The sequence below is a fragment of the Chlorocebus sabaeus genome, chromosome 20 (genome assembly GCF_047675955.1).
Source record: "Chlorocebus sabaeus isolate Y175 chromosome 20, mChlSab1.0.hap1, whole genome shotgun sequence".
NCBI classification, from domain to species: domain Eukaryota; kingdom Metazoa; phylum Chordata; class Mammalia; order Primates; family Cercopithecidae; genus Chlorocebus; species Chlorocebus sabaeus.
In genome coordinates this window covers 104871491-104929052 of record NC_132923.1, presented here as the reverse complement: position 1 = coordinate 104929052, position 57562 = coordinate 104871491, and the positions used below count along the sequence as shown (strand labels likewise).

Sequence of the window (57562 nt, the reverse complement as noted above, 5' to 3'; positions counted from 1 at the left end):
CCTCCAGCAACCACTGATCTGTGGCTGTCACTGTAGTTCAGTTTGCATTTTCTAGAGTTTCTCTAAATGATTTTGACTTACTGTCATCAGCACTACTCTACAGCCCTTTGAACCTTTTTTTTTTTTTTTTTTTTTTTTTTTTTTTTTTTTTGAAACGGAGGTTTTTATTCTTGGTATCCAGGCTGGAGTGCAATGGCGTGACCTCGGTTCACTGCAACCTCTGCCTCCCGGGTTCAAGTGATTCTCCTGCCTCAGCCTCCCAAGTAGCTGGGATTACAGGTGCCCACCACCACGCCCAGCTAATTTTTGTATTTTTAGTAGAGACAGTTTCACCACGTTGGCCAGGCTGATCTTGAACTCCTGATCTCAGGTGATCCGCCTGCCTCCGCCAAAGTGCTGGGATTACAGGCATGAGCCATCGTGCCTGGCCTGAACCTCTTAAGATCAAATAATTCACAGACTCCTCCTTTCAGTTTAGATCAATTCCTAAAACATAGATGACAGACAAGCAGCCAGAAAGTTTATTGAACCCACAGGAAGGTTTTGCTTGGCAGAGTGTTTAAGTTTGAATTCGTTGCCAACATTTTTTTTTTTTTTTTTTGGAGACAGTCTCGCTCTGTCGCCCAGGCTGGAGTGCAGTGGCGCGATCTCGGGTCACTGCAAGCTCCGCCGCCCAGGTTCACGCCATTCTCCTGCCTCAGCCTCCCGAGTAGCTGGGACTACAGGTGCCTGCCACCATGCCCGGCTAATTTTTTGTATTTTTAGTGGAGACAGGGTTTCACCGTGTTAGCCAGGATGGTCTCGATCTCCCGACCTCGTGATCCGCCCGTCTCGGCCTCCCAAAGTGCTGGGATTACAGGCTTGAGCCACTGCGCCCGGCCAACATTTTTTTAAAAAATCAAGAAATGTCTGTCTGGGAAAAGATTGTCATGAAGTATCCATTTTTAAAAAGAGGCCAAGCTCTTTGGCTCATGCCTGTAATCCCAACCCTTTGGGAGGCCAAGGCAGGAGGATCACTTGAGGCCAGGAGCTCAAGACCAGCCTGGGCAGCATAGTGAGACCTGTCTCTACAAAAAAATTTAAAAGCTGGCTGTGGTGGCACATACCTGTAGTCCTAGCTACTTGGGAGGCTGGGGCAAGAGGATCACTTGAGTCCAGGTGGTCGAGTCTGCAGTGAGCTAGAATGATCACTGCACTCCAGCCCCAGCAGCCGAGTAAAACCTATCTACAAAAAAGAAAAATACTACCTGGCCCTACCCGGCCTGAGTTTCTGCTTGGTAACAATGTGCAAGAGCTGCTGTGTTTTACTTTTTTTTTTTTTTTTTTTTTTGAGACGGAGTCTGGCTCTGTGCCCCAGGCTGGAGTGCAGTGGCGCGATCTCGGCTCACTGCAAGCTCCACCTCCCGGGTTTACGCCATTCTCCTGCCTCAGCCTCCCGAGTAGCTGGGACTACAGGCGCCTGCCACCACGCCCGGCTAATTTTCTTGTATTTTTAGTAGAGAGTTTCTGCTTGGTAACAATGTGCAAGAGCTGCTGTATTTTACTGCAATCACCACCTCTCTCAATCTGGCAGGTGCTAATATTGTTGCTATACATTGTTTATAGCAAAGGAGAAAGTAACTTGTTAACCCATGTTTCTGTCGAATATTCTTGCCTGTTCTCATTACCTAGCCGGCCCCTCTAGGCTATTGTTGGCCCTTCCACTACATCCTCTACCCTTCACCCCAGGCATACATTTTTATGTTCTTTATCTCACCTAGAACACCCTCTATATGAAAATGTATCAAGGCCTGATTTATATGGTGCCTCCTCAAGAGATTTCTAGAATGCTTTTCTAGAAATAATCAGGGCCTTGTTTCAGGACACCTAGATTCCAAATCTTTCTGAGCCTCAGTTCCATCATTATACTACAAGTTGAATATCTCTTATCCAACATGCTTGGGACCAGAAGTGTTTCGAATTTGGGATTTTCTCAAACTTTACCGGTTGAGCTTCCCTAATCTGAAAATCTGAAATCCAAAATGCACTGCTCTGAAGTCTTTCACTGAGCCTTTGGGGGAAATATTTAACATCCGAACAACCCTAAACCAACGCTCAATTAGTACAACAGTTTACAATCTTCTCTACCCACAGCCTGATGCGAGGCTCTGGGACTAGAATATTTAGCCAACACTTCTTGCAAAATTAACTGACTTATAAGCAAATAGTAATTTCAACACCTCACTGCTAATGCTGTAACAGAACTCTGCAGACCTAGGGAGCAAGTACGGATTGCAGAGCACTGGGAAGGCTCTGAAGTGACCTTTGAACTGGGCCTCAAAAATTTTTGGGTTTGGCAAAAGCCAAACCTCTTAGGCTTCAAATTCTAGGCACAAGGATTGTTGGGTTTGACTTCATTATCCAGAAACAATGAGGATACAGAACTGTGATCTCACGTGTAGAGAATTGTGGGGTTTTTTCCTACTTTAACCCCAGTGAGACTTTGTAGAGTGTGGGGTAAAGGCTCATGAATATGCCTGAAGCCTGACTCAGCACCTTCCTGAGGAACTGACTGCCAAAACGGTAATGGAGAGGGGAAAATATGACCTACTTTCACAAGTTACCTTGACTGCCTCAGGGAAACCTGCTGTGGTAGTGTTTCTTCTGGGTAAAAGACAGGGTAGCCGAGTAGTTACCTGGGTGCTGGTGTCAGACTTACATTTTGAATCCCTGTTTTAACCACTCACTATCCATGTGACCTTGGACAAGTTACCTAACCTTTCTCTTACTGTCCTTTTCCGTAAAATGGGGATAACAGATAGTAGTTATTTCTATGAGTGGTTATGAGAACCAAGCTATTAGATACTGGGAAAGCACACAGTAAGCGTTCAAGGAATTGTTATTAAAAGCCTCCTTCGGAAGAAGGACATCGAGGCCCAGAGAGAGAAAAGAACGTCCAGCCACACAGCAAATCCGTGATGAAATTGGGACTGGAGTGTGGGTCTCCTGAGTCTCAGCTCAAGACTCTTACCCCTCTTCCCGAGTCCTCGGAGTTCCTGGATGGAGTCACATTTGTTCACGGCCAGGGAGGAAGGTTTGATGGAGGCCTGCAGGAAACAATAGCCAGGCGCAAAGGCTTTGGGAGTTGAAACATAGCTTCTGCGAGATAGAAACAAGGTTGACGTGGGCACTCGTGCAGAATGACGGGCTCCTTTTGGACTCTGAGGACTACAGCCCCTTATGCACTTTGGGATCTGCGGATAGCCCCTGCGTACGGAAGAACGCGTAGACTTTTCCCTGCCCCGCCCTCCCGGCGCGCCCGCCTCCGAGGCCGCCCTCGCTTCGTCCTTCCCAGCAAGCTCCGCGCCGGCGCCGGCTATTGATTGGCTGAGGCGGGAGCAGGCGGCTCGCCGGCAGCGGTTACTCGGGGTTTCCGGTGCGAGGCCAGAGCTGGGGAAGCCGTCGGACGTCGGCGGTGAGGTACGTGCCGTGGCAGCCGTTGGGCGAGACTATTTGAGGGTGTGCGGGCCGGGATGTTCTCGGCCTGTGGGGAAATCACGCCAACTCCGCGCGTGGGCCGGCGGCCGGGACCGGGGGGGGTGCTGCTTGGGGGGGGTACGCATGCGCGGGCGTGCCTCCAGGCTGGAGGGCGCGCGGGGCGTGGGTGGCTGCGCGCGCGGGGGGCGCACGTGGGGCCTGAGAGGCGGGGGCGGCGCCGGCGCCGGGAGTCCCGCCACGTCAGTCTCCGGCCCTGAGCCAATCCCGGGCCCGGCCTGCCGCGAGGGGGCAGGTTGTGTCGAGAAGTGGCTCCAGGGAGAAAAGAGGCCTCTTCCCTCACCCGCTGCGGGAGCTGCGCCCCGAAAGCCTGTCGCGGCACGCCGGGCTCCCCTGACCCTCCAAGACCCGAGAGCCGTTGGCGCCCTCTGCCAGGGCCGGCCGGTCCGTTTAAGAAGCTTTGTGCGCCTGCTGTGGGGATTTTCTGATCCAGGCTGCGAAGAATTTCGAAGTCTGGAAAATAGCAACTGTGTTTATTTCTAAAGGATCTTCTCCTGACCCAGCCTCGCTCATCACAATGAAGAACCAAGACAAAAAGAACGGGGCTGCCAAACAATCCAACCCAAAAAGCAGCCCGGGACAACCGGAAGCAGGACCCGAGGGAGCCCAGGAGCGGCCCAGCCAGGCGGCTCCTGCAGCAGAAACAGAAGGTCCCGGCAGCAGCCAGGCTCCTCGGAAGCCGGAGGGTGTGTGCCAGCTCTGCGTTGCCAGCGGGCAGGGGGTGGAGCTGTGGGGCCTGCCTCGCTTCTGGACTTAGAGGCCGAGGCCAGGTTGTCCGGGAGGAGGGAATGTAGAATGAGAGGACAGTGCTGGGGCCGCGGTCCCCCCTGAATTCTGGCGAGTTGGCGGAGCCGCTCCCTCTAAGCACAGGAACAGAGTTCTGGAGAGAACCTCTAACGGGATTAAGTCAGGTGGCAGCCAAACGGGGCACCCAGTCAGGAAATCCAGATCCGGTTTGAAACACCTCAGCCACTAGCAGCTAACTGCCCTTCCTGTTTGAGGCATTTCTAGAATGATCTGAATGGTAAAAAATGGTTTTGTGAGGGGGAAGGAGATGGACTAGAAGGTGCACCATGCCATCCCTGTGTGCTGATGCTTTACATACTTTTATGATCATAACAAACATGTTCGGGTGGTAGTGAGAAATAGTTGTGTCATTTTACAAGTGAACAGAAGTTAAGCTTAACTATATTATATTACTATAATTTCTTGATTCAAAAGATGTTTCGAATCTAAATTCTGACAGGAACTAGATTTGCTGAATAATACTCCATTCTTGCTTCTCAATTTCCATAAAAAAAAGAAAAGTTAGGCAACATTTAACTCAAACTGATGAGTTTGGCTGGAGCTGAAAATTCCCAACCAGTGGTATAATTGTCTTCTTTCTCACTCTACCCCTCATCCTCTCCTGCTGTAGGGGCTCAAGCCAAAACGGCTCAGTCTGGGGCCCTTCGTGATGTCTCTGAGGAGCTGAGTCGCCAATTGGAAGACATACTGAGCACATACTGTGTGGACAGTAACCAGGGGGGGCCTGGCGAGGATGGGGCACAGGGTGAGCCAGCTGAACCCGAAGATGCAGAGAAGTCCCGGACCTATGTGGCAAGGAATGGGGAGCCTGAACCAACTCCAGTAGTCAATGGAGAGAAGGAACCCTCCAAGGGGGATCCAGGCACAGAAGAGATCCGGCAGAGTGATGAGGTCGGAGACCGAGACCACCGAAGGCCACAGGAGAAGAAAAAAGCCAAGGGTTTGGGTGAGCAGAGGGTGGCTCTTTGTGAGGCTGGTGAGGGGAGGGAGTTTGGACTTGATGTTCTCTGGACCAGTCTGTTCCGCCAGGATTCAAAGGAAGACGGTACTTCTCAGAACAGCAAGTCACTCTAGTGTAATCAAAGCCAGGGATGTGGGGGCCACGGCATAGAGAGATGCAGGGGTTCCCAGCACAAGGCCTTCTGGCTTTTGGAGCAACTGGGGGTTGGCATGGGACCTGTTCTCTCTTTGAGAAAATGGAGATGGGAGGCCAGGGTGAGCTCCTGTGCCAGCCAGTACTACCTGCTGTGTGATCTCGGGTGTGTCCCTTCTCCTCTCTGGGTCTTAGTTTATACTTCTCTTTACAGTAAGAAAATTAGACTAGGCTGGAGTTGAAAACCCAAATGTCTGCATGAGCTGGGCTGCTGTGGGGCCACATGAAGATGGAGGCTACTTTATCCAAAGACTTTACTGCTTCCTGATTAGTTGCTCTCAACTAGCCAACTGAGAGCAGGCAAAACTGCAGGCTGGGTGCAGGCTTCTTTTATTTTTGTTTGTTTATTTATTTATTTATTTATTTATTTTTTGAGACAGAGTCTCGCTCTGTCACCCAGGCTGAAGTGCGTGCAGTGGCACAATCTCGGCTCACTGTAAGATCTGCTCCTAGGTTCACACCAATCTCCTGGCTCAGCCTCCCAAGTAGCTGGAACTACAGGTGCCCGCCACCACGCCCGGCTAATTTTTTTTTGTATTTTTAGTAGAGACGGGGTTTCACTGTGTTAGCCAGGATGGTCTCGATCTCCTGACCTTGTAATCCGCCTGCCTCAGCCTCCCAAAGTGTTGGGATTACAGGCGTGAGCCACCGTGCCCAGCCGCCTTTTTTTTTTTTAATTATTTTTATTTTTTTTAAGAAAAGCCAGCAATGTAGAGTTATGTGAGAACTCTAAGATTTTTTCATAGTTAGCAGCTAAAATGGTAAGAGCCAAACAAAACCCATCCGTGGGTTGGATTTGGCATGCCTGCCTGCGAATTACAGTCTCCATGCTGATCTCTTGGGCCCTTCTGTGAAGGCAGAGGGAAGGCTCCCTGACTTAGGCACAGGCAATGGGGAACGGGCAGTGACAGTTATTTTACAGCAGGGTATGTATGTTTGAGAGTCTAGGCCGGGCGCGGTGGCTCTTGCCTGTTACTGCAGCACTTTGGGAGGCCGAGGCGGATGGATCACCTGAGGGTCAGGAGATCGAGACCAGCCTGGCCAACATGATGAAACCCTGTCTCTACTAAAAATACAAAAATTAGCTGGGCATGGTGGCACACGCCTGTAATCCCAGCTACTTGGGAGGTTGAGGCAGGAGAATGGCTTGAACTCTGGAGGCAGAGGTTACAGTGAGCCAAGATCGTGCCACTACACTCCAGCCTGGGCAACAAGAGTGAAACTCCGTCTCAAAAAAAAAAAAAAAAAAGAAGCATCTAGAATCTAACTTGGGTGTCATTATATCCATGTTTTATTCCTATTTCCCTCTCCCCTTTTGTATCATCCTACTTTAAAGAGGAACTTTTAAAAATCTTATGGCCGGGCACGGTGGCTCATGCCTGTAATCCCAGCACTTTGGGAGGCTGAGGCGGGTGGATCATGAGGTCAGGAGTTCGAGACCATCCTGGCTTACATGGTGAAACCCTGTCTCTACTAAAAATACAAAAAAGTAGCCGAGCGTGGTGGCAGGCACCTGTAGTCCCAGCTACTCGGGAGGCTGAGGCAGGAGAATCACGTGAACCCAGGAGGTGGAGCTTGCAGTGACACAAGAGCGCACCACTGCATACCAGCCTGGGTGACAGAGCGAGGCTCTCTCAAAAAAAAAAAAAAATCTTAGGGACGGCTAGGCACAGTGGCTCACACCTGTAACCCCAGCACTCTGGGAGGCCAAGGTGGGCAGATCATGAGGTCAGGAGTTCGAGACCAGCCTGGCCAACATGGTGAAACCCCATTTCTACTAAAGGTAAAAAAAATTAGCTGGGCATGGTGGCATGTGCCTGTAATCCCAGCTACTCAGGAGGCTGAGGCAGGAGAATCACTTGAACTCAGGAGGCAGAGGTTGCAGTGAGCTGAGATCATGCCATTGCACTCCAGCCTGGGTGATAGGGTGAGACTCCGTCTCAAAAAAAAAAAAAAAGAAAAGAAAAAATCTTAGGGTCACATATATGGAAAGTATCTTCTTTTTTTTTTTTTTTAGTTCATTTATTTTTTTAGACGGGGGTCTCACTCTGTCACCAAGCTGGAGTGCGGTGGCACAATCTCCACCTCCCTGCAACCTCTGCCTCCCAGGTTCAAGTGATTCTCCTACCTCAGTTTCCCGAGTAACTGGGACTACAGGCACCCCCCACCACGCCTTGCTAATTTTTTTGTGTGTATTTTTAGTAGAGATGGGGTTTCATCATGTTAGCATGGTCTCGATCTCTCGACCTCATGATCCACCTCGGCCTCCCAAAATGCTGAGATTACAGGCGTGAACCACCGCACCTGGCCGAAAGTATCTTCATTTTAAAGTTCACTGTTTGGCTACTCTGTTGACAAGAGTTTAGTATTTCTCAAGGAGGCTAAGACATCTATTCCTTTTTGGATCCTACCTCTATCAGGAGGGTGGGCCTTCCTTGCATTGAAACTGTATGAAACAGTAGCCCTGAATTCATAAGTGGGAAATCTTTCGTCTGTTGGTAGAGCAGGCAGTTTTTTTACCCTGCCAGTGGTGTCCACTAAGGAGATTTCAGTAGGGTACAGTCGTTCATTTGATAAGCATTTGTTGAACATATTCTCTGTGATGGTACTATGGACAATACTGGGGCTACAGTGAGGGCAGGATTGAGTTGGTCCCTATAGTAAGGAAGGAGCTAATTAACAAGCAAAATATAAAGTGTGGTGGGGAGGGCTATCTTCAGCACTCATGATGAGTGTGAGCCCAGGCCTGGAGGGGACCCCTGGAGAAGGGAGTGCATGTCTTTGCTCCTGTGCTTTGCAGGGAAGGAGATCACGTTGCTGATGCAGACATTGAATACTTTGAGTACCCCAGAGGAGAAGCTGGCCGCTCTGTGCAAGAAGTATGCTGAACTGGTCAGTTCCCCCCTCCGCGGGCACCTTCCCTGCCTTGGGAAAATCAGCATGCCACCTGGTATAGGGTTGGGGGTGCAGAGGCAGGTAGGTGGCTTAATTTCTGTTCAGCTTCTCTGAAATATCTGTTAAATGGGGAATCACTCTCAGCGAGCCTCTTCAGGGCTGTGCAGCAAGAGTTCGAGAAACTGCATATTCCTTGAAAGAAATTTCTCAAAGAATGATTCCAAGGTGGTAGAGCCCTTGTTCCTGGCCTGAGTCCAAGACACCTTGTGATCTTGATGCATCTTCCTCAAATACAGATGCATAGAGCCATTATCACAGTAAATAAAACTAATGCTAGTCACTTGATATTTTCCTTTTACTTCAGAGCAGTCTTCTTGTCACTGCCTCCTCATACTCCCCATGACATTGACTTTTTACAGAAACCAGACTGGCTGTCCTGTAGGATGCCCCCTTCTAGCTTTGTCATCTCTGTGGTAGCATTTTACTTCTTTACCTCCTAGTGCCTGTAAGTGAAGTAGAAGTTAGCTCTAAAGCTTGATCCAATTCAGCTTCAAGTTTTAGACAAGAATTCTTCATAAGTAGTACTCTGTACTTCATGTTCCATCACAATAAATGCAAAGCATGCTCTTCCCACTCTGTTGTAACATTGTTCAGTGGGTTGAGGGTGGGGCAGCCAGATTCTTCCATCATCAGGTCCCCTGTCAGAATTTGAACTAACAGATTTATCTATTGATGGTCACAGCCTAAGTATGTATGTATGTATGTATGTATGTATGTATTTTGAGACGGAGTCTCGCTCTGTTGCCCAGGCTGGAGTGCAGTGGCACGATCTCGGCTCACTGCAAGCTCCATCTCCCGGGTTCATGCCATTCTCCTGCCTCAGCCTCCGGAGTAACTGGGACTGCAAGCGCCCACCACCATGCCCAGCCAATTTTTTTTTTTTTTTTTAGTAGAGACAGGGTTTCACTGTGCTAGCCAGGATGGTCTCAATCTCCTGACCTCATGATCTGCCTGCCTCGGCCTCCCAAAGTGCTGGGATTACAGGCGTGAGCCACCGCACCCAGCCTATTTATTTAGAGATGGAGTCTCGCTCTGTCACCAGGCTAGAGTGCAGTGGCATGGTCTTGACTCACTGCAACCTCCGCCTCCCAGGTTCAAGCGGTTCTCCTGCTGCAGCCTCCCGAGTAGCTGGAATTACAGGCGCATGCCACCACGCCTGGCTAAATTTTGTATATTTCAGTAGAGACAGGCCAACCATGTTGGCCAGGATGGTCTCGATCTCTTGACCTCGTTATCTGCCCATCTCGGTCTCCCAAAGTGCTGGGATTACAGGCGTGAGCTACTGCGCCCAGCCTCTAAGTATTCATGTTAAAATTAATTCATTCCACACACATTTATTAATATTTTCCTGTAGGGAATTTTACTCATCTGTAAAATGGGGAATGTCATACCTGCCTAATGACATTCTTGTAAGGATTAAATAAAAGGTGTAAGGAAGATAAGCACCCTTTTAGAGTGATCCAGCCAGGGGAAAATTGCTGACGCAAGAGAGGAAATGAGTTGTTGGAGTGGTGGTGTGAGTAGAGGAGGGGACCTGAGGCCCAGTGCCCAAGAAGGGGGCTTGGCTGTGGTAACCACATGGCTAGGTCTGTGTGACTGGAGGAGAGGACGGGGCAGGTGGACTGGCAGATGTGGAGCTTCTGCCCCTGATTCTCTGGTTTCTTCTGTGTTTTGGGATTTGATGAGGACGATGAATAGTTGTCTGGAAGGAGAGGAGTGTGAATAGCATGTGCATTGTGTTGAGATTGCTGCTTTTCTTGAAATTGGTGGCCGTGAATTTAAAGTGAGACTCTTCAAGTAGGGTTGTTCAGTACTGGTGTAAAGCAGGAAGGTGCTTTACTAGGGTTGCAGTATTACTGGGGAAGGGCCAAGAGAGTTGAGGGTGTAAGAAATCTAAGCCAGGTAATAAGGTAAGTGGTTATTTTAAAGGAGAGTGGAAGGATGGTTGAGTCAATGGATTGGAGGTCCTTATAGGGTAAGAGACTTTCTGAGGATCACAGATATTGATTGGAATGAGCTAAAAAGATAGGTGATGGTAGTCCTGGCCTGGGGTGCTGGAAATTGAGATAGTGGGTGTGCTCTCTGGTAGTGACAAAGTCTAGATCTGTGCTGTCCAAGATAAATTCGTTTCTAGCTAATTGACATGTGGCCAGTCTGAATTTGAACGTGCTGTAAATGTAAGATAGACATCAGATTTTGAAGACTTAAGCGAAAACAAAGAATATAAAACATCTCACTTTTTTTTTTTGTTAGTGTCTCAGTCACCCTGTCTGGAATACAGTGGCGTGATGTCCTGCTTCCAGGTTCAAACGATTTTCCTGCCTCACAGCCTCCCAAGTAGCTGAGATTACAGGCATGTGCCACCAAACTGGCTGCTTTTTTGTATTTTTTTTAGTAGAAACGGGGTTTCACCATGTTGGCCAGGCTGGTCTTGAACTCCTGACCTCAAGTGATCTGCCTGCCTCGGCCTCCCAAAGTGCTGGGATTACAGATGTAAGCCACCGCTCCCGGCCGCCCTTTTTTACATTGATTGTGTGTTGAAATTGTAATGTTTTGGATATTGGGTTACAATAAATATATTACTAAAATTAATTTCACCTTTTTTTTTCAGTGTGGCCAGTAGAATATTTTTAATTATTTATGTGGTTTGCATTATATTTCTGTTGTATAGGCCTGGATAGGGTCATGGTAGGGAAACTGAGCTGGAGAAAGGAGTGAGTTTGTGGAAGAACTGAAGGACTGGGAGACCAGGGAGTCAGAAGGATTATCTGTTGATACTGAAGTGGCCATAAATGAGAAAAGTAATTGTGCTGGGGGGAGTGCTGATGAACCCAGTGCTAACGTTTTGAAGGAATGTAAGGGAGCGATGGGGGTCTGTTAATAGGCACAAGGTAGGGTAGCAGGTGGTCTCATCCTTGGGCATGAGTGTCCAGCAAGTTGGGGAAATGCAACAGCTTGAAGTGGCTCTAGTGGCCCAGAGTCAGAGCTGGAATAGCAGTTGGCATCTGCTGGCTGTGTGGCCCCTGCTTGCCCTAGTAAGTGTCCATTTCTCTGTCCCTATGGTGGAGGCTTCGGGGTTAGTGTCAGTTCATGGGAGGAGTGTGTAAGCAACGGCACAGCGTCAGCCCATGAGAGCACTCCTGGTCTGAAACGGTGCGGTTCAGGGCAGCTCAGGAGAGCCTAGACCCGAATAGTGATCCCCACCAGGAAGGCCTCACGGGATGCTCACCTGCCCTCCCTATCCCTGTCCCTAGCTGGAGGAGCACCGGAACTCACAGAAACAGATGAAGCTCCTGCAGAAGAAGCAGAGCCAATTGGTGCAAGAGAAGGACCATCTGCGTGGTGAGCACAGTAAGGCCGTCCTGGCCCGTAGCAAGCTTGAGAGCCTATGCCGTGAGCTGCAGCGGCACAACCGCTCCCTCAAGGTAGGCCTGGGCCCCCTGGAACAGGTGACTCTGATTTCCTTGACTTCCACTTAATGTTTCTTTCATGGGCTTTCCTCTTAAAAAGTAATGGAGGCTAGGCCTGGGTGCAGTGGCCCACATAAGTGATTAAAAATCTTTCGGCCACTCTAAAAAAGTAAAAAGAAACAGGTGAAATTAATTTTAGTAATATATTTAACCCAACATCCAAAACATTACAATTTCCAAATGGAATCAGTGTAAAAAAGCAAGGCTGGGCGTGGTGGCTTACGCCTATAATCGCAACACTTTGGGAGGCTGAGGTGGATGGATCACTTGAGGCCAGGAGTTTGGGACCAACCTGGAAAAAGAAACCCCATTCTACTAAAAATACAAAAAATAGCCAAGTGTGCTGGCACATGCCTATAATCCCAGCTACTTAGATGGCTGAGGCACGAGAATTGCTTGCACCCGAGAGGCTGAGGTTGCAGTGAGCCAAGATTGCACCACTGCATTACAGCCTGGGCAACAGAGTGAGACTTGGTGTCAAAAAAAAAAAAAAAAGTGCAGACTTGTGGCATAGAAATACACTTTCTCGGCCGGGCGTGGTGGCTCACACCTGTAATCCCAGCACTTTGGGAGGCCGAGGTGGGTGGATCACGAGGTCAGGAGATGGAGACCATCCTGGCTAACACGGTGAAACCCCGTCTCTACCGAAAATACAAAAAAAAAATTAGCCGGGTGTGGTGGTGGGCGCCTGTAGTCCCAGCTACTCGGGAGGCTGAGGCAGGAGAATGGCGTGAACCTGGGAGGCGGAGCTTGCAGTGAGCCGAGATCGTGCCACTGCTCTCCAGCCTGACTCCGTCTCAAAAAAAAAAAAAAGAAATACACTTTCTCAATAATACCTTATGTTAGAGAATGCTGCTTATAACCATTTGACATGTATTAGATAAGGTGAAGGATAAAGTACTAAGAGAATCCATAATGCACTGGCGTCAGTATTTCTTAATGAAATGGCAGTCCCCTGGTAAGTGGAGGAGGCCTGGCTCTGACAAGCAGCTCTTGTCCCAGAGGTTGGTCAGTCAGGAACCTGGGTCCTTCCCATGTTCTGCTGCTTCTATGGTGAGGTCAGTCTGTGGTTACAGCAATTTTAAATACAGCCTTCTAACTTTCCTTTTTATATGTAAAATCTTACCTGTAGTTTCTGGAATGAAATTATTATACATGTACCATTTCGTAACTTACGCCTTTTTTCACTTTACATAACGTTTTTCCCTATCAGTATGTGTAGGGCTATTTTCTCATCATATGGATATATCAGTGCCCTAGTTAAAGCATTTGAGGTTGTTTACAATTTTTCATTATTACATATAGAACTATAGTGAAAATTCTTGTTATATTTATCACTGGTCAGTTATATAGAACTTATCTGTAGGATAAGTCATGGAAGTGAAATGGCTAGGTCACAGTATATGCAGATTTTTCATTTTAAGAGATTTTGCTGGATTGCCTTCCAGTAAGGGGACAGTGTGCCTGCCACATCAAAAGTGTTGAGTGCCTAATTCTACACAACTTCGCAAACCCTGGGTGTTACTAAATGTTAACAGCTTGGTCTCTGGGAGTACAGAGGGGACAAATGCACATTAATCTGAAATCTGGAAGAATAGGCCTTAGGAGATCCGACTTGCTTCAAAACGGCACTTACATGTGTGCATGTGTGCCTGCATTTTTTCTTTTTTTTTTGGTGGGGGGGACAAAGTGTTGCTCTGTGGCCCATCGCCCAGGTGGGAGTGCAGTGGCGCAATCTTGGCTCACCACAACCTCCGCCTCCCAGGTTCAAACGACTCCTCTGTCTCAGCCTCACAAGCAGCTGGGACCACAGGTGCACGCCATCACGCCCAGCTAATTTTTGTATTTTTAGTAGAGACGAGTTTCACCAATCAATATTGGCTGGTCTCGAACTCCTGACCTCGTGATCCACCCACCTCAGCCTCCCAAAGTGCTGGGATTACAGGCGTGAGCCACCGCGCCTGCCATGTACCTGCATTTTTGTAGGGGGAGAATCTCACTTGATGTCACCTGATATACAGGGGGGTCCATTGGAACCTGCATTGCACAACATCCTGGAGCCTGGCTACTCCTCACTTTGGGAGCAGGGAGGGCTGTTGGCAGAGACCATCTGTGGACTAGCTGGGGGACCCTTGTGAGGTAGCAGTGGATGATGGCTCTAGGGCTGACTTCTCTGCCCAGGAAGAAGGTGTGCAGCGGGCCCGGGAGGAGGAGGAGAAGCGCAAGGAGGTGACCTCGCACTTCCAGGTGACACTGAATGACATTCAGCTGCAGATGGAACAGCACAATGAGCGCAACTCCAAGCTGCGCCAAGAGAACATGGAGCTGGCTGAGAGGCTCAAGAAGCTGATTGAGCAGTATGAGCTGCGAGAGGAGGTAAGGGTATCACAAACAGCAATCATGGCCCAGAAATTGTGAGGTTTTTGAGTGTGTGCTAGGCACTGGGACAGTACCTTTTCAGGCTTCCTCCCATTCTCCCTTCCTCCCCCTCCTCCTTCTCCTTGGGAGGAGAGTAATGTTATTCCTCATAGATAAAGAACAGGTGTGGAGAAGAGACTGACAGCCACACCAGCCCCACGTCCACAGTGCCTTATCCCAAACGACTAGGCCAGGTATCTTTTGGAATTAGAACTATCCACATTTTAGAATGGAGGCACATATGTGGACTGTGTGTTATATAGCACCCTCAGCAGGGCCTTGGGGAAGCCAGACATGTTAATGTTTATGCAGTAGAACTTCCAAATACTCACCTAGATTATGGGCTTACAATGATGCAGGTCAAGTTTGGCTGCCAGCTTATGACAATTTCCATTTTCAGAGCTTTGTAGAATTTGGAATTGCAGGGGAGGGACTGTGCCTGTGATCAGTGATGGACTCCAGAGACTGTGTCCACTGATTCCTTGCTGCTCCTGCCATTTAAAAGGCAGGATTATCAGGCCGGGCATGGTGGCTCATGCCTGTAATCCCAACACTTTGGGAGGCCAGAGCAGGTGGATCACCTCAGGTCAGGAGTTCAACACCAGCCTGGCCAACATGGTGAAACCCTGTCTCTACTAAAACTACAAAAAATTAGCCAGGTGTGGTGGTGCACGCCTGTAGTCCCAGCTACTCGGGAGGCTGAGGTAGGAGAATTGCTTGAACCCAGGAGGCAGAGGTTGCAATGACCTGAGATTGTGCTACTGCACTCTAGCCTGGGTGACACCAAGACTCTATCTCAAAAAAAAAAGCATGTCATTCCTTTTGTTACTGTTGGCTGCCACCCCAGGCACTCGAATCTTTGGGTCTTCCATCCAGTCACCTGGCTCTTGTGGGCATGTTCTCATCATGAGAAGGGAGACCTGCAGCCCCCTTACAGGGCTGGCAGAGGACCTGCTCTGGAATAGGCCCTTTCCTAGCCCCTGGGGTGTGGCAGTGGTGAGATGGGCAACATCTGCCCTCTTAGGTTCATAGGCCAGTGTGATGATCGTGTGTGCAGGACCTAGAGGGCACTCCCCTGACCCACCCCTTTTCTTGCTGGACTTCATCCTCTGGGAACAAAGCAGCTTGTTTGGTTTGAGGGGAGTTGGTTTGGTTCTTATCCCTCAGCACTGAGACATAGAGGCTTCCTGGGCCACTATAGTGAGACACGAACTTCAAGAATCTGAATACCCCCGTTTTCTCTCCCCACCAAGGCAGAAAAGGATTTAGTATTACCTGTGGAGAAGGAGTTGCAGGACTACCAGGCCCTGCTGCTTTGCATTTACAGCCCTCCCCAGATAGACAACAAGCACTCTCATCATTCCCAAACTGGACTTACCTGCTAGGCTCCTTCCCTTCCCCATCCAAAAAACTGGAGTTATTTTCCCTTATTTCAGCAAGTCCAGTTGATTTTACCTTTGAAGTAGTACCTGAATCCTTCACCTTCTCTCCATCCCTTCTCTCTCACCTGACATAAGTCCCCAGTGCTCCTCCAGTAGGCAGGACAGCCATTCCTTGGGGATGCACATGTCTAGTCTTTGCCTAGATATGGCAAGTCTTTGCCAACTGAGCTAGGCTGTTATGTTCTTAGAAGCATTGTTTTCGCCCATTCTTCCCATTTACAAGATAATCAGGGACACAGAAGTGAGGGCTTCCAGCCCCATAGGTGATCAATCCTGGGGTCAGAGATTTGAGTGTGTTTATTGCTTGGCTTCTTGGGAGCAGATTCCATCCATAAACCAAAGTCTGACTCACTGGGAGAGAAACGAGGTGAGGTTGGAAAGATGACCTTCCAGAGACTTGGGGCCCATGTTGTGTGGTACACATGGGAGTCCAGCATATCAGATTGAGATGGGGGGCTGGGCAAAGTACCCTGATCTTTGGCTGTGGGGCCACCCTGAGAAAAGGAGCTCCTGACAAGCTGACGGCTCCCACCATCTTTGCTGCAGCATATCGACAAAGTCTTCAAACACAAGGACCTACAACAGCAGCTGGTGGATGCCAAGCTCCAGCAGGCCCAGGAGATGCTAAAGGAGGCAGAAGAGCGGCACCAACGGGAGAAGGATTTTGTGAGGCTTAGGCCCCAGGGTTGGGGTGGGGGTGTGGGAGGAGGCAGGTTGGGCTGTGGCTCAGTTCATAGCCGGGTTATATGGGAGAAGTTGTCTGGCCAGACCAGGCACAGATTCCTTGAGTATCAGTCTGAGAGCAGGAAACCTTGGTGGGTCTGGTGCTTGTGGCTAAAAACCAAACATAGCCCCTGGGGGCTTCTGACAGGATCTGGGGTTCTGTCTTGGAAATAGCTCCTGAAAGAGGCAGTAGAGTCCCAGAGGATGTGTGAGCTGATGAAGCAGCAAGAGACCCACCTGAAGCAACAGGTGAGAGCATATAACCTGACCCTGTGCCTTCAAGGTCCCCTCACTGGGCCCCATCCTGGGGGTAGTGAAATGGGACCCTCATTCTAGGACTGGCTGTGTCCTGGCTGCTATGAGACCTTGGTTGAGCCTTTGTTCTCTCCGGACCTGCACAGTACCTATATGGTGGTGACCAGGTAGTTAGGTGGGCTCAGAGGATTTCATTTGTAGCTCAGAAATGTTGTATTGCTTTAGAGGAGGTGGGAACAGAAGAGTTTGAAAATCAACATAAAGGCAAAATAAAAGTCACCCTAAGTCTCCTCCTTTCCAGGCTTAGCATTTTGGATTATATCCTTCCAAATATATAGCTTTGCTTTGTTTTAAGGAAAAATAGTATCTCAGTAGAATTACTGGGTCAGAGAGTCAAGGACAGGTCTGAGTGTGTTGACCAGAGTGCCTCCCAGAGAAACCCAATCTTATCTGTGGGCTGCTTTCTCCCCCAGCTTGCTCTATACACAGAGAAGTTTGAGGAGTTCCAGAACACACTTTCCAAAAGCAGCGAGGTATTCACCACATTCAAGCAGGAGATGGAAAAGGTAACTGTGGTCCAGGCCACGCATGGCTCCTGGAGCATAAGCTGCTTCATTCAAAATGGTTGGGCTTGCCTTCAGGAAGCTCCCATCTGGGGTGTCTCAAGGGTGGGGCTGTTAGGAGAGTTCACAGCCTTTCCCCTCTCGAGGCAGTATCAGTGGTGTGTATGCCCTCCAGGTTGTCCCGGGGAATGGGGCAGCCATTTCTTTTGTTTGTTTGTTTTGAGATAGAGTCTCGCCCTGTTTCACTGGCTGGAGTGCAGTGGCACGATCTCAGCTCATTGCAGCCTTTGTCCCCCGTGTTCAAGTGATTCTCCTGCCTTAGCCTCCTGAGTATCTGGAATTACAGGCACGTGCCACCATGCCTGGCCTTTTTTTTTTTTTTTTTTTTTTGTATTTTTAGTAGAGACAGGGTTTCACCATGTTGGCCAGGCTGGTCTTGAACTCTTGGCCTCAAGTGATCCGCCCACCCTGGCCTCCCAAAGTGCTGGGATTCTGGCCCCTTACCATTTCTTGTTATTAGTGGTGGACACTTGTGACTTCTGGTGGTAAGGTGGCACAGAGGGCATTGACTGCACCCTGTAATCAATCAGTCCCCACCTTGGAGACACAGGTGCACAGAGAGGCCAGCTCTGACCATTTCCTTCTGTCTGTCACATAACCTAGATGACTAAGAAGATCAAGAAGCTGGAGAAAGAAACCACCATGTACCGGTCCCGGTGGGAGAGCAGCAACAAGGCCCTCCTTGAGATGGCTGAGGAGGTGGGCTGTCTGTGATCTGCAGCCAGGGTGGGGGTGTGCACTTAGCGCATATCAGGCCCTTTCCTGTGTGTTCTACCCATCAGTGACACAGCTAGCATGAGGTAGAGGTGAGATTTGCACACATTGTCCAAGTCCAAAGTTAATGCTGTTCTCTCCCCATGGGAGATGGTGAGCCCAGTGGTAGGTCTCCAGTGGGAGTGAAGGGAGCAAATGGAAGAAAGGAATAAAAGAGCAGAAAAAACGGGGGTGCCAGTGATGTGCCTGGTTTACATGTAAAGCAGCCCAGGTAGGCCGGGCGCGGTGGCTCAAGCCTGTAATCCCAGCACTTTGGGAGGCCGAGACGGGTGGATCACGAGGTCAGGAGATCGAGACCATCCTGGCTAACACGGTGAAACCCCGTCTCTACTAAAAAATACAAAAAACTAGCCGGGCGAGGTGGCGGGCGCCTGTAGTCCCAGCTACTTGGGAGGCTGAGGCAGGAGAATGGCGTAAACCCAGGAGGCGGAGCTTGCAGTGAGCTGAGATCCGGCCACTGCACTCCAGACTGGGCGACAGAGCGAGACTCCGTCTCAAAAAAAAAAAAAAAAAAAAACCGCCCAGGTAATTTGTGATTTCATGGCTTGTAATGTAGAAGAAAGGAACTAACACTGATGGAGCAGCAACGACAAGCCAGACCTTGCTGAATGTTTTTGGGTTTGTCTTTTTTTTTATTTTTTTTATTTTTTTTTTTGCTGCTGAATGTTTTTAGGTACGTGGTTCATTGAACTTTCTCTTGAGATCCGAGGATGGTATTAGTAGTCCTGTTTTACAGATGAGATAGGCTCAAAAGCCAAGTCCTTTGCCAAGGTCATGTGGTAGATAAATGGAGGAATATGTTATCTCCAAGCCATGCCCCTTTTCTGTACCACACTGCCCCACCTGACAGTCCAGTCATGGCTTCAACCAGGACTGTTTCCTAGAGGGGGCCAGCTTTGGACTCAGTCTGCTCCCAGCCTTGTTAAAGTGTTTGTCACCAAGTAGTGATGGTAAGTGGGAGGTTGATGGGGCATGGCACTGAAGGTCTCATTTCTCTCCCTAGAAAACAGTCCGGGATAAAGAACTGGAGGGCCTGCAGGTAAAAATCCAACGGCTGGAGAAGCTGTGCCGGGCGCTGCAGACAGAGCGCAATGACCTGAACAAGAGGGTACAGGACCTGAGTGCTGGTGGCCAGGGCTCCCTCACTGACAGTGGCCCTGAAAGGAGGCCAGAGGGGCCTGGGGCTCAAGCACCCAGCTCCCCCAGGGTCACAGAAGCGCCTTGCTACCCAGGAGCACCGAGCACAGAAGCATCAGGCCAGACTGGGCCTCAAGAGCCCACCTCTGCCAGAGCCTAGAGAGCCTGGTGCTGGGGCATGCTGGGAAGGGAGCGGCAGCCCAGCCAGGCCTGGCCCATAAAAAGCTCCCATGCTGAGCAGCCCATTGCTGAAGCCAGGATGTTCTGACCTGGCTGGCATCTGACACTTGCAATTTTGGATTTTGTGGGTCAGTTTTACGTACATATGGCATATTGCAAGGTCTCATGCATTTATACCTATAAGTGTACAGTGGGCTTGCATTGGGGATGGGGGTGTGTACAGATGAAGTCAGTGTCTCCTCTGTCAGCTGAAGAGTCTTGAGAGGGGCTGTCATCTGTAGCTGCCTTCACAGTGAGTTGGCAGGACAAGTGACTTGAGCATTTATTTGCCTGACTTGAGGCTCAGACCCCTCCCTGCCCTTCAGAGCTCAAGACAAGTGATACACCCAGGTCTTGACTGCATTTCTCTTGTGAGTAGGGCTTGCTTGGGCAGCTCAGGCCCTCCTAGCTGCTCTGGAGGCTCCTTTGATTCTCTAGACCTGGAAAAGGTGTCCCTAGGCAGAAACCTGGCAGGGCGCTCAGAGCTGGTGATTTCCTGCCTAGGATAAGGGACCTGGAGAATGTTTCTGTGTGGGACGATGTGCTGGTCAGGAACCCCTTGGGCATCACTTCCCCTGCCCTTTGGTAGTGCCAGGACCAGGCCAATGATGCTTCTCAGTAGCCTTATCATTCACAGGTGCCTCTCTAGCCTGCACAAATGATTGACAAGAGATCACCCAAAGGATTATTTCTGAAGGTCTTTTTTTCTTTTTCTTTTTCTTTTTTTTTTTTTGCACATGACAGTGTTTGTATTGAGGATCTTCCAAGGAAGAGGGGTGCTGTAGCAGTGGTGCCTGGGTACCTGGCCTCCAGTGTCCCACCTCCTTCACCACCCCGCTTGGCTCCTTTGCCATCTTGGTGCTGAGGTTTCCTGTTTGGTGAGATCAGGTTGTTTGTTGTAAAAGAAAGGAAAGGGCTTCTGATGGCTTTGCCACAAGCTTACCTGTGGGTTTTAGTCCTGAGAGGCCACCACCAGTTCCCATCAGCACTATCTCTGTGCAGCAGTTGCTGGGCCCCAGGTCCAGCTGCCTCCTTGGCTTCATGGATTTTTCTGCTTCCTGCCCCCACCCCCACACGTGCAATCCTCAAGATTCGTCCTGATTCCATTTCCTGGCACCTCCCTGCCTGTCCTTGGGGATTCCACTTCTTCCTGTGTGGGAGCCCATAGCTGTTGTCTAACAGGTAAGAAATGAAGTTGAACTATTGACTGGGCCCTAGAAATCTGTAAAATGGCTGCAGACAGTTGTTTCTGTGTCCTGTTCTCCCCCTACCCCAGTACATAACTGCTATGTACTGTGTAGAGCCATTCTATATGCTGAATGTTCTGCTGTTGCAAACTCGCCAGGGTATTAGCCAGTGTTTGTGCAAAGCAGTTTTCTGGGACAGTAGAATGACTCAGACCAAGATAGATAGGATGGTTAGGGCTTTGCTTCTTGCTGTTTTTCTTTGAAGCTAGTTCATTGTCCTGCAGGTCCCTTCATCTTCCATACCTAGCCCACTCTTTTAGCCCTTACATTAAATCTCTCAGATAAATTGGTTCACAAAGAATGTTAAGTACTGAATCATGTGTAACTGATACCAGAGATGGTAAATGAATGGCACACCATTTCTCTTTCTCTTGCCCCAGGGCAGGTACCACTGATCTGCATTAGAGTTGCCTGCTATTCTCTGGTATATCCTTCACATCTAGGTGCTCTCAAGCAGCTGTGTGAGTGTTGAGATCTTTGCCGTCACTGGCTGAGATACTGCTGTCCTGTGAAGTGTTTCCCATGATCTTTTTCTTCCCCTTTGAATCCCTGTATCTGGAGTAGTCCTTGCCTCTTCCTGCTCCAGTAGGGCCTTTTCCCTACCCCAGCCCCTGTGCCAGGCTAAGCTGGTACAAGAGCAGCCAACCCCACAGAGTGTTTGCTAGGCAAGAGAGGTGCAGGGAAGAGGCAGAGGTATGCACCTTCCCCCTTGAAGAGAGGGGAAAGGCCTACAGTGGCCCACATAATTGCCTGACTCACTTCAGCTACCTCTTAAAGCCCGTGGAGGGACTGGAGCTGCTGGATCCCAGTGTGGTGGTGTGGGAAGCCACCGTGAGCAGTGGCCCCAGCTGGGTTTCCCAGGTCAGGAATGTGGGCCCCAGGCATGGTGCAGCCTTTGCTCACAGCTCCATCCATGTCTAGACCTTCAGGCCAGTCTGCAGATGTGGGTCCCTACCATTTTCTTCCTTTCCATTGACCAAATCATAACCAATCACTACAGCTGCTCTGCTTCTGCTTTCCAAAGTAGCCCAGGTCCTGGGCCAGATGCAGGGGAGGTGCCTATCCATGAGTGAAGGCCAGTGCCTTCCTCAGCCGGGTGGGTCCCACACTTGTGACCTCAGTTTTAGGACCAAGAGCTGTGTTGGTTTCTTAGATTGCTAGCTTTTCCTCCAGGGGACCACAGCAGGTGAAGCTCAGAGCCAATGGCTCTGCTAACAGTAAGTTGTTTTCAGGGCCTTGTCCAGCTGAGAGCTTCATGTCCATCAGATTCTGAGAGGTGTCAGCAGCACTTTTTTTTTTAATTTGTTGTTTGTTTTCCATGAGGTTTTTGGACCATGGGCTGAGGTCAGGCACTTTCTGTAGGAGAATGTTATTTCTGTAAAGATGGTTATTTAACCCTCCTCCACCCCATCATGGCGGCCCTGAGGGCTGACCCGGAGGCCAGTGGAGCTGCCTGGTGTCCACGGGGGAGGGCCAAGGCCTGCTGAGCTGATTCTCCAGCTGCTGCCCCAGCCCTTCCATCTTGCAGAGCACAGAGGTGGTCACCCCAAGGACAGCCAGGCACCTGCTCCTCTTACCCTTCTTGGGGGAAGGGGGCTGCCTTCTGTCCCTGTAACTGCTTACCTTATGGCCCAGCCCGGCCACTCAGACTTGTTTGAAGCTGCACTGGCAGCTTTTTTGTCTCCTTTTGGTATTCACAACAGCCAGGGACTTCATTTTGATGTATTTTAAACCACATTAAATAAAGAGTCTGTTGCCTTACTTTTTTCTCTCCTGACCTGTGTGTTCCTTTGATGCCTCTGGATCCGATCCATTCAGCCCCTTCCATCATCACTGACTTGTCCGGTTCTGCTGCAGAGTGGCCATGGTGGTGCCCTGGTATCTTGCATGTTCCACAGTGCCTTCAAGCAGTCGCCACAGCCTCAGGACTGGCGCATTCACTTGAGCTGCCTGAGTGGAGCCTTTGGGTAAAGTTGGCAGGACTCTTGCATCAGAGAGGATCACACACACGAAAGTTTTCCCTGATCTGGGGGCTCACAGGCTAGTGAAGGGAAAAGGTACTTTTAGGTATAGACAGGTCAATGGTGTTGAGAGCAGAGAGGAGGCCCCTGCCTCCTTCAGCAAGGGGAGGGGGTGATACCTGGAATGGCCTGACCAAAGCGCAGGGAGATGAATGTCATTTAGTGATGAAATGGTATAGCTGGGAAGCAGGTGCATGGGACGGGGAGAAGGGGTGAGGCTGGGCCCAGAGTCTGGGTACCAGGTTAAGGAATGTGGGCTAGACCCAGAGGGTGGGGGATGTGGGTAGCAACTGAAGGTGTTTCAGTAGGAAATTGATAGGCTCCAGGAGTAAAGCAAAAGGCATGGAGCCAGCCATAGGCCAGTTGAGGCCCAGGTTAAGAGGGGTGGACACTCATCACTGCTATTTGGGTCTGTGCTATGGGTAGGCTCCTATAGCCCTGGCCTGCCCAAAGGAATGCACAGGGGCCTCTTAATTGTATGCATTCCTTAAGGAGAGCACATTCTTTGTTCAGTTTTTACACCCCTCATTTACCCACCTCAAGCCTGGGACTCCTATATGGGAGATATTCTGCTGGTGGCCTCACCCAGCACCCTGTTCTCTCTGGGTCCTGGGTTGGTCTGGCACAAAGGATGATATGTGCTGAATGCCCAGGAAATGGCAGAGACAACCCACATGCCCTTCCCTCCAGGCGTCCATAAATAGATCTGTCCACACTGGCTGTGACAGTCCCAGCAGAGCCTCTGACCCTTCTAGCTGGGTCCTGATACATGTTTTCTGTGCTGGCCATGTTATTTCCAGTCGCAGATCCTCTGGAGGGTTAGGCGGGTGCCGCCCCAACTCTTGGAGATTCCAAGCAAAGCAGCTCTGATAAGGAGGTTTCTGACCCCCCAGTGAAGCAGCTGAGGATGGGAACCAGAGGAGTGCTCCCTCTGCCAGCAGCATTACCATTACCATTACTCTAGCAGCTCCGGTGGGAAGGAGAGGGATTTCCGTTGTCCCCAGTCTGGCCCCCTGGTTATTGAAAAAGTTCAGAATTACTCTCTCCCCTCGTGGAGTGGTCTGAGTGTTGGGAGTACCCAGGAAGAAGCCCTGAGCAGGTGCCCTCAGGAGCAGTGCCCATGGCTCCCCACATCAGCCAGAGGCCCAACCCCAGGAAGCCACTCCTGCCCAGGGATGGGGAAGGTGGGCTGGGTGGCCGTGTGCACTGCCCTGGGCCAGCTCACTTGAGCCTGCTGAGCCGCCTAGCCAAACATGAGCCTCTCTCCTGTTGCATCAGATGCTGCTCTGGGGACCTGCGCCAGGAGCCTCTGCCAGGGCTTTAAATAGCTGCCCCCATTGATCCGGCTGCAGGCAGCAGAAGCCACACTGGGTCAGCCTCCATCAAGCGCTCAGGTTTCCCTGAGGACTGGAGTCAAGTGCCAGGGAATCGCGTGGTCTTCCCTGTGACCTGGTGCTCCCCACACCTGTCTCCAGGGCCTGGAGGGTGGGGAGGACTCTTGTCACTTCATCTGCAGCAAAATACAGCCCCCACCAGAGAAAACTGTCTGGCATTGTAGGGAGAGGGGGTTTGCCTTCAAAAGACTGTTGCTTACTTTCAGTAGAATGGGGAATGACACTGATATCTTCCTTAAGGGTTGTTTTAGGGATGAAATGTACGTAAAGTGCTCAACAGGGCACTGGACTCACTCCATTGATGGCTGTCTTTGCTCGAAGTGTCTTCCTGATGCTGCTGCTGTTGCTGCTTGTGCTTTTTCTATGCTTACATTCTCTCTCTCTCTCTCTCTCTCTCTGTCTCTCCTCTCCCCCGCCCCACCCACTTTCTGACAAAGCCACCACCATTTTGTAAGGAACTGTAGCTTCTCTCTGAAACTGCCGGGAAAGGGAAAATCTTTTTAAAATAGCCATCACACAACTAACAGGGTCCCCAGGGTTCAGGCGGGGAGGTGAGGTCGAGTGAGAGGAACTGCTTAGCAGACGCGGGGATGCTCCTCCCTTCTCACCCCTCCGAGCTAAGGAGAAGGTCACTTTCTCTTTAAATGCAAATGAACTCCCTCCAGCTTAGCTTTCACCCGGTGGTGTTCCTGGGAGGAGAGGGCGGAGGGCGGAGGGACCTTGCACCGAAGCATCCTTGAGACCCCAAACCTCCAGGTCAGTACCCCCCTGAGAGAGTGAGGGCGGGGGCGGAATGACGCGGGTCTGACGCTCCGTCTTCGAGCGCGGCTCCGGAGCTGAGCGATGAGTTTGGCACATGGCTTTGGAGCCCGGGCGTGGGAAATAGATCCCCGGTCGCCCGAGCCGCTCCTGGGGAGCACGGGCTCCGGCTCCAGTTCTTCTATCAAGTCCCTAATTGGGTCAAGCTGCTGCAGGGAGAGGCAAAGGATGCGCTCCTGTCTCCCGTCCCCACACCCGCAGACCCCGTCGGTGCCAGCCAGCTATGTGCCAGTGTAAATGCTTAAGCGCCATCCATCCCCACCGCCACCCCCAGTCCCAGAATTCGGAGTTAGGCTTGGTAGCAGCAGCCTGGAGTGAGACCCCCAGAGGAGGGGACCCCAGCCGACCAGAGGCTTGGGGGGCGGGGCTGGACCGGGGACCGCGGAGCAGCCCAGCTACAGGCACAGCCTTTGTCGGAGGCCCAGGCAGCCAGGGGCCGACCACCCAGCCCACCCTGGCTGCAGCTGAAGCCCAGCAGGGACTTTCCGACCGGGAAAAATGAAGCAGCTGGAAGCACACCCGGGGGAACTTCTGGGAGTCCCTCATGTTTTCGGTTGGTGGTGGGTGGAAAAGGAGGGATGCCGGTGTCTATGTGGGGGAAACCCACAATGAACCCTGCGCTGTGTGCCGCGGCTTCTCCTACAACTACCCCAGACTCTGGGGCCTTCCCAGATGCCCCCGCCCGCACCTTGTCCCCCTCCCATGCTGACAGGGTTTGTCAGCATCTGCTTAGGCCACTAATAAATAGAATGGGGCTTAGTTAAGACACTCCTAATCTGCAGCTCACCTCTGTCCTGTCTCCCACTACATTTCCTCTGCCAGCCCCGCCCCCCAGCCACGGGGACAGGAAGCCCCAGTAGCGCCAAGATAATTGTGTCTGGTCCCACCCTTTCAGGAGGGGCCTAGATTTTCAGGCTTAGGGGGAATTAGGGTGGGCCTTAGAAGGTCCTTCAAGTGTACACGATCCCAGCAGCAGCCACTGGCATCTGGCTCTGCCCCTACTGTACAGATGAGGGGACAAGCTGGAAGGTGCCAGGTCCCTTCCCTGGTGCAGTTCTCAGGGATTTCTGGGTAAAGGGCTAACTCTGCCCCTGGCTATCTTTGTGGGGTTGCTTTCCTCCTAGGCCTGAGGCCCAGCCAGCGCCCAATGGATGACAAAAAGAAGAAACGGAGTCCCAAGCCCTGCCTGGCCCAGCCAGCCCAGGCCCCAGGCACACTACGCAGGGTCCCTGTGCCTACCAGCCACAGCGGTTCCTTGGCCCTAGGACTTCCTCATCTGCCATCCCCCAAGCAGCGGGCCAAGTTCAAGAGGTGGGTACAGAAGGGAAGCAGAGAAGAAGGGACCCCAACTCTGGGTTGCACTGTAGAGAGGAAGGCAAGGGGGGCCTCTGCCTTTAGTTCCTAAGCAATACTTGATGGCTTTCTGGAGCAGGCCCCTGAGCACTAAGAGCTCACTCAGACCCAGTCCCTACCCTCAGCTGTGTGGCAAAAGGGCCAGGTGGGTCCCTGGGATCACATAGCGTGAGGATGCGCCTCAGAGGAGGGAGTGAGCAATTCTGCCAGAAAGTGAATGTTCCACGCTGAGAGGCTTACCTAGTATAAATATGGAAGAAAGCCATTACCTGAAAGGTTTCAGGAACCACAGGTGGTTTGGGGGCCCTGGAGTATCAGGAGACAGGAAATGGTGAGGGAATACCTGGGGGCACAATTTGAATTATCTGTTGAATTTTCTTTTATGATTGGGAGTTTGCATGCTGCCTTATAATGTGTCCGTGTTTGTTCCCCACTAAATACAATGTATTGTTTCTCCAGTTGTTCCAAATAAGACCACTGTGTTTCCCTGTGTTGCCTAAGAGGCATGAAGCTCAAGGCTGTGGGGAGAGTAGCAGGAAAGGCAACTGGGAAGGCATGAGGGCCAGACTGGCAGGGGCATTCAATTTTATCCTGAGAGCAGTGGAAATTTTAAGACAGTTTTTTCGGTTTATTGGTTTGGCTTGTTTTCTATGTATTTTTGTTTTTGTTTAAAATAGTTTTTAAATAGAAGAGGGTTGACTGGGCATGGTGGCTCACGCCTGTAATCCCAGCACTTGGGGAGGCTGAGGCAGGCAGATCACCTGAGGTCAGGAGTTTGAGACCAGCTTGGTCAACATGGTAAAACTTCGTCTCTATTAAAAATACAAAAATTAGCAGGGCGTGGTGGTGGGCACCTATAATCCCATCTACTCAGGAGGCTGAGGCATGAGAATCGCTTGAACCCGGAAGGCAGAGGTTGCAGTGAACCACGATTGTGCCATTGCACTCCAGCCTGTGTGACACTGAGACTCTGTCTCAAACAAACAAACAAACAAAATTTAATTTAAAAAAAAAGAAGAGGGCTGGGGGTGGTGGCTCACACCTGTAATCCTAGCACTCAGGGAGGCCGAGGCAGGTGGATGACCTGAGGTCAGGAGTTCGAGACCAGCCTGGCCAACATGGTGAAACCCCATCTCTACTAAAAATAAAAAAAATTAGCAGGGCGTAGTGGCTGGCGCCTATAATCCCAGCTACTCGGGAGGCCGAGGCAAGAGAATTGCTTGAACCCAGGGGGCGAGGTTGCAGTGAGCCGAGATCGTGCCACTGCACTCCAGCCTGGGCAACAGAGACTCTGTCTCAAAAAAACAAAAAAAAAGAAGAGGGACAGAAAGATATTTTGGTAGGAGGTAAGATAGCCCTGGTGACAATAAGGGAGTAGCTGTCTCTACATACACTGAAGACTAGGGAGGATAAGTGACTGCCTCAGGGTCATAGAACAAAGGAGTGAGGCACTCAGACAGGAACCCAGGGACCCCCTTTCAGGCACTGCTCTGGCTGTGTTATTAGCAGAAAAGACTTCTTTTTGACCTCTTCACACCTCCTCACCCCTTCCCAGTGCCCAAGGGAGAACCATAAACTTATCCATTTATGCTAGTGAGTAGATGGGCAGATGAGTTAGTGCAGATGGGCAGATAAATTAGTGCATAGGTAGATGGCACAAAAGGCCTGGAGGTGCCTGACTGTCCCCCACCCTGTGATCATGGTCATGTCCACCCCATCCAGAGTAGGCAAGGAGAAGTGCCGCCCAGTCCTGGCTGGAGGTGGAAGCGGCTCTGCAGGCACGCCCCTGCAGCACTCCTTTCTGACTGAGGTGACCGATGTCTATGAGATGGAGGGGGGACTCCTGAACCTGCTCAATGATTTCCACTCGGGCCGGCTGCAGGCCTTCGGTGAGTCCTGGGGGCTGGTGTCAGCGGGTCTGTGGATAGGGCTGGAGGGCCCAGTCGATGGGGCATGGCTGGGACCAGGATTTCAGGGTTCCAGGGTTCCAGGAATCTTTCCCAGGGTTCAGCCAGGGGCTTCATTCCAGGGAAGGAATGCTCCTTTGAGCAGCTGGAGCACGTTCGGGAGATGCAGGAGAAGCTGGCCCGGCTGCACTTCAGCCTGGATGTGTGTGGCGAGGAGGAGGATGATGAAGAGGAAGAGGATGGGGTCACTGAGGGGCTGCCAGAGGAGCAGAAGAAGACGATGGCTGACCGTAACCTGGACCAGCTGCTTAGCAATGTAGGTTCATGTCTGGGTGCTTTGGTTCCTGGGGGCACCAGGGGTGGAGAAGGTACATACTCCCAAAGCCATTCCTGGGCCCTGGGTGAAAAGGTGGGAGTGCATGGATCCAAGAGCTCTGGGCCCCTCAGCCTCCCCAGAAGATAGCCCCCAGAGCATTGGGGATTTGGCCTGGTTCCCCTCCTAACAGAAGCCTCCCTTTTTCTCTTTGTTGATAGCTGGAAGACCTAAGTAATTCGATGTATCCTTTCCAAGGAACCCGTCTGTGTGTGTGTGTTCCTGAGAGGTCAGTTTCCTCCTCCCCAGCCCTCCAGGAGTATTCGCACATAACCAACTTCCCCACCTCTTGCAGTCCTGTCAGATTTAGCCACAGACTGCCCGAACCCAGGTACAGGAATTTAGAATTTCCCCAAAATTAGAAGAGAAGTGGTTGCAGGGGATGTTTTACTACTGATCAAAATCTTTGTGAGTACTTTAGCTGATACCAGTCATGGCAAAGCTTGTGATGTCCTCCTATCCTTTCAGCATTTAACAATTATTTTTACTAATTTACACTACCACCTCACCTGGTCCTCAGTCAGAACAGAGCGCGAGTGCATGCGCGCACACCTGTGTGTCTGACCTGCACGATCTGGATGAAGAGAGAGGGGGTGAGAGAGGGCAGGCGGGGACTGCAACCTCAGTCCACAGACGGCTGAGACCCTCGTCCCCGGACCTTTGCACAGGTGAAGGAACTAAGCCTTTGCAGGATGGGAGACCAGGGTGGGAGGAAGGACTGGTTCAAAGCGCCACGATCCTTGACGGGCACAGCCAGAAGCTGCACCTGGCCGAGAACGCCGAGCCTGAGGAGCAGTCTGCTGCGTAGGTGTCCCACGCAGGCCCACACTGCCCCTCTCATTCTCTTCAAACTGTGACTTTTTACGGACTCGGGCGGGTGTTCCGCGGCCCCCCAGGTGCTATGGGGGAGGGGGGCGTTGGATGGAATTAAACCAGAAAGAAAGCAAGCGGCTCCGTGTCCTGCTTCCCCTCCTTGCGCCTTTCCTCCCGGCCTCCGCGGAGACAGCCCAGCGCCGCGTACCTTCAAGTGCACATGGCGACTGTGGGAGGGGGAGTCGAGGGCTGGGGCGACGCAGGTGCGCCTGTCGCGAGGACGCCTCTACCCTGGACTGGAGGAGGTTGCCGTGGGGACGGCGGGGGCGGGGCCCACGCCCGCGCATGCTCAGGAACGACGCCGACTAATGACGCACTTCGCAGGCGCGCAGGCCGCAGGGCCGTTGGGTCCCATGGAGGAAAAGCTGCTGGTTCGGAAGGTGTCGGCATTGCAGGTGCGAGGGCGGGTGCGGGGTGCACAGGATTTTTCCCTTAGGGAAATCATGGGGTCTCGTACCTGGACCTCCCAGCGAGATGCTGCCACGTTCAGTCCCCTAACCGCGCGCCAACCTCTGGAGATACCGGCTGTCCCCAACCGCGCTGAGGAAAGCTGGGACCCACGGACTCCCTGCCCTGCGCGCCCCCACTCCCACCACATGCTTGTGCGGGATCAGGGAAACGGGAAGAGCCTTAAGGCGAGGAGGGACATCCAGTCCGGCATTCTCCCTCGAGCCCCTCGGAGTCCCAGCGCACAGCCCACCTATCCTTTCCCCGCCATCGGGTCGCCTCTTGCATTCGCCGGGACGACCTCTCCAGGACAGTCCTCCGAGATGCCCCCTCTCTTACCGTGATAAGAGACTTCTTTCCTCTCATTCTCCATACCAGGCCTGCGTCCGGGGCTTCTTGGTCCGACGCCAGTTCCAGAGCCTGCGAGCTGAGTATGAGGCGATTGTACGGGAGGTCGAGGGCGACCTGGGCACGCTTCAGTGGACCGAGGGCCGCATTCCCAGGCCGCGATTCCTCCCAGAGGTAGATCACACCTAGGAGAGAAGGGAAGGAGGGACTTGGGCAGGGTGGAACCCACCTTGTCCCGGTGACAAGCTTTTCTCACTGGAAGAGGCAGTAGACCCACCTCCTCACACCCCACTCCTTAACCCTCAGCAACTTGTCTGCTAGATCGTGGTGCCCAGATACTTGAAAGGGTTTAACCCTAGGGCTGTCACATCTCTCTTGTTTCTCAGAAGGCAAAATCCCATCAGACCTGGAAAGCAGGAGACAGGGTAGCAAATCCAGAGCAGGGGCTGTGGAACCACTTCCCATGTAAAGAGTCTGAGGGAGAGGCCACCTGGGAGGAGATGGTGCTGAAGAAGTCAGGAGAGAGCTCAGCAAATCAAAGAAGCGTCTGCAGACATCACAGCTCCTGGCTTCAGATGGAGCAGAACAGGAAACCCAGCCAAGAGGAGACCAGAGACATGACAAGGATGGAGAATCCAGGTACCTCTCTGCCAAGATCAGGGCAAGCCCCTGACCCTCACTGTGCCTCAGCCTCCCCATCTGAAGAGCGAAAGGCTAGCGCTAGATAAGCTGCATCCCTTTCCCGTCTTCCCTCTGCCGGAATAGGGCCATCACATGGTTGGGCAGTGGTGGGAAAGGAGTTTCCAAAGTCTAAGGCTAGGCCATTTCCCAGGGTCTGCTCCCTCAAGGTTTTCTCCTTCCTTTCTTCCCTCCTTCACAGAAGCCACAGATCCAAGACTGCCCCACAGCCAACCTCAGCTTCAAGAACTTCAGTACCACTGCAGCCACTTGGCCATGGAATTGCTGTGGCTGCAACAGGCCATCAATAGCCGTAAAGAGGTAACACTAACCTGGAACTCTTTCAGAACATTTAGGGTCAAGGGTGGGGGTTCGGGAGAGACCTCCTGCCATGCCCAAGCAGGCCTACTTGGTACAATGTATGTTCTCTCCCCCAACAGTACCTAATTCTCAAACAAACACTGAGATTCCCAGAGGCAGGCCCGATCAGAGAGGAGCCCGGTGTGTGCCCAGAACATGGGGAGCAGACCTGTGAGAGGAACCAGTCGCAACCGAGCGCACCACTGGAGGACCAGTCCTACAGAGACAGGACCGCTGGAGAGCCACCACTGGAGGACCAGTCCTACAGAGACAGGACCACTGGAGAGCGAGAACAGGAGAATGACTCCTGTCAGAGGGTCAAATCAGCCCACAGATCCCCAGGATGTTTGGCCACTACACAAAAAAACATTGCTGGGGCTAAGTGCAGAGAACCATGCTACAGCCGGTCTGGACCCCCATCAAACAGCCAGGCCTTGGGGGACAGGCTCACCAAAGGGCCAGATGATGGAAGACAGACCTTTGGAGGGACCTGCCTGCTACAGATGAAAATCCTGGAGGACCAGATTCCCAGAGGCTTAAAACCTAGGGACCATTGTCCCAGGAAATCCAGGACACAGCTGTCTGCACTCTATGAGGACCCAAATATTAAGGAGACGTCTCCCAGAAAACTAGATCACAAAGAGCCTGACTGCCAAACACCCAGGACACAAGAGTTGGGCCTCTCAGGGGACCACATCATCTGGGATGGGACCTTGGCAGGGCCAGAGCATAGTGTCCTCGATCTCTGGAGGACTAAACCACCCAAAGGCCAGATCCCCACTGATAGAAGCTCCAGAGATGGAACCTCCTATGAGCCTAGTCACGAAGGACAAAAAAACCAGAGGACTACACCATGGAGATCAAAGTCACCTGAGATCCTGTCTTCTACAGGGGCAGGCTGTACAGGAGAGGAACAGTGGAGGGGCAGGCCATGGAAAACAGGACCACCTGGCTAGACCCTGAAGCCAGGAGAGGATCAAGTTCCAAAGGGAAATGCTATGAAAGGGCAGTGAGACAAGACCTCATCCTACCTCCCTGACCAGCTCTGCCTCCTGCTCCTGCCCCTGGTCATTGGTGGCTAGTGGGACCAAGAGAAGCTGGAGTAGAGAGCTGGCATGAGTATAGGGAAGCAGGAAGGACACGCTTGCAATGCCTGTGGCTCAATCCAAATTTATTGATAAGGGGCCGGGCGCAGTGACTCATGCCTGTAATCCCAGCACTTTGGGAGGCCAAGGCGAGTGGATCACCTGAGGTCAGGAGTTTGAGACCAGCCTGACCAACATGGTGAAATGAAACCCCATCTCAACTAAAAATACAAAAATTAGCCGGGTGTGGTGGCGCATGCTTGTAGTCCCAGCTACTCGGGAGGCTGAGGCAGGAGAATCGCTTGAACCCAGAAGGCAGAGGTTGCAGTGAGCCAAGATGATGCCACTGCACTCCAGCCTGGGCGACAGAGCGAGACATGGTCTCAAAAAAACAAAACAAATTTGTGGCTAAGGAGTTACCTAGGGGAAGTGGAATGGGAGACCTGTTGGGAATAAAGGTTTTTCTTAGATTCTGAGCCTGGCTGCTTTCATCTTCTGCTTCTGGCCAGGACAGACTCTGGGCCCTGCTGCTCACTTCCTGGTGGCATGGGGCATTGACCCTGGAGCCAGCTGGGAGCCATGGCCCAGGAACAGATCTAGCCATCCTCCTTAGGGAACAGCTCCCAAAGCTGATCCCCCATTGAACTCAGCCTTGTGCTTTAGAGTGGCAAGGAGGCTCTGGAGAGTAAGGTAACACCTATGTTTAAGTATGATCTCCCCAGGGCAGATTGGATCAAACCCTGAATGCAGATAAATGCTCTTGCCACAGTCTCCCTCTGCCTTCATGGGTGAGAGGGCAGGACTCCACCTCTGATTGGCAATGTTCCCAGCCCTTGGTTGCCTGGCAACAGCTCTGTGTCTCTGACTGAGGATACACTATGGCAGGTGGCAGTCCAGCAGCCAAGAGGGTAGTGGTGTACCGGAATGGAGACCCCTTCTTCCCAGGCTCCCAGCTGGTGGTGAGTCAACGTCGCTTCCCCACCATGGAGGCTTTCCTCCGCGAGGTGACATCAGCTGTGCAGGCCCCGCTGGCTGTGCGTGCCCTCTACACACCTTGTCATGGTCACCCTGTCACCAGCCTGGCAGACTTGAAGAACAGAGGGCAGTATGTGGCCGCTGGATTTGAACGATTCTACAAGCTCCAGTGAGTGGGCTGGGGCTGTTCAAAGAGCCTAGCAAGGGAGGTAATGGCAAGAGCGTGTATTCAGTACCTACCATGTATGTACCAGCATGTTACTGGTACTTACTGAAGTCTATGTTGGGGGTGGGGGGTGGTTTTGCCTCCATTAGAAAGGGAAAACACACAGAAAACCTGCCTAAGAATACACAACAGGCCGGGCGCGGTGGCTCAAGCCTGTAATCCCAGCACTTTGGGAGGCCGAGGCGGGCGGATCACAAGGTCAGGAGATCGAGACCATCCTGGCTAACACCGTGAAACCCCGTCTCTACTAAAAAAATACAAAAAACTAGCTGGGCGTGGTGGTGGGCGCCTGTAGTCCCAGCTACTTGGGAGGCCGAGGCAGGAGAATGGCGTGAACCCGGGGGCGGAGCTTGCAGTGAGCCGAGATCGCGCCACTGCACTCCAGCCTGGGCGACAGAGCAAGACTCCGTCTCAAAAAAAAAAAAAAAAAAAAAAAAAAAAGAATACACAACAAATAGCTGAACTGAAATTCAAATAGAATTCTGTGTGTTACTAATGTTTATGCCCATCACAGCCAAGATCAGCCTGTGGGAAGACCACTGCTCCACAGGGTGAGCCCCTTTTTCCAAAAGCTCTTCTTGCTTGGACTCCCTATCACTGAACACTCTAAATCCGCCCATCCATTCCTCCCCACTGTGCTTAGGCATCCCAGACTCTCCTGTTAGGCTAGGGCAGAACAAGACTGTCTTCCAGGGTGGGAGAAGAATTTGAGTACCTGAGTCTCTGACTCACGTCTGGCTTCCAGGTCCTATGCTTAGCTCTCTGCTGAGGTCGCTTACTATAGTGTAAGGATCAAGTGGGGGAAGCGGCTGGGCATGGTGGCTCACACCTGTAATCCTAACACTTTGGGAGGCCGAGGTGGGTGTAGCACCTGAGGTCAGGAGTTCGAGACCAGCCTGGCCAACATGGTGAAACTCTGTCTCTACTAAAAATATAAAAATTTGCCAGGCGCTGTTGCTCACGCCTGTAATCCCAGCACTTTGGGAGGCCAAGGCAGGCAGATCACCTGAGGTCAAGACCTCAAGACCAGCCTGACCAACATGGAGAAACCCCATCTCTACTAAAAATACAAAATTAGCCAGGCGTGGTGGTACATGCCTGTAATCCAGCTGCTCGGGAGGCTGAGGCAGGAGAATCGCTTGAACCCGGGAGGCAGAGGTTGCAGAGCCAAGATTGCGCCACTGCACTCCAGCCTGGGCAACAAGAGTGAAACTCCATTTCAAAAAAAAAAAAAAATAGCCAGGCCTGGTAGCACATACCTGTAATCACAGCTACTCAGGAGGCTGAGGCAGGAGAATCACTTGAACCCAGGAGGCAGAGGTTGCAGTGAGCTGAGATCGCACCACTGTACTCCAGCCTGGGGGACAGAGTAAGACTCTGTGTCAAAAGAAAAAATAAAAGGCCGGAGGAGGGAAGCTAGGTAGACTTAGAATCTAGGCTTCATTCCTTGTATGACTTTAGGCAAGTCACTTAATTTCTTGAAGTCTCATACAAAATGGAGATAAAACAACCTATCTCATGAATGAATGAGAACATTCTTAGGATATAGCAGGATGCATAATGCACCAGTTTCTAGTTTCTGTTGACTTTTTTTTTTTTTTTTTTTTTTGAGATAGGGTCTTGCTCTGTCACCCAGGCTGGAGTGCAGTGCAGTGGCGTGATCATGGCTCACTGCAGCCTCGAACTCCAATCCTCCTGCCTCAGCCTCCCAAGTAGCTGGGGCCACACGTGCATGCCACCATGCCTGGCTAATTTTTGGTTTTGTTTTTGTTAGCAATGAGGTTGTCCAGGCTGGTCTCAAACTCCTGGGCTCAAGTGATCCTCCTGTCTCAGCCTCCCAAAGAGCTGGGATTACAGGTGTGAGCCACCATGCCCAGCCCTCTTGACCTTTAATCTCACGGTTAGTATTGAGACCCCAGTCTGGATTTCCAGACTTACCCAGCACTTACCCAGCCAACATTTGAACACTCAGGGAGTCCCAGGGCAGGTTCAAGTGCCAATATCTGTTACTGGACTGAGATGACTGCCACTATTCCATGGGGAGGGGTATCTGGTGAGCTGTGCCCCAACCTAACACTGACATCTGCCAGGCTATTGAGGCCTCAGGCTCCACGAGATGACCTGTGACCTATCTGCCCTTTCAGCTATTCACCTCATGGCGGGAAGGATCCAGGTGGGAAGAGCTGCAGACTACAAGTGAGTCCGGGGGAACCTGTGCCCCAGCCCCTGTCTTCCCACTCCTCCTAGAACTGCCCCCAATTTGGTCTGGGAAGTCAGGGAAGCAGCAGGATCTGCCAGTTCCATGGGGGGTACTTTGGAGCCAGCTACTATCCTTCCTGGGGTGTGGGACTTCAAGACACTATTTCTTCTGTCCCAGCCTTTATCTCCACAATGAGGTCCCCAAAGGAAAGAGGAAGCTGTGAAACACAGATTAGGGGACGGGGTGGTTAGAATGTGACTTAGGGAACATCGAAGCACCTTTTGGTGAAAGGTGTGACCTGTCTTATTCCTCCTTGCCCCCATCTGATTCCGGCCCCCTCACTCCACACCTTGGACGGACCCACCCCTAACCAAAGGCCCTGACTCTCCTGATTTGGGTTTCAGGGTCCTCCCGTGACTCGCCACTTGTGTGATGGGGCCATTGGACGGTGGCTACCTGCAGGTGCTCCCTGCTATATTCAGTGAGTGCCAGTGTTGGGGAGCAAGGGCGTCAATTTTTGTTTTCGTGAGACCAAGAAAATGGTGTTGAGTTTGTTCCAGGAGCCTTTGGCTACTGTTGGGAATACAGGAGTCCAGCATGCTTGATGGGTGAAAAGAGACCAGTGTTATGGTTATTGCTGGCCCTGTGCCACCCTTTGCCTCACATGTAGGGACTCCTGGGGACATTCCCCCTTACCAGGCTTTTTGTCTCAGTGTGTTCAGGAATGGGGACCTGGTAAGTCCCCCATTTAGTCTGAAGCTGTCCCAGGCTGCCAGCCAGGACTGGGAAACTGTGTTGAAGCTCCTGACTGAGAAGGTCAAGTTGCAGAGTGGGGCTGTGTGCAAGTGAGTATGGGGACTGGGAGGGCCCAAAAGTCCCCAAAGAGAGCCTCCCCACTGGCTTCAGCTGTGGCTGAGGATGAAGAGGCAAAAGGAAAGCACATTCCCCAACATGGGACTTCCCCCTATGCCACTGGGAGAGGGCCCTCTGCCCAGCTTTCAGAGGCAGGGTAGAGCCTGGGTGACTGGTGCCCAGAGGCCAGTGGGCACCTTGGAATAGCTGCATCCACCCCCTCAGTCTGCTGAATGTGAAGAAGCATCGAGTCCACCAGCCCTTATCCTGCTTACCTCTCTCTCCCAGACTCTGCACCCTGGAGGGGCTCCCACTGTCAGCACGGGAGGAGCTGGTAACTGGCCATTACTATGTGGCTGTCGGAGAGGATGAGTTCAAGGACCTTCCCTATCTGGAGCTGCTGGTGCCCTGCCCCTCCCTGCCCAGGGGCTGCTGGTATGTATGTGGGAGGTGGAGGGGTAACAGGCCAGGCAGAGGAAGCCACCCTCTGGGTCTGTGTGCTCTGACTCTATGCCCTCTGCCCACTACAAGCCTTTCCTTTTGTCATTGTAGGCGTCCTCCAGGCTCGAAGTGTAGGCCCCACATGCAGGGGGTAGGTGACGCAGGGGACAATGAGGGGTGGGAAGGGAGGGGAGTGACTGGCTGACAACTCTTCTGGCACAGGCTCTGATCTTATTTCACTACATCCTCTCTTTCTTTTTTCTTTTATTTTAAATATAGAGATGAGTCTCACGATATTGCTTTTTTTTGTTTGTTTTTGTTTTGTTTTTGTTTTTTTTGAGACGGAGTCTCGCTCTGTCACCCAGGCTGGAGTGCGGTGGCGCAATCTCCACTCACTGCAAGCTCCGCCTCCCGCGTTCACGCCATTCTCCTGCCTCAGCCTCCTGTGTGGCTGGGACTATAGACGCCCGCCACCGCGCCCGGCTAATTTTTGTATTTTTAGTAGAGACGGGGTTTCACCGTGTTAGTCAGGATGGTCTCGATCTCCTGACCTCGTGATCCGCCCATCTCGGCCTCCCAAAGTGCTGGGATTACAGGCGTGAGCCACCGTGCCCGGCCAAGTCTCACGATATTGCATAGGCTGGTCTTGAACTCCTGGGCTGAAGCAATCCTCCCACCTTGGCCTCCCAAAGTGCTGAGATTTTACTGTGCCCGGCCTGCATCTTCTTAATAATCTTTTTTTTTTTTTTTTTTTTTTTTTTTGAGACAGTTTTGCTCTTGTTGCTCAGGCTGGAGTGCAATAGCACTATCTCGGCTCACTGCAACCTCCACCTCCCGGGTTCAAGCTATTCTCCTGCTTCAGCCTCCCGAGTAGCTGGGATTACAGGCATGTGCCACCACACCCGGCTAATCTTTTTTTCTTTTTTTTTTTTTTTTTTGAGACGGAGTCTCGCTTTGTTGCCCAGGCTGGAGTGCAGTGGCGTTCAATCTTGGCTCACTGCCATCTCCACCTCCCAGGTTCACACCACTTTCCTGCCTCAGCCTCCCGAGTAGCTGGAACTACAGGTACCCACCACCATGCCCAGCTAATTGTTTTTGTATTTTTAGTAGAGACAGGGTTTCACCGTGTTAGCCAGGATGGTCTAGATCTCCTGACTTCATGATCCACCTGCCTCAGCCTCCCAAAGTGCTGGGATGAGAGGCATGAGCCACCGCGTCCAGACACACCCAGCTAATTTTTTAAATTTTTAGTAGAGGCAGGGTTTCCCCATGTTGTTCAGGCTGGGGAGTAGGAAAGGTAAGAATGGCCAGCAACCAGGGTCCAAGCCCAGTGTCCCTTCTCTAGGCCCAAGGCCACAGGGCCCAGGTAACCCAGTCCTCTCCAAAGGAACCAGACGGAATTAAGCCATCCACTTTCTATGCCAGACCCCAGCAGACCATTCAGCCAAGAAGCAAGCTCCCCATACTCTCATTCCCATCAGGTGAGGGGTCCCTGGGGCTCAGGCCCTTCTCAGCTGCCTTTTCACAGTGACATGGATTGGTCCCTGCTGTTGTTAGGGATGTCCATGGGAGCAGAATGCCCACACACAAAGCTGGCACTGAAAAAAAAAAAAAAAAGATAAAGGAGTCTGAGCCTACTCTGACTCAGGAGACTGCCTGTTAAAAAAAAAAAAAGGCTGGTCCTAACCTCATCATAACTGTCTCCAGCTCCCCCCATCTGTATATCCTGTTCCTTCTTCACAGGGCCTCATCACACGAAAAGAAGCGCCTGGAAAGGACAGTGCTTAAAGCGATGAGACTTCAGGGGTGGGATCTAGAGGGGATGGGGGTGGGACCAAAGGCCCACCTCTCACTTCCCTGCCATCCTGGGAGGTGGTGGGGAACGCAGAACCAGGTTCAGGGGAGGGAAAGGGGCTGGCATGAAGGTCCAGGGCAGGAATGCTGAGGGCTCTTCAGCCTGGGCATCACCCAGTGCTGCCTCCCTCTTTAGGAGTTACAGGAGTATATGGAGCTCCCCACCCAAGGAAGGAGACAGCGAGGGAGCCCAGGAAGTAGCAGATGATGAAGACACCCAGACAGAGGAGCCCTTGGATCAGGTAAGCCGTTGGATCAGGGAACAGTATGTTGGGATGGGAGGAGCTCTGAGCTGGAAATTGGCACCCCTGGGCCCCAGGAACAGTTCTCCCTTGTGACTGAAGGTAAATGATCTCCTAACTTCCTACCTTGTTACATGAGGAAGCAGTTCCTAATTTCCAGTTTCTTCCTTCCTTGGGGTCGGGGACCTCATGGCTGAGAGCTAGAGGCTGGCTATACTCACGGTTCCATTCTGTGTGGCCTTCCACCTCCTCCAGAGGGCAGCACAGATAGCGGAAGAGGCCCTGTCCCTGGAAAACCAGCCTGGGGCTGGGGCTGCTATCTCAGCCTCAGCCCCAGCTCTGCCATCTTGAGAGCCAGCAGCTCCAGAGGGGAACTGGGGACCACCACTCTGGCCACCTTTTGTCCTCAGCCTCCAGCAGCTTGTTCCTCAGGAGCCAGCACCTCCCCTGGGCTCACAGGGTACACTGCGGCCTCCTCAGTCCTCCCAGTTCTCCTGCTCCTAAACCCACAGCCCAGCCTTCCCTTCCTCTGAGCAGAGCAGCCCTGGCTTGGGGGCTATTTCCTTATGGGATTCTCTAGCCACAGAAAGGAGTAGCTGACTGAGCCTGGGGGACAGGCTACAAACGGGGGAGCGGGTTTGTCACAATAAAAGAATACTTACTAACCTCTGTCTGTTTACCAGATTTATTGACAGCTACTACTCGCCAGGTATGCTGGGTGCTGGAGTCAGGTGAGGCTGGGGCTCACAGCTGTCTACCTGTTTAAGAGGGGCTGGCAGTGAGGATTTCTGCCCACCTCATGGGTGAGGCAGGCAAGGCTAATAGACAGCTCATCTGCATCTGCCACTCCGATGTACCTTCTTCCCCTCGGTTCCACTCCTCATTCAGCCAAGGTGCTCTGACTGAGCCCTGGAGGCCTCCCGTTTGCATTTTTGGCTCAAAGTCTGCAGCTGGCCCTTTCCATGCAGCTGGGGTTCTGCAGTCCATGGAACTTGCCACCATGATAGTCCAGATCAGGCCACAGTAATGGTGGCTGGGCTGGGGGCCTGAGATGTCAGCAGGAAGAGAGCTGCTGGGGCAGAAAGGTTGCTGAAGGTGAGCGTAGAGTCTCCTGTGCTAAATCCCAGCAGCTGAACAGCACTTGAAGGTTACAAAACCCTTTCACTCTTGTTCTCTTATTGTGATCCATGAGGTAGCTGTTATCCCCTTAAGAGAGGAGGAAGCTGAAGCCAGAGAGGAGAAGTGCTAGGTCCATCCACTCACTGCCAGCACTTCATGGCCCAGGTGCTTCCTGGAGGCAGCAGAGCTGGAGGTGGGTTCAGCCCACTCAAAGGGTAGACGGCTGCCCCTGGGTCTTACTCACTGAGCTTGTGACGCAGAGTGAAATTCCTATCACAGTGAGCACCATGCCAGCAACTGCTCCTGGGATAATAGGCAGAAATCAAGGGGGTCTGAACTTAGCCAGGCCAGTAGGAGCTGGTACAGGGCTGGAGGAAGGGCTCAGATGGGGTCTGGTCCTGAATCCCGCCCCAGCCTCTGTCCCCAAACTGTCCAGGGCAAGGGAACTCTGAAGGCCACAAGGAAGCAGAACAGCTGCAGAGGAAAGGGCAGGATGGGAAAAGGCCGTGCCCTCACCCACTCTGGGGAGATGGGTTCTGGGAAGGAACTAACACAGGTATGTCGATGTCCAAAGAGCTGAGTCCTGCACTCGCAGTAGCCTGACTTACGTTTTCCACCAATATCTTCTCCAAGGGCCTTGCCAACAATCAATGTGAAGATGATGGCCAGAGAGTTACAGATGGGCACAGCTAGGGTCAGATCTGGGTGGTCAGAATGGAAAGAATGCCTGAGATGCAACAAATGCCTTTCTAGGCACAAAACACTTCCATTATCATCGTTTCATACCTTTAAAAAAGGTATCATAACCCCATCTTCCAGCTGAAGTCACAGCAAATCTCAGGACTCAAACCCACATCTCCTGACTCCACGTTCAGTGCTTCCCAGGATTCCAGCATGAAGACCTGAACTCTGAGGTCTGGGACCAGCCTGGTTTGATAATGAGAATGAGGTCTTTGCACTCAGAGAGAACTTGTGAGATCTCAAGGACATCTGCACAGACAGGCAGGCACCCAAATCCCAAAGGATGCAGTAGAGAGTCAAGTAACACCAAGCACAGCCACTATTGTAATACCATGGCCTAGGTGCTTTGTGTACATATCTCAATTTTCACAACACTGCAAGAAGGGAATTATCACCATTTTGCATAAAGGAAACAAAGGCTCAAAGAAGTCACATAAACTAAGGCAAGTTGAGGATTTAAACTAAGGCTTGCCTGACTCCAAAACCTGCGCTGTTATTGAGCTGTGGATACAGACAAAGCAGAACATCAGGTGAAGCACATTTTGTTTCTGTTTCAGCCCAAGCTCAGGCCTTATGGAGTTAAAAAGCGTCAGAAGGAAGAAGCCAGGGCCTGTTCAGGACATTGGGCTGGACCAATGGTGTGGGCAGAGGGCATCAGAGCCCAGGATCTGTTCCTTAATTCCGAAGTTCCAAGGGGCTGATTGCCAATAAGCAAACTTGAAAAAGAGTAATGGAGTTGGCCGGGCGCGGTGGCTCACGCCTCTAATCCCAGCACTTTGGGAGGCCAAGGCAGGTGGATCACCTGAGGTCAGGAGTTTGAGATCAGCCTGGCCAACATGGTGAAACCCCGTCTCTACTAAAAATACCAAAAATTAGCCAGGCGTAGTGGCAGGCACCGGTAATCCCAGCTACTCAGGAGGCTGAGACAGGAGAAGTGCTTGCACCCAGGAGGCGGAAGTTGCAGTGAGCCAAGATCACGCCATTGCACTCCAGCCTGTGGAACAAGAGTGAAACTCCGTCTCAAAAAAGAAAAGAAAAGAAAAGAAAAAGACTAGTGGAGTTAACTTAAAATTTGTTGGCCAGGCACAGTGGCTCACGCCTGTATTCCCAGCACTGGGAGGCCGAGGCAGGTGGATCACCAGAGGTAGGGTGTTCGAGACCAGCCTGGCCAACCTGGGGAAACCCCGTCTCTACTAAAAATACAAGTATCAGCCAGGTGTGGTGGCAGGCGCCTGTAATCCCAGCTACTTGGGAGGCTGAGTAACGAGAATCTCTTGAACCCGGGAGGTGGATGTTGTTGTGAGCCGAGATCACACCGCTGCATTCCTGTCTGGGCGACAAGAGGGAGACTCCATCTTTTTTTTTTTTTTTTGAGACAGAGTCTTGCTCTGTTGCCCAGGCTGGAGTGCAATGGCCAGATCTCAGCTCACTGCAAGCTCCGCCTCCCGGGTTTACGCCATTCTCCTGCCTCAGTCTCCCGAGTGGCTGGGACTACAGGCGCCCGCCACCTCGCCCGGCTAGTTTTTTGTATTTTTTAATAGAGACGGGGTTTCACTGTGTTAGCCAGGATAGTCTCAATCTCCTGACCTCGTGATCTGCCCGTCTCGGCCTCCCAAAGCGCTGGGATTACAGGCTTGAGCCACCACGCCCGGCCGAGACTTCATCTTAAAAAAAAAAAAAAAAAAAAAAAAAAAAAAATTTGTTGAGGGTAGATCTCCTGTTAAGTGTTGTTATCACATTAAAAAGAGAGCCACAGGCCGGGAGTGGTGGCTCACGCCTGTAATGCCAGCACTTTGGAAGGCTGAAGTGGGTGGATCACTTGAGGTCCGGAGTTCAAGACCAGCCTGGCCAACATGGTGAAACCCCATCTCTACTAAATATACAAAAATTAGCCAGCCGTGGTGGCACATAATCCCAGCTACTCAGGAGGCTGAGGCAGGAGAATTGCTTGAATCCGGGAGATAGAAGTTGCAGTGACCGGAGATCGGGCTACTGCACTCCAGCCTGGGCAACAGAGTGAGATCCATCTTAAAAAAAAAAAAAAAGAGAGACAGCCACAGCCAGGCACAGTGGCTCACACCTGTAATCCCAGCATTTTGGAAGGCCGAGGCGGGCGGATCACCTGAGGTCGGGAGTTAGAGACCAGCCTGACCAACATGGAGAAACCCCGTCTACTAAAAATACAAAATTAGGCTGGGTGTGGTGGCTCACACCTGCAATCCCAGCACTTTGGGAGGCCAAGGCAGATGGATCATTTGAGGTCAGGAGTTCAAGACCAGCCTGGCCAACATGGTGAAACCCCATCTCTACTAAAAATACAAAAATTAGCCAAGCATGATGGCACATGCCTGTAGTTCCAGCTGCTTGGGAGGCTGAGGCAGGAGAATTGCTTGAACCTGGGAGGCAGAGGTTGCAGTGACCAGAGATTGCACCACTGCACTCCAGCCTAGGTGACAGAGCAAGGCTCCATCTCAAAAACAAACAAAAAAACAAAAAAACAAAATTAGCCGGGCGTGGTAGCACGTGCCTGTAATCTCAGCTGGTGGGGAGGCTGAGGCAGGAGAATCACTTGAACCCGGGAGGCGGAGGTTGCAGTGAGCCAAGACTGTACCATTGCACTCCAGCTTGGGCAACAAGAGCAAAATACCCTCTCAAAATAAAAAATAAAAAATAAAAAAAAGCCACATACACACAAAAAAAGACCAATGGATAAATCAGCTGAGTTATCCATAGTAAGACTCAACTGCAGACCAGATGCTCACACTGGCTCCTCAGCACATTCTTTCCCAGCACTCCCAGGGCTCACCTGTGTGAGGGAGAGGAGCAAACTGTCCTGTTCCTCATCCCCTGAGAGGCCCCAGCATGGAGGCATTACCCATCTAAGAAATTGATATAACAACCCCACTTACAAAGAGCTGCTTTCTTTGTTGTTTTTTCTTTTTGTTGTTGTTTTGAGACAGGGTCTCTCTGTTGCTCAGGCTGAAGTGCAGTGGTAAGGTCACTGATCACTGCAGCCTCAACCTCCTGAGCTCAAGCGATCCTCCCACCTCAGCCTCCTGAGCAGCTAGGACTACAGGCATGCACCACTAAGCCCAGCTAATTTTTATATATTTTTTGTTGCTGTTGTTCCTAGGCTGGTCTCCTAGGCTCAGGTTATCTGCCCACTTCAGCCTCCAAAATTGCTGGAATTACAGGCCTGAGCCACTGCGCCCTGCCCAGAACTGCCTTCTTAAGTTTATATACCTTACAAGGAGTGTCATGGCTGCTGAGGTCTGGTTTGCAACAGTAGATGGGAGAAGGATATAGCACAGTGCAGTGGGAAAGTGAGGGCATTGGAGTGAGGCAGATCTGAGTTTCCCTTGTAATCTTGGTTAGGATATTCAAACACTCAACCTGTTTCCCCATATGTAAAACAGGGATCACAGTATACCATTTCTTTTGTTGGACTGTTGTTAAGATGAGCTGTGATAATGCATGGATCGTCCCTGGCTGAAGTGGACGCTTCATAAATAGTGATTACTGTTCTTGTTATTAGAAAGGATGGATATTAAAGGATACAGGCAGAGAGGGTAATGAGATAAAAAGAATCTAATACTGTGATTAAAACTTGGTGAATGGCTAGCTGTAGTCAGCTGGTCAAGGGTTCAGCATTCTTCCACAGCAGTGAATGCATGAGGCCAGAGGCTTTCAAACTCATAAATAAGTGCATATTATTTATTTATTTATTTACTTTTGAGACAGAGTCTCGCTCTGTTGCCCAGGGACTGGAGTGCAGTGGCGTGATCTCTGCTTACTGCAACCTCCGCCTCCTGGGTTCAAGTCATTCTTGTGCCTCAGCCTCCCAAGTAGCTGGGACTACAGGCACGCACCACCACACCTGGCTAATTTTGTTATTTTTAGTAGAGATGGGGTTTCAGCATGTTGGCCAGGCTGGTCTCAAACTCCTGACCTCAAGTGATCTGCCCTCCTTGGCCTCCCAAAGGGCTGGGATTACAGGCGTGAGACACCATACCCAGTCGAGCATAAACTTTAATATATGGCTTCAAATCCTTCTGCACTGACATACTGTGGGACTTAAGAGAGGTGAAATTGCCCAAAGTTCTGCAACTTCATTTTCTAAGATAATCATGTCTGCTTTACAGAATCATGATTGGAATTAAATAATGTGTAAGACTAGTGCAGTATCTGACGTAGTAGAGGGCAGTCAACAAATGTCAAGAGAAAGGAAATTTATGTATATGGAGTTCTAACTGTGTGCCAGGCACTCTCCTACATGTTTCTCATTCATTAAATTTAATCCTCACAATGCTATGAAGCCAGCTGTATAAAACCAAGGCTCAAATGAGGGACTTGCTCATGGTCAGACAGGTAGGACACAGTGGAAGCAAGAATGTGAAAGCCAGCACTTGGCACAGCAAAATGAACCTTCCTTCTTCCTCCGCTGGTCACACAAGACTGCCAGGCTTCAAACCAACGCCAGTGCCTAGCAACATACTCATAACCAGCCCACTGTGTCCCTCTTGTTCAGAGAAGAGGGTACTAAGAGGGAACTAGAGCTAGTCAGCCCTCTCTCACTGATGGGAATGAGGTGTTTCAAGCTCCACCCCCTCAAATCACTCTTCCAGGTGGCCTCAAACACTAAGCAGAACAGTTTCAAGCCAGGACCCACCTGTCGATGCCAAGGTGAGGTAATAGAGAAGGGAGCCACACTGGTTGAGGAGAAAGGGCATCAGGTACTGGAAAGAGGAGAAACCTGCAGTCAGTGTGATGGCCTGACTAAGCAGCACGGCCTTCTTTGAGCTCCTAGCGAATGCCTTTCCTTGGAGGGAGGGAGGGTTATAAAGACCCAGAGAACACTAATCCCTCTAAGGAGAACCCTTCCAGGGCAAAGAGGGAAACAGACTGAACTCTGTGCCTTTGCTCAAACTACCCTCTCCCTCAACTCTGCTAATTCCCATCCTGCAAGGCCTTGATGCCAATGTCAGCTCCTCCAGGAATCCTTCCCCAAGTCCTCCAGCTCCAGCCTTCCTACTCTGAACTCCTCCCCTGCAGGGCCAATTTGAGCCCTAAGTCCTCCCTCTGGAAAGGCTCACAAATGTTGCCTTATTTAACTGAAGGAATCACAATAATAAAATGTGAATAATGGCAGCCATAGATTGAGCACTTACTATGTTCTAGGCCCAAAGATAAATGCTATACGTATCTCACCTAATTCCTACAACTGCCCTATCAGATAGATGGTTATTATTATAATCGCCATTTACAGATGATGAAACTGAGGCTTAAGGAGGACAACTGACTCTTCGGAGAATTTCTGGTGAGTGGGGGTGGGGCTGACCCACACCTGTTTGACTCCAAAGACCAAATTATTGGTGGCAACTCCCCCGAGAGAGGGGCCTTTCACAGACGCACCTCAGTATTCAAGAAGAGGGTCTTCATCTCCTGTAGCAACTGCCGGGCCCAGGTCGGCTCATGAACCCGTTGCAGGCCGGCGGAGGCCCGCTTCAGCAGCGGTTGCGTGCCACCCCACAGAGCGGCCACCAGCACCAGAGCCAGCACCTGCCCTGAATACAGACGAGTGCGTCACCCTGACCCCCACCCCAAACGGCCGCCCACCCCGCCCTCTCCTGGCCTCCTAGCCCCAGCTAGCCGCCCCCACTTCCCTCCTTCGCTGTCTTCGCCTCGGCTGCGACTGGCGGCTAAGGCAGGCCCAGGGAGGCTGGGGAGATGAATCCAGGAGTCCAGCCTCTGGGGTTGTAGCAGGGGTAGGGATTAGGGGGTGCAGGTGGAGCAGGAAATGAATTCGAGGCGAGGGTCGGGAAATCCATGGAGGGGCGGGGTCGGCTACCTACCCAGAGACGCCGCCATGGCAACGCCGCTGTCTTCTACTTCCGGGAACGAGGGGGCGGAGACCCATAATCCGGAAGTGGACCCAAAGCGTTTTCCGGTCCTACTCACGTTGCGGCCTTCCTCGCGTCACCGCCGGGATGGTGAGTTTCAGAGTTGTGGGTATTGCAGTGGGGGTCCTGGGCTGAGGCCGGGGCCCAATTCCGAGCACTGACGTTACCATCTTGTCCCCACAGAAGCCGATCCTACTGCAGGGCCATGAGCGGTCCATTACGCAGATTAAGTATAACCGCGAAGGAGACCTCCTCTTTACTGTGGCCAAGGACCCTGTGAGCGTCGGCTGGAGGGCGGGCGGGACCATGCGGAGGGGGTCCGGGAGGGGAGAGATCCTTCTGCCAGGACGATGGGTGGACATGCCAGTTTTGCCGTTAGCGGGGAACCAAAGAACGGCCCATTCTGAGAAGTAGGGAGAGGCCATCCCGGGGATAGGTTGGCGAAAGTATTCTACTGGGAAAGGTGGGGAAGAACTCGATTGGCCGAGTGCGGTGGCTCACGCCTGTAATCCCAGCACTTTGAGAGGCCGAGGTGGGAGGATCGCTTGAGCCCAGGAGTTGGAGACCAGCTTGAGCAACATAGTAAGACCCATCTCTACACACAAAAAATTAGCCTGATGTGGTGGCTCGCGCCTGTGGCCTCAGCTGCTTCGGAGTCTGAAACGAGAGGATCGCTGGAGCCCGGTGAGCTGAGATCGTGCCACTGCACTCCAAGAAAAGCAAGAGACAGTTGCCGGGCGGGGTGACTCAAGCCTGTAATCCCAGCACTTTGGGAAGGTGAGGCGTGAGGATCACGAGGTCAGGAGATCGAGACCATCCTGGCTAACATGGTGAAACCCTGTCTCTACTAAAAGGACAAAAAATTAGTCGGGCGCGGTGGCGGGTGCCTGTACTCCCAGCTACACGGGAGGCTGAGGCAGGAGAATGGCGTGAACCCGGGAGGCGGAGGCTGCAGTGAGCCGAGATGGCGCCCCTGCTCTCCAGCCTGGGCAACAGAGCGAGACTCTGTCTCAAAAAAAAAAAAGAAAAGAAAAGAAAAGCAGAAGACCACTGTGGAAAGGGGATAAGGATGAGGGTCAGCTTGCCCAGAGAATGGGATGCGGCCTTTAGGGATAATCTAATTTTTCTACCAGGATAGGTGCAGGCTGTGTTATTCAGACACAGGGGACTTAATGAGGCTGTCTCTAGTCTCATTTTAAGTCAGTCCCATCCTGCTACTCAATGCAAAACAGTCCCTCATAATACTGCCTTTTTTAAATTTTATTTTATTTTTTGGGGTACGGAGTCTCGCTCTGTCACCCAGGCTGGAGTGCAGTGGTGCAATCGCAGCTCACTGCAGCCTCCGCCTCCCAGGTTCAAGCGATTCTCCTGCCTCAGCCTCCTGAGTAGCTGGGACTACAGGCTCGTGCCACCACGCCCGGCTAAGTTTTTGTATTTTTAGTAGAGACAGGGTTTCACCATGTTGGCCAGGCTGGTCTTGAACTCCTGACCTCAGGTGATCTGCCTGCCTCAGCCTCCCAAAGTGCTAGGATTACAGGCGTGAGCTACCACACCCAGCCTGGCCATTTTCAAGATGAGAAAACTGAACTTCAAAGGAGAGAAGCACTGTATTTGAGATCGTACAGTGAGACAGTGGCAGAGCAGGCACTGGAACTCAGACTTCCCTACTATCAACTGCTCCCACTTGGATAAGACATCAGAGATACTGTTTTTCTGGACTGGAGCTCAACTTGGTCTTTTATTCTTTGGAGCCACTGGGAGTCCCAGGAGAGCTGGAGCTAACAAATGAGGATGCTTTTACAAGCCGCCTGACTCCTCTGTTGCTTACCTTCAGAAAGGGAGGAGAATCCAGGAGTTGGTCTTTTTATCAGCTCCCTGCTGTTTCCCAAGAAATGAAGAGAAGAGGGCAGAATCAGCCTGGCTACAGGCTGCTGAGGGTTCCTGGGGTAAAGTAGGAAGCATCGCTCTTACTATCCTGTGGTTTGACTTTTCCAGATCGTCAATGTATGGTACTCTGTGAATGGTGAGAGGCTGGGCACCTACATGGGCCATACCGGAGCTGTGTGGTGTGTGGACGCTGACTGTATCCTTGTTTTGGCTCTGAGTCCATGCTGCTAGGGTCTGTCAGCAATGGAGAGGCTAGGCTGGAAGTTGGGAGTTGGGGGTGTTGTTGAGGGCCTAGAGAACAATACCTCCCATTCCCTGGTCTCTTCACTGGCTGGGGAAACATTTAGGACAAGTTCCAGTTCTGGATAAGGAGGTAAGAGGGGAAGAAAGGCTCTTTGGGGCTGAACAGGGAGATGATTCACTTGGCCTCCCCCAGAGGACAAGGGCTCAGGTGAACTTTGTCATGTTTCTTAACAACTCTTCAGGGGACACCAAGCATGTCCTCACTGGCTCAGCTGACAACAGCTGTCGTCTCTGGGACTGTGAAACAGGTAAGCTAGGTTCATTCACTTTTTTAGCAACAGGTCCTAGGAAAATAGAGATGAAATCCATAGATAGTTTCCAGTCTAGGGAATAAGAGACAAGAAAGACAGATGAGAAAAGAAGTCTTACAGTAAGATATACACCATGGTAGAGGAAGCGTAGATTACTATGGGAGGCCAGAGCCCAGCAACTGGCTCCCTAGAGTGGGGATGGGAGCAGCCTGGGAAGGTTTCCCAAGGTAAATGTCATATGAGCTGGGGCTTAAAGGATGAAGAAAGACGTCATCACTTTGGCACATGCAGGAGTGAAAGTGTGGAGACTGTTGTGTCCAAGTCATCTGATCTGGCTGCAATTCCTGCTTCTTGGTGGGGTGGGGGTAGGGGGGTGAAATACACAGTCATGGAAAAGATGAAGCTGGAGAGTCAGGCTAAGGCCAGAACAGGTCTTGAATGCCAAACTCAGGAGCTTGGCTTTGTTCCATAGAATATGGGGTGCTGTGGAGGTCCCTGAGCAGGCAAGAGTGGGGGTCTGTTCAGTTTAGCAAGGTCAGGGAGCAGGGGGAGGCACTGGAAGAGCTAAGACTGAAGACAGGGGAGCCTATTAAGTTTTCTTTTTTTTTTTTTTTTCTTTTTCTTGTTTTTGAGACAGAGTCTCGCTGTCGCCCAGGCTGGAGAGCAATGGCATGATCTTGGCTCACTGCAACCTCCGCCTCCTGGGTTCAAGGGATTCTCCTGTCTCAGCCAGCCCGAGTAGCTGGGATTATAGACGCACACTACCATGCTTGGCTAATTTTTTTTTTGAGACAGATTCTCTCGCTCTGTCACCCAGGCTGGAGTGCAGTGGCATAATCTTGGCTCACTGCAATCTCTGCCTCCTGGGTTCAAGTGATTCTCCTGTCTCAGCCTCCCGAATAGCTGGGATTATAGACATGCACCATCACACCTGACTAATTTTTGTATTTTTAGTAGAGATAGGGTTTACTGTATTGGCCAGGCTGGTCTCAAACTCCAGACCTCAGGTGATCCACCCACCTCAGCCTCCCAAAGTGATGGGATTACAGGCGTGAGCCACTGCGCCTGGCCGGTGGCTAATTTTTGTATTTTTAGTAGAGATGGGGTTTCACCATGTTGGCCAGGCTGGTCTCAAACTCCTCACCTCAAGTGATCCACCTCAGCCTCCCAAAGTGCTGGGAATACAGGCATAAGCCACTGTGCCCAGCCTAAGCTGTTCTGTTTAGTGCCAGGTCTATGCTGGGCACTGGGGACATGCAGGGAAATCAGATCAGGTCTTTGCTGTGGAGGATTGCAGTCTGAGTGGGGAGATAGATATATTGCAGTCTACGTATGAGCAGTACCACATTAGCAGGATGTCTGAGGAAAGAGTCTGGATAAGAAGTTAAAATACTTGGCCAGGTGTGGTGGCTCACGCCTGTTAATCCCAGCACTTTAGGAGGTCGAGGCGAGTGGATCACCTGAGGTCAGGAGTTCAAGACCAGCCTGGCCAACAAGGTGAAACCCCGTCTACTAAAAATACAAAAATGAGCCAGGCATGGTGGCGGGTGCTTGTAATCCCAACTACTCGGGAGGCTGAGGCAGGAGAATCGCTTGAAAGGTTTCAGTGAGCCGAGATCACACCATTGCACTCCAGCCTGTGGGACGAGAGCAAAACTCTATCTCAAAAAAAAAAAAAGGGCCTGGCGCAGTGGCTCACACCTGTAATTCTAGCACTTTGGGAGGTCAGGGTGGGCGGATCATGAGGTCAGGAGATCAAGACTATCCTGGCTAACATGGTAAAACCCCGTCTCTACTAAAAATACAAAAAATGAGCGGGGCGTGGTGGTGGGCACCTGTAGTCCCAGCTACTTGGGAGGCTGAGGCAGGAGAATGGCTTGAACCCAGGAGGCGGAGCTTGCAGTGAGCCGAGATCGTGCCAGTGCACTCCAGCCTGGGAAACAGAGCAAGACTCTGTCTCAAAAAAGAAAAAAAAAAAGAAAAAATACTTTCTAAGTTTGGGTTACTGGAGCAAGAGAAACAGTGAGATGCGATGATGGCATTCTCTAGAATGTCCTCCCTGCAATTGCAATGGATGGTGTAGCCCAGACTCTGCCTGTTTCCAGGGAAGCAGCTGGCCCTTCTCAAGACCAATTCGGCTGTCCGGACCTGTGGTTTTGACTTTGGGGGCAACATCATCATGTTCTCCACAGACAAGCAGATGGGCTACCAGTGCTTTGTGAGCTTCTTTGACCTGCGGGATCCAAGCCAGATTGGTGAGGGCTGGGATTAGGGCTGGGGTTGAGGTAAAGGGTGCAGCTCTAGAGCCCAGGGCCTAACATCTACTGCTCCACACAGACAACAATGAGCCCTACATGAAGATCCCTTGCAACGACTCTAAAATCACCAGTGCTGTTTGGGGACCCCTGGGGGAGTGCATCATCGCTGGCCATGAGAGTGGAGAGCTCAACCAGTATAGTGCCAAGGTAAGAGGCCACATGGGGCCTGAGCCTACCAGAATGATTCTTTTTTTTTTTTTTTTAAGGTGGAGTTTCTCTCTGTCACCCAGGCTGGAGTGCAGTGGCGCCATCTCGGCTCACTGCAACCTCCACCTCCCGGGTTCAAGCAATTCCCCTGCCTCAGCCTCCCGAGTAGCTGGGATTACAGGCACACGCCACCACGCCTGGCTAATTTTTTTTGTATTTTTAGTAGAGATGGGGTTTCACCATGTTGGCCAGACTGGTCACGAACTCCTGACCTCAGGCAGTCCGCCCACCTTCGCCTCCCGAAGTGCTGGGATTACAGGCATGAGCCACCGCACCTGTATTTTTTTTTCTTTGAGACAGAGTCTCACCCTGTTGCCCAGGCTGGAGTGCAGTGGTACGATCTCGGCTCACTGCAATCTCTGCCTCCTGGGTTCAAGCCATTCTCTTGCCTCAGCCTCTCAACTAGCTGGGAATATAGGCACCCACCACCACGCCCGGGTAATTTTTGTATTTTTAGTAGAGATGGGGTTTCACTATGGTGGCCAGGCTGGTCTCGAACCCCTGACCTCCTGACCTTAGATGATCCACCTGCCTCAGGCACTGCTGATAGCACAGTAGTTCAGAGCAAGGGCGGAGCTGTATGCTGTGGCTCACATCTGTAATCCCAGTGCCTTTGGGGGCCAAGACAGGAGGATCTTTTGAGCCCAGGGGTTGGGGCTATAGTGAGCTATGATCATACCACTACACTCCAACCTGGGTGACAGTGAGACCCAGCACTTTGGGAGGTTGACCCGCCTCAACCTCTCAAAGTGCTGGGATTTTCTAATAAATTTTTTAAAAATTTAATAAAAAATTTTAAAAAGAGCAGAGGTGAGATTGAAATGTAGATTTCACTACTTTTTAGCTGTGTGATCTTGGGCAAGTTACATAACTTCTCTGACCCTGTTTATCTGTAAAATGTTTCAAGGATCAAATGATATCACATGTTTGAAAAACTTGTCACAAAGTACTCAGGACATGTTAATAAGGATCGCAGGCCGGGTGGGGTGACTCACACCTGGAATCCCAACACTTTGGGAGACTGGAGCAGGAGGATTGCTTGAGCCCCAGGGATTGAGATCAGCTTGGGCAATACAGGAAAACCCTGTCTCTAAAAAAAAAAAAAATTAAAAATTAGCTGGGTGTGGTGGAGCGTGCCTCTGGTCCCAGGTACTCAAGATGTTGAGGCTGAAAGATTGCTTGAGTCTGGGAGATTGAGGCTGCAGTGAGCCATGACTGTGCCACTGTACTCCAGCCTGGGTGATAGAACAAGACCCTGTCTCAAAAAAAAAAAAAAAATTAAGGATCACAAATGAGCATTTCCCTGCCACCAGAGTATAATGCCCTGTGCTGAGCTCCTAGAACAAAGAAGTAAATCAGACACAGTCCCTTCCCCCTTGGAAGGGACTTGCAAACAGCTAGCACCTGAGTCAGATTGTGAACTGTGCCACCGTAGAAGTCTCAACCAGGTGTGGAAGGTACACTGTCCCAGGGAGGTGGTGTGTACATTAAACCCTGGAAAATGAATGGAGCTTCAAGCAGGAAAGAAAGAACATCCCACAGGCAAAAGGAACAGCAAAAGCAAAGGCACAGAGTTAAGAAAGTATGGAGTCTTCAGGAACCATTGGGATGCGGTCTTGGGGACAGAGGACAGGGAATAGATTTTAAATGTCCTTAAGTGTGAGGAGATAAAGAGTTTTGATTTTCCTCCAGGCAGTAGGGAATCTTGAAAGGGTTATCTATGGCCAGATTTTCCTTCCAACAGCGTTTGCAGGTTATGTTTGGAGAATGGACCTGAACTAGCCATCAGGCATAGAATGTACATTACTGGACAGAGTCAAGGGATATTTAGGGGTGACTGATTAGATAGAGGGGGTGAGGAAAACACAAAGTCCATGCTGTCTCAGCTTTCTCATTTGGGTGCTTAGGTTTCTGGGGAACTGAGATTAGTAAGGATTGGGCCCAGTCAGTCTCACTCTTCCTCATTCCCCAGTCTGGAGAGGTGTTGGTGAATGTTAAGGAGCACTCCCGGCAGATCAATGACATCCAGTTATCCAGGGACATGACCATGTTTGTGACCGCATCCAAGGACAACACAGCCAAGGTGAGCCTGGGCAGGGGTCTGGCAGGGCCGCTGCCTCCCTCCTGCTGCACAGCTCACCCTGCCCGACTTCCCCCAGGAAGGCTCTTTCTACAGATATCCCCCTTGCCTTCTCTCTCCAGCTTTTTGACTCCACAACTCTTGAACATCAGAAGACTTTCCGGACAGAACGTCCTGTCAACTCAGCTGCTCTCTCCCCCAACTATGACCATGTAAGAGAACCCCATCCAGCCTTCCTGCTAAAGCCTCAGGAAGCTTCCAAGTTCTAGATGCTTGTCCAGAAGTTGGGCTACAACATTGTGGGGGAAATGATGTCAGGCAGAGAGGAGATTCCCAGAGGAGTGACAAAGCTGGAAGGATGAATAGCCCCAGGGAAGCGGGCAGGAGGTGGCAGAGGTGTCTGATCATCCCCTACCTTTGGTATCCTCCCATTGAGCTGTGTGAGATGTGAAAAATGTATATGGCAGGAGAAAAACAGAAAATGGACTTGGTGTCCATCGGGCCCATCTAGAGTTTCTTCTTCCATTCAGGTGGTCCTGGGCGGTGGTCAGGAAGCCATGGATGTAACCACAACCTCCACCAGGATTGGCAAGTTTGAGGCCAGGTAAAGAGGAGGAGAGCTCTTCCAAATTGAAATCTCATGGGGTGTACCTTTTTTTTTTCTTCCCCGAGATGGAGTCTTGCTCTGTCACCCAGACTGGAGTACAATGGTGTGATCTCTGCCTCCTAGGTTCAGGCAATTCTCCTGCCTCTGCCTCCCGGGTAGCTGGGATTACAGGCACCCACCAACACACCTGGCTAATTTTTGTATTTTTAGAAGAGACAGGGTTTCACCATGTTGGCCAGGCTGGTCTTGAATGAACTCCTGGCCTTAAGTAATCTGCCCACCTTGGCTTCCCAAAGTGTTGGGATTACAGGCACGAGCCACTGTGCCCGGCCTTCATTATATTTCTCTATGCCCATATTTCTTCTATTGTATAATGAGACAGTGACAATATACTTACCATAAAATTATGCAGATTAAATTATTCAGTTAATATTTATTAAGCTCTTTAAGCACTGCCCAGCACGTAGTAGGCACTCTGTAAGTATTAGCTATGAATTCAGGCAGACTTCTGGGTCCAGTCTTCCCCTTATAATAAAAAAGTTAAAAAATAAAGATACAGGGTCTCACTATGTTGCCCAGGCTGGCCTCGAACTCCTGGGTGCAAGTGATCCTCTGCCCTCAGCCTCCCAAAGTACTGGGATTACAGGCGTGAACCACAGCCCATAGCCCCCAGCCCCCAACTTCATCTTATTTTGTTCACATTCACTTATTGTCTCAATTTGTCTGCTTTATTATTATTTTTTGAGACAGAGTCTCACTCTGTTGCCTAGGCTGGAGTGCAGTGGCACCATTTCTGCTCACTGCAACCTCCTGGGCTCAAGCAATCCTCCCGCTAAGCCTCTGAATAGCTCGGATTACAGGTGCACACCACCGTGCCTGGCTGCTTTTTGTATTTTTAGTAGAGATGTTGGCGAGGCTGGTCTCAAACTCCTGGCCTCAAGCGATCTGCCTTCCTCGGCCTCCCAATGTGCTGGGATTATAGGCATGAGCCGCCATGCCTGGCCTCAAATGCAAATTGTATCACAAAAAATAAAGCAGAAGCCGAGTTCGTGACCAGCCTGGCCAACATGGTGAAACCCCATTTCTACTAAAAATACAAAAATTAGCCAGGCGTCTATAATCCCAGCCACTTGGGAGGCTGAGGCAGGAGAATTGCTTGAACTCAGGAGGTGGAGGTTCCAGTGAACTGAGATTGCGCCACTGTACTCCACCCTGGGTGACAGAGTAAGACTCCATCTCAAAATAAATAAATGGGGCCAGGCGCAGTGGCTCACGCCTGTAATCCCAGCACTTTGGGAGACTGAGACGGGCAGATCAGGAGGACAGGAGATCAAGACCATCCTGGCTAACACAGTGAAACCCCATCTCTACTAAAAATACAAAAAAGTTAGCCGGGCATGGTGGCGGGCACCTGTAGTCCCAGCTACTCAGGAGGCTGAGGCAGGAGAATGGTGTGAACCCGGGAGGCGGAGCTTGCAGTGAGCCGAGATCACACCACTGCACTCCAGCCTGGGCGACAGAGCAAGACTCCATCTCAAAATAAATAAATAAATAAAAATAACAATTTGCATTTGGGGAGCGCCACCTTCAAAGTGTTTTGGAAGGAGATGGAAAGTGAATTAATTGTGTCCCTTTTCCTCCAGGTTCTTCCATTTGGCCTTTGAAGAAGAGTTTGGAAGAGTCAAGGGTCACTTTGGACCTATCAACAGTGTTGCTTTCCATCCTGATGGCAAGAGGTAGGGTCCCAGTGAAGCAGCTGAGCTAAGTCCGGGTTGGGTCTCTGCCTCTCCTAGAGTAGGCACCTGACTGGTGCCTGGCTATCTTTTTCCAGCTACAGCAGCGGCGGTGAAGATGGTTACGTCCGTATCCATTACTTCGACCCACAGTACTTCGAATTTGAGTTTGAGGCTTGAGAAGCTGGATCTCCGGCCGGGCGCGGTGGTTCATGCCTGTAATCCCACCACTTTGGGAGGTCAAGGTGGGCAGATCACCTGAGGTCAGGAGTTTGGGACCAGCCTGACCAACATGAAGAAACCCCATCTCTACTAAAAATATAAACATTAGCAGGGCGTGGTAGCACGCGCCTATAGTCCCAGCTACTCAGGAGGCTGAGGCAGGAGAATCACTTGAACCCAGGAGGCGGAGGTTGCAGTGAGCTGAGATCGTGTCATTGCACTCCAGCATGGGCAACAAGAGCGAAACTCCGTCTCAAAAAAGAAATAATAATAATAAGCTGGATCTCCATCCGGGCCAGAGAAGATTCTCACAGAAGGTTTTGAACTCTAAGAAATAAATTGGTTTGGTAATAAATGGCTTCTGGTCAGATATTTTGTAGGGTCTGTTTTATCATCTTTCCTTTTCACTGACACCCCAGCAAGGGGATGCCGATCATGGAGACTTTTATTATTTAGACCTCCCTATACTTTGGACACCTCAAACTTAAGACCGTCCGTACTTTTGGCCAGCCCGGGTTGCAGGCATCCTCTTCCAAGGTGTAAAGGTCGTAAGGGGCCTGCAGAGGTTTCAGGAACGTCTCGGTTGCTGTCCAAGGAGCCAGTGCGTAGGGTGGGGGCTGAAGTAGTTGGCTGAGAGGCTTCTGTCTTCTTCCTTCCTGTCACTATTTGCCACGCTCATCCCCCATGCGGCTTCTGCAGGCTCAGGTGAGTGGGTCCAGCGAAGAAACAGGCCCGAGGAGGAGGAACACAGGTCAGGACGCTGAGCGGAGGGATAATCCCCCGTGGAGAAGGTGTGGGGCTCACCTTGCCCAGCCGCAGGCTCTGGGGCTCCACGGATGGCCAAGGGATTGAGGATGTAGAGTGGGTTCCAGAGTCTTTGTTGCTCTTTTGGCTGGTTGAGCCAAGACCACAGGGAGTGCGTCCGAGTCCTCACTTCACACGGGCATCTGCAGAAAGGCAGGGAGTAAGTTTCTAGCCCCAGGTATGCC

At 51.4% G+C, this 57562-nt stretch overlaps 6 protein-coding genes across 11 annotated transcripts; 5 read left to right on the top strand and 1 right to left on the bottom strand.

Moving 5' to 3' along the window:
- The first annotated feature begins 3333 nt into the window (after positions 1-3333).
- On the top strand, positions 3334-22518 carry TXLNA (taxilin alpha). Of its 2 annotated transcripts, XM_007979590.3 has the most exons (11): positions 3334-3459; positions 4020-4220; positions 4952-5287; positions 8295-8386; positions 11704-11874; positions 14101-14295; positions 16326-16445; positions 16677-16751; positions 17231-17323; positions 17984-18079; positions 19158-22518. In XM_007979590.3, the coding sequence occupies exons 2-11, from the start codon at positions 4052-4054 to the stop codon at positions 19449-19451; spliced, it is 1641 nt and encodes a 546-aa protein (XP_007977781.1). In that variant the 5' UTR covers positions 3334-3459; positions 4020-4051; the 3' UTR covers positions 19452-22518. The 2 variants fall into 2 exon arrangements, with proteins under 2 accessions (XP_007977781.1, XP_072863654.1); XM_073007553.1 differs by lacking the exon at positions 17984-18079.
- A 101-nt stretch (positions 22519-22619) lies between these two features.
- On the top strand, positions 22620-29571 carry CCDC28B (coiled-coil domain containing 28B). 2 transcript variants are annotated; one of them, XM_007979595.3, is made up of 6 exons: positions 22620-24928; positions 26116-26302; positions 28067-28233; positions 28374-28567; positions 28786-28808; positions 29378-29571. In XM_007979595.3, the coding sequence occupies exons 2-6, from the start codon at positions 26139-26141 to the stop codon at positions 29430-29432; spliced, it is 603 nt and encodes a 200-aa protein (XP_007977786.1). In that variant the 5' UTR covers positions 22620-24928; positions 26116-26138; the 3' UTR covers positions 29433-29571. The 2 variants fall into 2 exon arrangements, with proteins under 2 accessions (XP_007977786.1, XP_007977784.1); XM_007979593.3 differs by lacking the exon at positions 29378-29571 and having other exon boundaries at positions 28786-29369.
- A 222-nt stretch (positions 29572-29793) lies between these two features.
- IQCC (IQ motif containing C) lies at positions 29794-32891 on the top strand. Of its 2 annotated transcripts, none has more exons than XM_007979596.3 (5): positions 29794-29892; positions 30323-30466; positions 30679-30931; positions 31173-31291; positions 31411-32891. In XM_007979596.3, the coding sequence occupies exons 1-5, from the start codon at positions 29806-29808 to the stop codon at positions 32284-32286; spliced, it is 1479 nt and encodes a 492-aa protein (XP_007977787.2). In that variant the 5' UTR covers positions 29794-29805; the 3' UTR covers positions 32287-32891. The 2 variants fall into 2 exon arrangements, with proteins under 2 accessions (XP_007977787.2, XP_072863655.1); XM_073007554.1 differs by having other exon boundaries at positions 29829-30132.
- A 111-nt stretch (positions 32892-33002) lies between these two features.
- Positions 33003-39870, top strand: DCDC2B (doublecortin domain containing 2B). The gene is given in 10 exon segments (XM_007979598.3): positions 33003-33559; positions 35761-35812; positions 36221-36297; positions 36530-36661; positions 36957-37103; positions 37221-37260; positions 38455-38590; positions 39100-39146; positions 39149-39205; positions 39461-39870. Coding segments are annotated over 10 exon segments (1050 nt in total). The 5' UTR covers positions 33003-33293; the 3' UTR covers positions 39557-39870.
- A 4-nt stretch (positions 39871-39874) lies between these two features.
- TMEM234 (transmembrane protein 234) lies at positions 39875-47035 on the bottom strand. Of its 3 annotated transcripts, none has more exons than XM_007979601.3 (6): positions 46918-47035; positions 46478-46629; positions 45735-45801; positions 40933-41025; positions 40569-40627; positions 39875-40274 (listed from the first exon to the last, which is right to left on the bottom strand). In XM_007979601.3, exons 1-6 carry the CDS (start codon positions 46931-46933, stop codon positions 40260-40262), a joined length of 402 nt encoding a protein of 133 aa, XP_007977792.1. In that variant the 5' UTR covers positions 46934-47035; the 3' UTR covers positions 39875-40259. The 3 variants fall into 3 exon arrangements, with proteins under 3 accessions (XP_007977792.1, XP_072863658.1, XP_072863657.1); XM_073007557.1 differs by having other exon boundaries at positions 39875-40204; positions 40570-40627; XM_073007556.1 differs by having other exon boundaries at positions 39875-40627; positions 46918-47034.
- On the top strand, positions 46959-56943 carry EIF3I (eukaryotic translation initiation factor 3 subunit I). The gene is made up of 11 exons (XM_007979602.3): positions 46959-47055; positions 47149-47241; positions 48961-49048; positions 49338-49403; positions 51512-51661; positions 51744-51871; positions 53904-54014; positions 54134-54223; positions 54542-54615; positions 56262-56354; positions 56450-56943. The coding sequence occupies exons 1-11, from the start codon at positions 47053-47055 to the stop codon at positions 56529-56531; spliced, it is 978 nt and encodes a 325-aa protein (XP_007977793.1). The 5' UTR covers positions 46959-47052; the 3' UTR covers positions 56532-56943.
- The last annotated feature ends 619 nt before the right edge of the window (positions 56944-57562 follow it).

Coding starts and splice junctions, on each gene's coding strand:
- TXLNA (XM_007979590.3), top strand. CDS start 4,052: ATGAAGAACCAAGACAAAAAGAACGGGGCTGCCAAACAATCCAACCCA. Junction 11,875..14,100: donor GGCACAACCGCTCCCTCAAG/GTAGGCCTGGGC, acceptor TTCTCTGCCCAG/GAAGAAGGTGTGCAGCGGGC. Junction 18,080..19,157: donor TCCTTGAGATGGCTGAGGAG/GTGGGCTGTCTG, acceptor TTCTCTCCCTAG/AAAACAGTCCGGGATAAAGA.
- CCDC28B (XM_007979593.3), top strand. CDS start 26,139: ATGGATGACAAAAAGAAGAAACGGAGTCCCAAGCCCTGCCTGGCCCAG. Junction 28,234..28,373: donor GGGCCGGCTGCAGGCCTTCG/GTGAGTCCTGGG, acceptor GCTTCATTCCAG/GGAAGGAATGCTCCTTTGAG. Junction 28,568..28,785: donor TGGACCAGCTGCTTAGCAAT/GTAGGTTCATGT, acceptor CTTTGTTGATAG/CTGGAAGACCTAAGTAATTC.
- IQCC (XM_073007554.1), top strand. CDS start 29,851: ATGGAGGAAAAGCTGCTGGTTCGGAAGGTGTCGGCATTGCAGGTGCGA. Junction 30,133..30,322: donor GAAACGGGAAGAGCCTTAAG/GCGAGGAGGGAC, acceptor TCTCCATACCAG/GCCTGCGTCCGGGGCTTCTT. Junction 30,932..31,172: donor GACAAGGATGGAGAATCCAG/GTACCTCTCTGC, acceptor CCTCCTTCACAG/AAGCCACAGATCCAAGACTG.
- TMEM234 (XM_073007557.1), bottom strand. Junction 41,026..45,734: donor CCTCACCTTGGCATCGACAG/GTGGGTCCTGGC, acceptor CTGACCACCCAG/ATCTGACCCTAGCTGTGCCC. Junction 40,628..40,932: donor AGAAGATATTGGTGGAAAAC/GTAAGTCAGGCT, acceptor CTATTATCCCAG/GAGCAGTTGCTGGCATGGTG.
- EIF3I (XM_007979602.3), top strand. Junction 51,662..51,743: donor GCGGGATCCAAGCCAGATTG/GTGAGGGCTGGG, acceptor TGCTCCACACAG/ACAACAATGAGCCCTACATG. Junction 54,616..56,261: donor ATTGGCAAGTTTGAGGCCAG/GTAAAGAGGAGG, acceptor CTTTTCCTCCAG/GTTCTTCCATTTGGCCTTTG.